This window comes from Triticum dicoccoides, chromosome 2B (assembly GCF_002162155.2).
Source record: "Triticum dicoccoides isolate Atlit2015 ecotype Zavitan chromosome 2B, WEW_v2.0, whole genome shotgun sequence".
NCBI lineage: Eukaryota > Viridiplantae > Streptophyta > Magnoliopsida > Poales > Poaceae > Triticum > Triticum dicoccoides.
In genome coordinates this window covers 492,277,710-492,345,513 of record NC_041383.1, presented here as the reverse complement: position 1 = coordinate 492,345,513, position 67,804 = coordinate 492,277,710, and the positions used below count along the sequence as shown (strand labels likewise).

The following is a 67,804-nucleotide window of genomic DNA, read 5'->3' as shown; positions in this document are numbered from 1 at the left end:
GGAATTCTAATCCCGGACTAAGGAAATAATTGATTCTCCTAGCCCAATCATGCATGGCCCTCTCCGCCTTCCGTCACCATTGCGCCAACATCGTCTTCTCTAGACCACGATCTCGCGCCACTCCACCATGCAGCCGCCTCCCTGCACCATCGACATAGCGGGCGCCCAGGAGGCTGCCTTGACGTAGCGGGCACCCAGGAGGCTGCCCTGCCCCCTCGCAGTGTGCCAGAAGTCCGCCAGATCGCCAGTGCCCACGAACCCGCCCAGCACCCGTGCGGCCGCCCCCGCCCTGCACGGACCCTGGATCAGGTGTAATTCTTCCCTGCACTCAAGATTACAGTTTTCAGAACAGAACATCAAACATTAGGCATACAGAAAAGGTAAGATCGTAAAAGTAAGACATGCAGATGCCGTGCAATTGCAAACATGGGCTACCATACCTAGGGCACAAGAATGATACATCACGTCAGTCTACAACACAATGATTAATTTTACATCTCTAATTACTCATTTCTATGCTTATCTTCTTACACACAGAAACAAAACTGCTTATCTCCTTACCCAGACGACACAAAACTGCTATCTCCTTACACTATTTTTTTCAATTTGAATGTTCACAGCGACGGTATGTCGTCTCCCAATCGTGCGGGGCCGCGCACCCCATTTCAAGATATAAGCAATGACCAACCATTGGGTAACTATCAGCAACCACTTCCTACTTTCTTCTACTGTTTCTGCTGTTGCTTGTGTGCTGACTCACGCTATGTGTTTATATAGGCCCAAGCACCCCATTTGAGGATATAAGCAACAACCAATCATTGGGTGACTATCATCAAACATATCCTACTTTCTGCTACCGTTTTTGCCGTTGCTGGTCTGCTTACTTGCAATACTTATTTAAACAGACCCTAAAGAATTTAAGAGGCAGAGGAACAAAGAGTATTATGCACGCAATAGAGATGATATTCTTAAAAGACGCCGTGAAGCCCGTGAAAAGAAACAGGCTTCAACGGCACTGCTTAGTGATGAACAAAATGTAGCACATACACCCGTGGCCATGACCCAAGGTTAAAACGCCCTTGTACTGCATGCTTATGTATTGTCCAAATACTACATTATATGCTAAAGTATAACTATAATGTTTCATATTTTAGACCCTAAGGAGCTCCTACAGTGAGATAAAAATGGCCGTTGTTTCTGCCGATATCAATGGCCAGGAAAATGAAACACGTACACCGGTGTCCATGTCCATTGGTACAGCTGAGTTGCTTAAACAAGCGTCCTTGATAATTTGGGATGAAGTCGCTATGACAACACGTCATGCAGTTGAGACGCTTGATAGATCACTACAAGATATAATGGGAAGTTGTTTGCCGTTTGGGGGAAAGGTTGTTGTCTTTGGTGGTGATTTCAGGCAAGTCCTTCCTGTTGTGACACGTGGGACAAGAGCACAGATCACGGATGCTACACTTCTGAGATCCTATCTGTGGGATAAGACACGCAAGATAAGTCTCACGCGCAACATGCGGGCACAATCTGATCCTTGGTTCTCCGAATACCTCCTAAGGATCGCCAATGGAACAAAAGAGACAATTGGAGACGACTATGTCCGTCTCCCTGACGACATTGTGATTGGCTATACCGAGGATGAAAAAGCTATTAACACGCTCATCGAAGATGTCTTCCCATCATTGCATGCCAATGCTAGATCAAGAGAGTACATGAGTGCACGTACAATTCTTTCGACCAAGAATGATCATGTGGATGACCTGAATGACAAGATGATCTCAAGGTTTCCAGGCGAAGAAAAGTTATACCATAACTTTGACTCAATTGAGGATGACTTGCAGAATAATTACACAATTGATTTTCTGAACTCGATCACACCAAATGGCTTGCCTCTGCACGTACTGAGATTAAAGGTCAACTGTCCGGTCATTCTGCTCCGAAACCTCGACCCTCATAATGGCCTATGCAATGGAACACGGCTTATGATTAGAGCCTTCCAGGATAATGCAATCGACATGGAGATTGTTGGTGGTTAGCATGCTAGAAAGAGGGTGTTCATACCTAGGATCCCTATGTCGCCCTCGGAGGACATCTCACTTCCTTTCAAACTTAAGAGAAAATAGTTCCCCATCTGCCTGAGTTTTGCAATGACAATTAACAAGGCGCAGGGCTAGACCATCCCAAACGTCGGTATTTACCTTCCCGAGCTGGTATTCTCACATGGACAGCTCTATGTTGCATTGTCAAGGGGAGTGTCAAGAGAGACAACACGGATTTTGGCCAAGCCAAATCAGGAGGTTGATAAATCCGGGAAAAGTACCAAGAACATTGTCTACAGAGATGTTTTAGATAGATGAGGCTATTGGGGAACGTTGCAGAAAATAAATTTTTTCTACTCTTCACCAAGATCAATCTATGAGTTCATCTAGCAACGAGAGAGAGGAGTGCATCTACATACCTTTGTAGATCGCGCGCAAAAGCGTTCAAGAGAACAGGGTTGAGGGAGTCATACTCGTCGTGATCCAAATCACCGATGATCCTAGTGCTGAACGGACAGCACCTCCGCGTTCAACACATGTAAGGTTGTGAAGACGTCTCCTCCTTCTTGATCCAGCAAGGGGGAAGGAGAGGTTGATGAAGATTCAGCAGCACGACGGCGTGGTGGTGGATGCAGCAGCGATATCGGCAGGGCTTCGCCAAGCTTCTGCGAGAGGGAGAGGTGTAGCAGGGGGAGAGGGAGGCGCCAAGAGCATGGGTGCTACTGCCCTCCCTCCCCCCTCTTTATATAGCCCCCCTAAGGGGGGGCACCGGCCCTAGGAGATGCAATCTCCTAGGGGGGCGGCGGCCAAGGGGGTGGCTTGCCCCCCAAGCCAAGTGGAGGCGCCCCCACCCCTAGGGTTTCCAACCCTAGGCACAGGGGGGCCCAAGGGGGGCGCACCAGCCCACCAGGGGCTGGTTCCCCTCCCACTTCAGCCCATGGGGCCCTCCGGGATAGGTGGCCCCACCCGGTGGACCCCCGGGACCCTTCCGGTGGTCCCGGTACAATACCGGTAACCCTCGAAACTTTCCCGATGGCCGAAACTTGACTTCCTATATATAATTCTTTACCTCCGGACCATTCCGGAACTCCTCGTGACGTCCGGGATCTCATACGGGACTCTGAACAACTTTCGGATTACTGCATACTCATATCTCTACAACCCTAGCGTCACCGAACCTTAAGTGTGTAGACCCTACGGGTTCGGGAGACATGCAGACATGATAGAGACTCCTCTCTGGTCAATAACCAATAGTGGGATCTGGATACCCATGTTGGCTCCCACATGCTCCTCGATGATCTCATCGGATGAACCACGATGTCGAGGATTCAATCAATCCCGTATACAATTCCCTTTGTCAATCGGTACGTTACTTGCCCGAGATTCGATCGTCGGTATCCCAATACCTCGTTTAATCTCGTTACCGGCAAGTCACTTTACTCGTACCATAATGCATGATCCCTTGACCAGACACTTGGTCACATTTAGCTCATTATGATGATGCATTACTGAGTGGGCTCAAAGATACCTCTCCGTCATACAGAGTGACAAATCCCAGTCTCGATTCGTGCCAATCCAACAGACACTTTCAGAGATACCCGTAGTGCACCTTTATAGTCACCCAGTTACGTTGTGATGTTTGGCACACCCAAAGCACTTCTACGGTATCCGGGAGTTGCACAATCTCATGGTCTAAGGAAATGATACTTAACATTTGGAAAAGCTCTAGCAAAACGAACTACACGATCTTTGTGCTACGCTTAGGACTGGGTTTTGTCCATCACATCATTCTCCTAATGATGTGATTCCGTTATCAATAACATCCAATGTCCATAGTCAGGAAACCATGACTATATGTTGATCAATGAGCTAGTCAACTAGAGGCTCACTAGGTACATGTTGTGGTCTATGTATTCACACGTGTATTACGATTTCCGGATAACACAATTATAGCATGAATAATAGACAATTATCATAAACAAAGAAATATAATAATAACCATTTTATTATTGCCTCTAGGGCATATTTCCAACAGTCTCCCACTTGCACTAGAGTCAATAGTCTAGTTACATTGTGATGAATCGAACACCCATAGAGTTCTGGTGTTGATCATGTTTTGCTCTAGGGAGAGGTTTAGTCAACGGATCTGCTACATTCAGGTCCGTGTGTACTTTACAAATATCTATGTCTCCATCTTGAACATTTTCACGAATGGAGTTGAAGCGACGCTTGATGTGCCTGGTCTTCTTGTGAAACCTGGGCTCCTTGGCAAGTCAGCCCCGACGCATTGGGTATGACTCCTAGGTCGGTGATGAACTCATTCACCCAGATTGCTTCATGTGCTGCCTTTGAGGCTGCCATGTACTCTGCTTCACATGTAGATCCCGCCACGACGCTTTGCTTGCAACTGCACCAGCTCATTGCCCCACCATTCAAAATATACACATATCCGGTTTGTGACTTCGAGTCATCCAGATCTGTGTTGAAGCTAGCGTCGACGTAACCCTTTACGACGAGCTCTTCGTCACCTCCAAAAACGAGAAACATATCCTTAGTCCTTTTCAGGTACTTCAGGATATTCTTGACCGCTGTCCACTGTTCCTTGCCGGGATTACTTTGGTACTTTCCTACCAAACTTACAGCAAGGCTTACATCAGGTCTGGTACACAGCATGGCATACATAATAGACCCTATGGCTGAGGCATAGGGGATGCCGCTCATCTCTTCTATATCTTCTGCCGTGGTCGGGCATTAAGCCGAGCTCAATTTCACACCTTGCAATACAGGCAAGAACCCTTTCTTGGACTGATCCACATTAAACTTCTTCAATATCTTATCAAGGTATGTGCTTTGTGAAAGACCTATGAGGCGTCTTGATCTATCCCTATAGATCTTGATGCCTAGTATGTAAGCAGCTTCTCCAAGGTCCTTCATTGAAAAACACTTATTCAAGTAGGCCTTAATGCTGTCCAAAAGTTCTATATCATTTCCCATCAAAAGTATGTCATCTACATATAATATGAGAAATGCTACAGAGCTCCCACTCACTTTCTTGTAAACGTAGGCTTCTCCATAAGTCTGCATAAACCCAAACACTTTGATCATCTTATCAAAGCGAATGTTCTAACTCTAAGATGCTTGCACCAGCCCATAAATGGATCGCTGGAGTTTGCATACCTTGTTAGCATTCTCAGGGTCGACAAAACCTTTTGGCTGCATCATATACAATTCTTCCTTAAGATGGCCGTTAAGGAATGCTGTTTTGACGTCCATTTGCCATATCTCATAATCATAGTATGCGGCAATTGCAAACATGATTCGAACGGACTTTAGCTTCGCTAAGGGAGAGAATGTCTCATCGTAGTCAACCCCTTGAACTTGTCGATAACCCTTAGCGACAAGTCGGGCTTTATAGATGGTAACATTACCATCCGCGTCCGTCTTCTTCTTAAAGATCCATTTGTTTTCTATCGCTCGCCGATCATCGAGCAAGTCTGTCAAAGTCCATACTTCGTTTTCATACATGGATCCTATCTCGGATTGCATGGCTTCAAGCCATTTGTTGGAATCTGGGCCCGCCATTGCCTCTTCATAGTTCGAAGGTTCACCGTTGTCTAACAACATGATTTCCAGGACAGGGTTGCCGTACCACTCTGGTGTGGAACATGTCCTTGTGGACCTATGAAGTTCAGTAGTAACTTGATCCGAAGTACCTTGATCATCATTATTAACTTCCTCTTCAGTTGGTGCAGGCACCACAGGAACATCTTCCTGAGCTGCGCTACTTACCGGTTCAAGAGGTAGTACTTCATCAAGTTCCACTTTCCTCCCACTTACTTCTCTCAAGAGAAACTCTTTCTCCAGAAAGGACCCATTCTTGGCAACAAATATCTTGCCTTCGGATCTGAGGTAGAAGGTATACCCAATGGTTTCCTTAGGGTATCCTATGAAGACGCATTTTTCCAACTAGGGTTCGAGCTTTTCAGGTTGAAGTTTCTTGACATAAGCATCGCATCCCCAAACTTTTAGAAACGACAGCTTAGGTTTCTTTCCAAACCATAATTCATACAGTGTCGTCTCAACGGATTTAGACGGTGCCCTATTTAAAGTGAATGTAGCTGTCTCTAGAGCGTATCCCCAAAAAGATAGCGGTAAATCGGTAAGAGACATCATAGATCGCATCATATCCAATAAAGTGCGATTACGACGTTCGGACACACCGTTACACTAAGGTGTTCCAGGCGGCGTGAGCTGTGAAACGATTCCACATTTCCTTAAGTGCGTACCAAATTCGTGACTTAAATATTCTCCTCCACGATCTGATCGTAAGAACTTTATTTTTCGGTCACGTTGATTCTCTACCTCATTCTGAAATTCTTTGAACTTTTCAAAGGTCTCAGACTTGTGTTTCATCAAGTAGACATACCCATATCTACTCAAGTCATCAGTGAGAGTGAGAACATAACGATATCCTCCACGAGCCTCAATGCTCATTGGACCGCACACATCAGTATGTATGATTTCCAATAAGTTGGTTGCTCGCTCCATTGTTCCGGAGAACGGAGTCTTGGTCATTTTGCCCATGAGGCATGGTTTGCATGTGTCAAACGATTCATAATCGAGAGACTCTAAAAGTCCATCAGCATGGAGCTTCTTCATGCGCTTGACACCAATGTGACCAAGGCGGTAGTGCCACAGGTATGTGGGACTATCGTTATCAACTTTACATCTTTTGGTATTTACACTATGAATATGTGTAACATCACGTTTTGAGATTCATTAAGAATAAACCATTGACCATGGGGGCATGACCATAAAACATATCTCTCATATAAATAGAACAACCATTATTCTAGGATTTAAATGAGTAGCCATCTCGTATTAAACGAGATCCAGATACAATGTTCATGCTCAAAGCTGGCACTAAATAACAATTATTGAGGTTTAAAACTAATCCTGTAGGTAAATGTAGAGGTAGCGTGCCGACGGCGATCACATCGACCTTGGAACCATTCCCGACGCGCATCGTCACCTCGTCCTTCGCCAGTCTCCGCTTATTCCGCAGCTCCTGCTTTGAGTTACAAATATGAGCAACGGCACCGGTATCAAATACCCAGGAGCTACTACGAGTACTGGTAAGGTACACATCAATTACATGTATATCAAATATACCTTTAGTGTTGCCAGCCTTCTTGTCCGTTAAGTATTTGGGGCAGTTCCGCTTCCAGTGACCCTTCCCTTTGCAATAAAAGCACTCAGTCTCAGGCTTGGATCCATTCTTTGACTTCTTCCCGGCAACTGGCTTACCGGGCGCGGCAACTTCCTTGCCGTCCTTCTTGAAGTTCTTCTTACCCTTGCCTTTCTTGAACTTAGTGGTTTTATTCACCATCAACACTTGATGTTCCTTTTTTATCTCTACCTCTGCTGATTTCAGCATTGAATATACTTCAGGAATGGTCTTTTCCATCCCCTGCATATTGAAGTTCATCACAAAGCTCTTGTAGCTCGGTGGAAGCGACTGAAGGATTCTGTCAATAACCGCGTCATCCGAAAGATTAACTCCCAGCTGAGTCAAGCGGTTGTGCAACCCAGACATTTTGAGTATGTGCTCACTGACAGAACTATTTTCCTCCATCTTACAACTGAAGAATTTGTCGGAGACTTCATATCTCTCGACCCGGGCATGAGCTTGGAAAACCATTTTCAGCTCTTCGAACATCTCATATGCTTCGTGTTGCTCAAAATGCTTTTGGAGCCCGGTTCTAAGCTGTAAAGCATGCCGCACTGAACGAGGGAGTAATCATCAGCACGAGACTGCCAAGCGTTCATAACGTCTTGGTTCTCTGGGATGGGTGCTTCACCTAGCGGTGCTTCTAAGACATAATCTTTCTTTGCAGCTATGAGGATGATCCTCAGGTTCCGGACCCAGTCTGTATAGTTGCTGCCATCATCTTTCAGCTTGGTTTTCTCTAGGAACGCGTTGAAGTTGAGGTGGACATGAGCGTTGGCCATTTGATCTACAAGACATATTTGCAAAGGTTTTTAGACTAAGTTCATGATAATTAAGTTCATCTAATCAAATTATTTAATGAACTCCCACTCAGATTAGACATCCCTCTAGTCATCTAAGTGATACATGATCCGAGTCGAGTAGGCCATGTCCGATCATCACGTGAGACGGACTAGTCATCATCGGTGAACATCTCCATGTTGATCATATCTTCCATACGACTCATGTTCGAACTTTCGGTCTCTTGTGTTCCTAGGCCATGTCTGTACATGCTAGGCTCGTCAAGTTAACCTAAGTGTTTATGCATGTGTAAATCTGTCTTACACCCGTTGTATGTGAACGTTAGAATCTATCACACCCGATCATCACGTGGTGCTTCGAAACAACGAACTTTCGCAATGGCGCACAGTTAGGGGGAACACTTTCTTGAAATTATTATGAGGGATCATCTTATTTGCTACCGTCGTTCTAAGTAAACAAGATGCAAAAACATGATAAACATCACATGCAATCAAATAGTAGCGACATGATATGGCCAATATCATATAGCTCCTTTGATCTCCATCTTCGGGACGCCATGATCATCTTTGTCACCGGCATGACACCATGATCTCCATCATCGTGTCTCCATGAAGTTGCACGCCAACTATTACTTATACTACTATGGCTAACGGTTTAGCAATAAAGTAAAGTAATTACATGGCGTTGAATCATTGACACGCAGGTCATACAATAATTAAGACAACTCCTATGGCTCCTGCCGGTTGTTATACTCATCGACATGCAAGTCGTGATTCCTATTACAAGAACATGATCTCATACATCACATATATATCATTCATCACAACTTTTGGCCATATTACATCACAAAGCATATGCTGCAAAAACAAGTTAGACGTCCTCTAATTGTTGTTGCATGTTTTACGTGGCTGCAATAGGGTTCTAGCAAGAACGTTTTCTTACCTACGTAAAAGCCACAACGTGATATGCCAACTTCTATTTACCCTTCATAAGGACCCTTTTCATCGAATCCGCTCCAACTAAAGTGGGAGAGACAGACACCCGCTAGCCACCTTATGCAACTAGTGCATGTCAGTCGGTGGAACCTGTCTCACGTAAGCGTATGTGTAAGGTCGGTCCGGGCCGCTTCATCCCACGATACCGCTGAAGCAAAATAAGACTAGTAGTGGCAAGAAAGTTGACAACATCTACGCCCACAACAAATTGTGTTCTACTCGTGCAAAGAGAACTACGCATAGACCTAGCTCATGATGCCACTCTTGGGGAACGTTGCAGAAAATAAAAAATTTCTACGCTTCACCAAGATCAATCTATGAGTTCATCTAGCAACGAGAGAGAGGAGTGCATCTACATACCCTTGTAGATCGCGCGCGGAAGCGTTCAAGAGAACGGGGTTGAGGGAGTCGTACTCGTCGTGATCCAAATCACCGATGATCCTAGTGCTGAACGAACAACACCTCCGCGTTCAACACACATACGGTTGAGAAGACGTCTCCTCCTTCTTGATCCAGCAAGGGGGAACGAGAGGTTGATGAAGATCCAGTAGCACGACGGCGTGGTGGTGGATGCAGCAGCGATCTCGGCAGGGCTTCACCAAGCTTCTGCGAGAGGGAGAGGTGTAGTAGGGGGAGAGGGAGGCGCCAAGAGCATGGGTGCGACTGCCCTCCCTCCCCCCTCTTTATATAGGCCCCCTAAGGGGGGCGCCAGCCCTAGGAGATGCAATCTTCTAGGGGGGCGGCAGCCAAGGGGGTGGCTTGCCCCGCAAGCCAAGTGGAGGCGCCCCCACCCCTAGGGTTTCCAACCCTAGGCGCAGGTGGGGGGGGGCGCACCAGCCCACCAGGGGCTGGTTCCCCTCCCACTTCAGCCCATGGGGCCCTCCGGGATAGGTGGCCCCACCCGGTGGACCCCCGGGACCCTTCCGGTGGTCCCGGTACAATACCGGTAACCCCCGAAACTTCCCTGATGGCCGAAACTTGACTTCCTATATATAATTCTTTACCTCCGGACCATTCCGGAACTCCTCGTGACGTCCGGGATCTCATCCGGGACTCCAAAAACTTTCGGGTTACTGCATACTCATATCTCTACAACCCTAGCGTCACCGAACCTTAAGTGTGTAGACCCTACGGGTTCGGGAGACATGCAGACATGAACGAGACTCCTCTCTGGTCAATAACCAACAGCGGGATCTGGATACCCATGTTGGCTCCCACATGCTCCTCGATGATCTCATCGGATGAACCATGATGTCGAGGATTCAATCAATCCCGTATACAATTCCCTTTGTTAATCGGTACGTTACTTGCCCAAGATTCGATCGTCGGTATCCCAATACCTTGTTTAATCTCGTTACCGGCAAGTCACTTTACTCGTACCGTAATGCATGATCCCGTGACCAGACACTTGGTCACATTGAGCTCATTATGATGATGCATTACGGAGTGGGCCCAGAGATACCTCTCCGTCATACGGAGTGACAAATCCCAGTCTCGATTCATGCCAATCCAACAGACACTTTCGGAGATACCCGTAGTACACCTTTATAGTCACCCAGTTACCTTGTGACGTTTGGCACACCCAAAGCACTCCTACGGTATCCGGGAGTTGCACAATCTCATGGTCTAAGGAAATGATACTTGACATGGAAAAGCTCTAGCAAAACGAACTACACGATCTTTGTGCTACGCTTAGGATTGGGTCTTGTCCATCACATCATTCTCCTAATGATGTGATCCCATTATCAATGACATCCAATGTCCATAGTCAGGAAACCATGACTATCTGTTGATCAACGAGCTAGTCAACTAGAGGCTCACTAGGGACATGTTGGGGTCTATGTATCCACACGTGTATTACGATTTCCGGATAACACAATTATAGCATGAATAACAGACAATTATCATAAACAAAGAAATATAATAATAACCATTTTATTATTGCCTCTAGGGCATATTTCCAACAGAGGCATGTGCGCTATTCTATTATTGTACCTATATAACTAATTCTGAGCCCAACAATTTTCTCTTATTTTATTTGCAGGTTTTAATCAGAACGCCACACATAATAAGCATGAAAGAAGAATTGTGTCGATGTGACCTCCAACACTGTATGCCGGAGTCGTTTATTTGTGTTATTTATTTCTAAAAGAGCATTGACATATCAATTTTCCCGAAATGAAGAAGTGCAAATTTATGATCGCTGGAATTTTCAATATTTCATCACTTTTGTCAATGATCCCAGCAGATTTCCCTGTTCTGATAATGATTCGAACGGGTTATGTTTTAGTATATCTGATTTAGGTATAAGCTGGTTATTTATAATAAGAAAATTGAAGAACACTTGGATTACATGGTTTCATGTTTTAGCAGGCTTGCTTCTTGTTAACGCCGAGTGTTATTACTACTATATTACACATACGCCCATGACAGAAGTTGGCTTTACCAGAAAAATTTAAGCTGGTTGGAATCATTGTCACAAAAAATGAAATATTGCAAATAAAGCAGCAGACATGATATTGCAAATTTGGCTGAAATTACTAGCATCTATCTTGTCATTGGAAAGTTCTCTGACGACACATGAGCAGCAATAATAATAAAACATAAGTGCCAAACTCACCTTGATGGTTTCTTCATAAAATGGAAACCTATGATGTCAGACTCACATTCTTCAAACAACCGGAAGCACTTCTCTGGCCCCTCCTGTCCAACACGGCCACAGAGGGTACATTACTTAACTAACTGGCAAGACAAAGGATACAAGAATTATATTTCTGTAGAGAAAGGTAAACTTTCGATATATAAATATGTATAAAATAAAAGAAAGCACACAAAAAATCAAAGAAACATTCTGAAGAAACAAGGGAAGACTGTATTAAGAGCAGACTGCAAAGAGATGGGTATACCTTCTAATACAACGGCTCAAAGCAATCAGCATTATGTGTTTTTTGTATTTCCCCATTACTTGCATCACAAAAAAATCTGCACAATTGAGAATAAAGTATACATATGTCAAACTATACAAGCTGACATATACAGACTGCAGAATGAAGTAAGGCTATGCACCGATTTGACGGGGACGAGCAAGCGTCGGGGTCGGAGAGACTAACCTGGACCAGGACGAGCGAGGAGAAGCATACGGGGGGAGGGTCCCAAGCAGCAGCACAGCACGCGGAGGTCATCGTGGTCATCCTAATCAAGATGGAGGTCAGGAGCAGCAACTGCTCCTGGTCCTGACCGAAACGAATAGGGAAATCAAGATGGGGTCAGAGAGCATAGCATCCGGATCGAGGGGAGGAAGAATTGGAACCGGACCTTCATGGCATCCTGAGCAGGGGGGAGGGAAGCGACGTCGTCGGCGACCATGTCGAGCATGAGCAGCCCGCCGTCACCAGGAGGAGGGGGCGAGTGCATCACCATGAGGGAAGGCCTCGGCGTCGCTGGCGAGCATGCCGAGCTCGAGCGCCCCGCCGTCGCCAGAGAAGGGAGGGCCCCGGCATCACCGGATAGGAAGAAGGAGCGGGCAGAGCAGGGGCTTGCGCGCCCGTCGGCGGTGCTGATGAAGGCGAGGGGCGGGGCAGAGCAGGGGCCTGCGCGTCCACCGGCGTCGCTGACGAAGGGGAGGGGTGGGGCAGACCTGGGACTTGCACGCCCGCCGGCGGTGCTGACGAAGGGGAGGGGCGGGGCAGACCAAGGGCCTGCTTGTCCGCCTGCGTCGCTAACGAAGGGGAGGGACGGCCACCAGAGAGCTCGGGCTGTGGATGGGGATCGCGAGATTAGGATGGAGTGAGGAAAGAATGGGGAAGAGAGAAGTGTGAGGGACGGTGGAAGGTTGGCGAAGAATTTTTTTAATCTCTATACTACTAAGTACTACTCCGCTTGTTGAGTACTAAGCAGTGATTCTCTGAGTGACTGTAAGAGCATCTCCAACAGCCACGCTATACTAGCGCCGCGCCGCAAATTAGACCGTTTTAGCTAGCGCGCAACGCGGCGGGTTGCTCCAGCGGACGCGCAAAAACGGCGCGCGCGCTATAACGAGTTGGGCGCGCGGTCGGAAGCACCATCCCGCGCGGTGTATTTCGGGTGCCTGCTACACTCGACCGCTCGCGCCGCACTCTCTCCTCTCCTCCTCCTATGCCCCGCGCGCGCCGACGCCGGCGCCCTGCCACCCATGGACGCGCACATCAGCACCCCGCTCACCCCGCTGTACAACCGCGACCCACCCGCCGCCGCCGCCGCAGCCGCAGCCGCCGCCGAAAACCCTAGCGCGGGGAGCGTTGGCGTCGCCACCGCCGGAGCTCCGCCGAGCGTCGGCCTCGCGCGCAGCCTCTTCTTGCCGCCGCGGATGACCACGGCGACGGGTGGCATCGCGCCGGCGCCATCCCGTGCCGCCGCCGCACCGTCGAAGCTCCCCAATGCGGCGCGGCCGAAGAAGGGCAAAACTTCGGCGAAGAAAAACAAGGCGGCGGACGGCTCTGGCAGCACGAAGGCGAGGGGAAAGAAGCTTGCAGGGCGTTCGACGGCCGTGGCGGCTACCGAAGCGCCGGCGAGCTCACTCGTTGAGCCGGCCGCCGACGCGCACCACGTGTTCGACGAAATGCCCCCAAGGTGAAAAAAATTCCAACTTTAATTTTCTTCTTGTTTTTTCAATGCATCATCACATATAGATAGCTTATTTGCATTGTTCAAAAAAATTTGTAGTCTCAGTGATGATGCATACATGTCAACTATGGGTGTTGTGTCCAACAATTCGCATTGGTCTCAAACCAATGACATCCATTTGGAAGACCATGAGTTTGAGGTGGACGAGGAGGGTGAGGGCATTGTCGACGCGCCGAAAGGAAGAGCGGGCAATTACAGCACCAACGATGACAAGTTACTATGCAATACTTATTTGCAAGTGTCGAGGAATCCATCCATTGGAGGTGATCAAAGTAGAGATGCGTATTGGGGGCGAATGAAAGAATACTTCGATGATCACAACATGAGTGGAATTGACCGCTCCGAGAGATCACTTCGGTCCCGATGGTCCACAATCAACTCGGATTGTCAAAAGTGGGCGGCCGCACAAAAGGCAGTTGACAAGATTAACCCAAGTGGCACAAATGAGGATGATAGAGTAAGTGGCATCTCGTATATGTTCATATCATACTTGTTTTTGGTGTCCGAAGTGCTAACTTGTTTTGTTTTTCTTGTAGTTCAACATTGCACAAAACTTGTTCAAAGAAGAGACGAGGACAACCAAGAAGGGGAAGATCAAGAAAGGAAGGGTCTTTACCTTGTCTCATTGCTATGAAGTGTTAAAGGATGATGAGAAATGGAAGAAGCGTGATGGTTTGGATGATTTGCATTTGAGCAACAAACGCAAGCGAACAATTGAGGTGGATGATGATGAGGAGGAGGATGATGCATCAAGTGATGACGGCAAGAGAAGCCCCACACCCAACTCTGTTTCATACTCGAAGCCAAAACGACCGGATGGGTGCAAGAAAGACAAAACCGAAAAGAAGAAGAGGAAAGGAGATGATGAGCTCAAAAATGCTATGGAAGCTATTGTGAAGGCAAGAAAAGAAGCCAACGAGGTGAGGAAAATGGCAAGGAACCAAGATGCCGCGGCCGAGGAGAGGAGGTTGGCGGCCGAGGAGAGGAGGGTGGCCGCCGAGGAGAGGAAAGTGGCATTGGAGGAGAGGAAGGTGGGCATGGAGGAGCGATCTAGGTTGTTGGAATGGGAGAAGCACTTGTTCTTCTTGGACACATCTTCGTTCAATGGTGCGCAAAAGGAATATGTCAACCTTGCCCGTGAAGAAGTCTTGATCCAAAAAAGAGCCATGAGCCGCACAATGGGTGGCGGGGGCCTTGGCGGCATGGGTGGCGGTGGCCTTGGCAGCATGGGTGGCGGTGGCCTTGGCCTTGGCGGCATGGGTGGCGGCGGCCTTGACGCCATGGGAGGCATGGGTGTCTTGGGCGCCATGGAAGGCATGGGTGCACCTCCGGCCGCCATGGGAGGCATGGGTGGCTTGGGCGCCATGGGAGGCATGGGTGCACCTCCGGCCGCCATGGGAGGCATGGTTGGCTTTGGAGCACCCTCTGACGCTATGGCCGCCATGGGAGGCATGAGTTTTGCTACTCTTATGGGAGGCATGGGTGCACCTCCGGCCATGGGTGGAATGTCTTTCGATGTGCCTCCTCACACACATTCCCATGAAGATGCCGTTGAAGATCTTGCCAACACCGTCGGAGCTTCACGTGATGCGATGCGTGATGAGGATAGGGAGGAAGATTCATCTTCGGAGGCGGAAGAATCGTCTTCGGAAGATGAGGACGAAGACGAGGAAGATGTTTGATGTGTCTTTCATTTATGTCTTGAACTTTAGTTTGCATTTTGAACTTGGTTGGATGAACTTGTGGGCATGAACTTGTGGGCATGAACTTGGTTGGAAGATGTTTGTGACAAATTTCACATGTTCATTGCATTTTGATAATTGTTTCAAACTCATTTTGTGGCTAAGTCGCGCGCGCTGTATTTTTGCGCGCTGCTGGAGCGGCGCGCGCGTGCTGCATTATAGCACGGCTGCTGGAGCCAGCGCTCGCGGCCGCGCTAAACCAGCCGAAGCGCGCGCAGTAAACAGGTTTTTTGCGCGCGGCGCATAGCGCGGCTGTTGGAGATGATCTAAGTGAGTGAGGCATTTTTTTGCGAGTGAGTGCGGCAATGCCCAAACAAAATAAAAATATCTTCTAAAATAAACATTATATTTCAAAGGGCATGTCCTGTTCACCTGCTGTGTGGGTGAGATTTTTGTTTTCATCACGGCTTGTTACAGTCATTTTCATTTGATGATTTTAAGTAATATGAATCCCTATAAAAATGATAAAAAATTATTAAGTATATTTAAGTTTTGTTATCATGCAGGTCATCTTGTGGGTTGTGGATGGTATATTTTTTGTCACAATTATAATACAATTATTATGTGACAGTGAATTTTATGCGGAGACATGTTCCTGGATCGTGTGTTACACCCACACTCATATCTTTGCGCATAAGACACATTTAAACGGGTCGGTAAAAGAACTCACCAAAACAAAAATTAGATACAGAATAGATGTTTTTACTATAGATTATGATTCATGTGTTGGATCACAAATATGTCACATTTTTTGAAAATACAATTTGAATGACATGACAACATTTTATAGAGATCTGAATTTTTTGTAAAATCATTTTAGTGTTATATCGTGTGAACTTGTTTTGTTGAGACGTGCGCACGCGCATGCTTATTAGTCATAATATAAGAACGTTTTGCGAGCTAAAACAATTTGCGAAATGATCTTATGCGGTGGGATGGAGGGAGTAGTGATTTATTCTGTAGCACAATCGGCGGGCGAAGCAGTCATCTGGCGGCAGACTAGCACACACCCTTTGTCTTCCCGGAAACAAGCGACACGCTCCTGTGGCCGGACACTGCCTCCCTCTTCACGACCTTGACGGACGCCTCCTCCTCGGCGCTCCTGGCCGGGCCGAGCTCGATGGTGAGCCTCATCTTGGGCACGGGGCCCTTGGCCGCCAGGTCCAGCTCGCTCAGCGCCATGCGCACGTGCGACAGGAACCTCTCGGCGAGCGGCCGGCCGAAGTCCTCCCGGACGACCACACGGAGCACCGTCATGTGCTCCAGGTTCGCCGGCATCGTGTACGCTGGAACGATCCACCCGAACCGGCGCAGGTTCGCCGACAGCTTGAACGCCAGCGAGCCGTCCCTGATGCCCCTGAAGGTGAACGCCACCAGCGGCACGCCGTCTTCCTTGGAGATGACGTCGAAACGCCCCGTGCGCAGGAGCCCCTCCCGGAGCGTCCTGGCGCTCTCCATGCAGTTCTCCATCACATTCTTGTAACCCTGCATCGATACGAAATACGAGTAGTATATTAGTGCTATACCGTGCTTTTAAATTATACTAGTTGAACTGATTGGCTTGTTCATGAATTTTGTACCTCGAAACCTAGCCGAAGAAATTGGTAATATTGCGCGATGATTTGGCTGGACCCTGCACAAGATCGAACAAGTGAAACGATTCAAGAACGTGAAATCTAATTACACAATCAAATCAGGGATTCTGTTCATCGTTTAATTCTGGGACAAATAATTTTTTTTTTTTTTGAAACGGAAGGGACAAAGAAATTGTTCGTGCCTTTTGAGAAGTTGAGCGTGAAGGTTGGCTGGTCGGCGCCGAGGTAGTTGATGTGGAAGATGAGCTCGTCGGGAAGGTCCTCCTTGTTGCGCCATATCACCCACCCGACGCCGGGGTAGACGAGGCCGTACTTGTGCCCGCTGACGTTGATGCTCTTCACCAGCGGCAGCCGGAAGTCCCACTCCAGCTCCGGGTACAGGAACGGCGCGATGAACCCGCCGCTCGCCGCGTCCACGTGGATCGGGGTGTCCCACCTGCCAGCCGGAAGATGCCAGCCGCGTCATAATCATAACACGGGGATGGATGATATTTCCGATGTAAGGATTTGAAGAACTAGCTGGAGGATCTGATCAAGCACACCTTGTTCGCTTGTTCTTGGCGGCCAGGAGGTCGTTGAGGCGCTTGACGTCCTCGAACTCGCCGGTGAGGGTGGAGCCGAGGATGGCGGCGACGCAGATGGTGTTCTCGTCCACCATCTCCACGGCCTTGTCGGGGTCCATCACGTAGCACCCTTCGCTCAGCTTCACCTCCTTGAGCTCCACCTCGAAATAGCGCGCGAACTTCTCCCAGCACACCTGCATTGCAGATTTGCAGAGCAGAACAGATTAGTACTTCTGATCATCGAACTCTTGTGTGATGAATCAGGAAATGTAGGCGCGTTGTCTATCGTGTTACCTGAACATTGGCTCCCGTGACAATGTTGGGCTTGTCGAGTGGCTTCCCCTCCGCCTTCCGCCTGTTCTGCCAGCGACGCTTAAATGCCAGACCGGCCAGCATTATCGCCTCCGAGGACCCGACCGTGCCGACCCCGACGGCCGTCTCGCCGGCGCCCACCGGCGCGTTGAACAGCCGCGCTATGATGTTCACGCACCGGTTCTGCACACACATAGCGTCGTTGATCAATCCGACCCGGACACGAAGGGTCAGACGGAAAGAAAAAATACATATCAGAATGCTGCTATAGCTTGCCTGGAGCTCGGTGGTGACGGGGTACTCGTCCATGTCGGCGTAGTTCTTGTTCATGCCCTCGAGGATGAGCCGGTCGCACTCGGGCTCCATCCAGGTGGTGACGAAGGACGCCAGGTTCAGCCGCGGACTGCCGTCCAGCAGCAGCTCGTCGTGGATGATCTGGTACGCCGCGTCCTTGGAGATCGACTTCTCCCCGAGCTCGTAGCTCGGGACGGGGTCCTGCACGTACCTCGACGCGAACACGGCGGCCGACGCGGCCGCCTCGTCGCTCTGAACATGCGTCAGAACCATGCCTGAAGCTCCGTACGTGTCAGGCGAATCCTTTCTTATTTCCCTCTGAACACATTTCTGTTCATTAGGCAACACGAACCATATATATGCAGGAGGGTTAACCTGGAATGTTGATTTCTTGTGCTTTGCTTGCCACATGTTAGTTTTTGCTGCCCGGCGACTCTGCTTCGCCCCCAAGTTGAGTCCTTGCTTCCTTGTTGCTGCAATGCGGCTGCTTTACTTGATCTTAGTTGCTTCGATACTTTTTGTGGGATCTCTGTTGCTTCCCACTGCTGCTCAAGTATTCCTTAATTGCTCCTGCCTAGCAGGTTTGTAACTATTCGATTGTTATTCAAATATGACCGAGAATATATGGACTGCTACTCGTTAGATCCTCCAGTGATGTCGCGCTTTGTCACGATTCACCACCATGTTCGGGTTGGCCCTGGAGAATGGGACGTGGAGTCTCTGCTCGCGACCTCAAATGCACTGCGTGAATACTAAAACAAAAACCGCTCCAAAACAAAACAAACAAACAAAAGAGAGTAATTTTTTTAAAAACATCCATTTTTTTTGACAACAAACATTGTTGTATGTTCTACATACATGCAAATTTTCATGGGAAAAAAACATTTCTAATGCTCTGACTGAAACAAATGATGACTCAAAAACTTATTTTTGAAAGCATTTTGCAGTGTTTTTTTTCCAGACCTCCACGAATGTGATTTCATCGGAAAACTAAGCAATACTTGTTGTAAAAAAACTTAGGATTTTTTTAATTGCTTTTCTATATTTTATTTTATTGTTCATAAAGGGGCATTTGAGCTTAGAATTAGAAAGGCATTTTGGCGGAGAACCGGCTTATTGGTCTATTATCGTACCCGGGTTGATCTGGGCGACCCCCTAAGATTGGCCTAAGCAGACAGTGCATGAAACAATACTTTATTGAAAATTAATCCCTTCGTTTTTGCATCTTCAGTTTATCTTCTATAATTACATAGCTACCCGCCACTAATTATTTAAAAGCACATACAACTATGTCACCTATCACCCCAATAAGATTTAGAAATTACTTGTGTGCATGCATATGTTCTTCATAATCAGTTTTCTTCTCCCACATTTTCTATCCCTATGCCTGCCCCATACATAACCTAGCGCTGTCGCCTCTAGCCTCTCTGATCGCATCCATAGATGGGCAATTCCTAGCACAACTCCTCCCCGGTCTCCCCTCTCATCTGCCCTCCTTGCCGCCTCCGGAAGCCACTGGCGGCTAAGTCGTGCCACTGCCAAGGATGGGGGTGGCAGGGCGTTTCTGTGTGAGGACGACGACCCTAGGAAGCTGCAACAGGGCTCAGATCCGATGTATGCTTGTTGTTCCAGGTCGCGTGGGCGACAAAGGTGTCGGCGGCGCCCGGAGGTGGTAATTTCTCCCAAATCATTTCATGTCGCGCCCTCAGGTGGAGGTGGATGTCGGTGATGTCTGCACCCCGTTGGTTCACGTCCATCCTCATAATGCAGAGGAGGAGGCACGCGCCAAGGAGTCACACAACAATTTGTGGTGGTGGCCTTGGCTTTGGCAACGCCATCGCTCATAACTGATGTAGTGGTAGCGACGCCAATGTGGCGTCTTGAAGTGGATTGCACGGCCTAATGCAAAGCACGCGGCGAGGCTTGTCAAATCATGCAAATTTCACGCGATGCATCGAGCATCAGCTCGGTCTTATGGGGAGGTTGTGTGTGGCGCTCTTCTCTTTCATTGGTGCTGGCGAAAGCCACTGAGGCCTGTTCAGGCTCGATAGCGGGCCGGAGCAGGCCCTTGCTCACTTCACCATCAAAGCGGCACATCTTGCGACAACGATTGCTAGACACTCACGACAACCATCGATGAATGGCAGTGCGACAGTTTTCGAAAGCGGTGCGATGGTGGCATACCTTCCGACGATTTTCCTTTGGTCGGCTATTTCTGTGTGAGCAGGCCCATAGGGTGGTGGACAGCAACAATGGCGGCAGACACCATGGATGTATTCTCTCCAGGTGTAAAACTCATGATCTAGCTCTTTTGTGGAAGGCAACGTCAATGCTTGTGCGTCGTTTCCTTGTTGAAGGTGTTGGTTCGAACATTTTCTTCAGGGGTGATAGTCACTGGTATGACATGTTGGACCAGCCAACATCGGTACAGAGGCGATGGTTCCTTCTTGAAGGCGATGTCTTGGAGCGTTGCACCTCGTGTCTACTAATATATCGTTTTATATTCTGTGGTAGGTGTTGAACATACTTCTGCGAGGCTTGTCCAATGTGGATGACCTCACTTTCTTCTTGTTTTGGTTAGATGATTTGTTCGACATCAATGTTTGGCACTATTTTTAATATATGACTATGTGCATCAACCGTTGCAGAGGTGAGGCCAGGGTTTAACCTTCTTTTAAAAAAACACTTATCGAACTTGTTTGGAACTCCCAATTGAGTGCATGTGTCATGTGATCAAACATATGCAATATATTATTAGTTCAAATTCATGTTTATGCAATCAAATCTCATGGAAATATCATCTAATTTGAAAAAAATGTATACTCCCGGCCTCTCTGTATAAGATGGTACGCATAATCATCTCATTGCACAACTATCGATGTCATATGAAGTGTAGATTTTTTAAAAAAAATAGAAGGTAGGTAGTTCTCAAAAATGCTACTGAAATGGAAGCAAAAGAAACATTGCTTTTATAACTAGGATGAAACCAATCATCTATCTTTTTTTCTTGATCATTTGCCAGCCACTTGTGGTATAGGATTCAAGTACGTGGCTTTCATTCTGCCACCACCTACTAGTGTAATGAATTTATTCGGAAACTGCTAGCCGGGGTTCATCCAAAATTTAAGGCACACATCCCAAGGAAGTGTGCATCATATTATGGGCAATTTGAACTTCGAGTGCAATCGTTGAGAGACGGTAACATGTGATACATTAACTGGTTTTGCTGTTGAGTCACCAATAGGTTACGTGTAAGAGTCACGTAATTCTATTGCCGTTCGGTTGTGATTGAACCTTTTTTCCTATTTCACCAAGTTTTCAAATGATTTTTACGTGGAAAATGAAGCTGTAACTCGCCAAGTCGAAATATAACGGGTTTGACGGGAAAAGACACCCCGACACTTGAAGATTCGACTAGAATAGATCCGGTCGCTGCGTCAGATTAGTGGGTACAAGACGTTAGAGGTGCTGCAGCGAAAGCTGTCCATCCACCCCGAATTAGAGCTCGCCGGAAAGTGACGTTCGACGGGCGTCGATGGACAATGAAACAACGATTCACAGTCATGTTTACTGACCATCCAGAGGAAAACGATGCGCGCCGTATGGAACCTCGGTTGCAGCACAACATACTATGTCTAGTACACTAATATAAGCCGTTTTTGCAGTTCAAATTAGGGAATACTTCCGAGCGATTGCAACGGTGATCACGGTCTTCACTGACAACTTGAATCCGAAAAGAGGAATAACGGGATATAGCACCGATTACTTATTTATTCATCCCCACTCTTTAAGTAAGCTACTGCAGTTTACGCCACACAGCGAAGCAGGCATTCTCGGTGCCTATTTTAATCCTCGACAATTTCCATGTCTGCGAGGTCAGCCGACGTGAACTCGCCCTCTGCCGAGAACAGCACGGTTTCAGCTTTAACGATCTTCTTCTGCGGAATCTGGCCGATCTTGCGCAGGTCGTCGTCGGTGAGCCCCCAGTCGAAGATCCCAAGGTTCTCCTTGAGCCTCTCCTTGCTGAAGCTCTTGACGATCGGGGTCACCCCTTGCTCGTAGATCCATCTCAGCGCTACCTGAATGAGAAAAAAGAGGAATCGGTTAGTGCCATACGGACTGCATGCTCCATTGTTCCTAGCAGTTGATACGAGAAACGAGGCGTGTACACTACCTGTGCGACGCTCTTTCCTCTTGCCTTGGCGATCTCCGCGAGCACCTCGGAGTCCAGCACGGCGTTGCCGTCGCCCGACCAGTTCTGCCCTCCCAACGGCGAGTAGGCCGCGACGTGGATGCCCTTCTCCGCGCAGTACTCCCTCAGCTTCCTCTGCTGCCAGACCGGGTTCATCTCCACCTGCACATCACACGCAGCTAGCGTTGAGTTCCGGTGACGTATATATGGTCGATCGAGTTGCCAAAATATTCAGACCAGTGCTACTCAGTGATCTCGTGGTATTAAGTTCAGCAACCTGGTTGACTGCAGGAGGGACGGTGGCGCCCGGCAGGAGCTTGTCGAGGTGCCTGGTGGTGAAGTTGCTGACGCCGATGGCCTTGGCGAGCCCGAGGCGGTGGCACTCCTCCATCGCCCGCCACACGCCCTCCAAGTCGAACGGGACGGCGTCCTCCCGCTTCACCGGGAACACCACGGGCCCGGGCTTCAGGCTGATCGGCCAGTGGATCAGATACAGGTCCACGTACTCCATCTGCAGGTTCCTGAAGAACGAAACACAAACACCGAGACGATCAAGATCTTCTGTATAGAAATTAACAACGATTGATTACAGGCGTCTATGGGTCGACCGAGCTTACTGGAGGCTCTCCTGGAGGGACGGGAGCACGAGGTGCGGGTGGCACTGCGTGCACCAGAGCTTGGACGTGACGAACACCTCCTCCCGGGACGCCAGGAGCCCGCGGCGCACCGCCTCCGCGAGGGCCTCGCCCAGGGGCCGCTCCGTCGCGTACATGGAGGCCGTGTCGAAGTGGCGGTAGCCCACCTCCACGGCCTCCAGCACGGCCTTCACGGTGGTCTCCGGCACCACCGGGGACTGGGCGGTGCCCATGCCGATGGCCGGCATGGGCCTCGCGTCGCCGGACCGCAGGGCCACCTCCGGCACCGCCGCTGTTCTCGAGGCCATGGGTCGTCTCTGCAGAGCGCACAACAGCTGCTTCGCACTGACAACGCGCGGCGCGTGAATCGTGATCGAGCTTGTCTTGTGGTTCAAGCACAGGACGCGCGTGTGACGAGCCACCGGCTTTTATACTGGCCGGAGTGACATAAGTACTTACGTAGCCGCTCTTCCGTTTTTCAAAGACAGAGAGGTGGGTTTTGGCTCTTCCGGCGGGCATCAATAGTTTCTGGAATGAAACAGGATCCTTGTGCGGCGGAGGCAGTTGTGAACTAACCACCACAATGCATGCACAATGTTGAGCTAGACAATTTCTGTACCATACGTTTCGTTCTCCGCCGTACTTTCGAAGTAAATTCTGAGGCCCGGTCTTCTCTCACGCACAAAAAAAAACTCAGAGGCCCACATGTCTGCCATACATCCGTCTCGTAGCCAAGACCCGCCTCAGTTGTTGACTTGTCGCGCCCGCCAGAAGAAGTTTGGCTTGCCTGTCAAACAAACAAGAGCCTTCTAGTATCCATCCGAGCTTGAGAAAAATTCGTCGATTTTCTAGGAGCAACTGGTGCTAGTCTTTCATTTTTCCTCGAGAGAAGAGAAGAAGATGCTGGCGCGAGACAAGGAAAGATCAGCCAACCAAAGTGGCTGTGGCCTGTGGCCAAGTCCATGTGTGACACTGTGAGTGACGACTGACGGCTACCCACCAGCACTGTAGGGAACCCGTCAGGATCATCACAATTGATGATGCCAAGCAGAACCTCATCCAGGTAGGTCACAGGTAGTAGCACCAGAAGCATCTCACCAAATCCTTGTAATTTGGAGTGCATAAATGGCGCATGCATCTTCACCAAATTACAGGTTTAAATGGCGCATGCATCTTCACAATATGACACCTACGTTTCAACAACATCAACCTCCGAAAGATCAACGCCAGGGACACCTTCAGGGCAGAGGATCGCCAGCACTGTGACCTTCTTGTACTGCGGTATCCGAGTAATCTTGAACCGGTCTTCGTCGGTCAGTTCCCAGTCAAAGATTTCGAGGTTCTCCTGAAGCCTCTCCTTTTTCATGCTCTTGGCTACCATGCTCGCTCCTTGCTCGAAGATCCATCTCAGTGAGATCTGCAGGAAAATGGGAGTCAATTGCACTGCTCATATTGAGGTGCAACTTTTGTTACTGTAATACCATAGGGGAGACCTGCACGCTGGTACATTGAGATCCAATTGACTAGATATTGCACGCATTTAGGTTGTTTGCAAAATTCGACAAATATTTGTTCACACTCTGCATTTATTAGTTCATTTTCTAAACAAACATCATTTCCAATCATGGACGATGCTAGAACCTTGCACGAATTGGTGACAAGGCAGATTTTGGTACATACGAAACAGTTCCTAAGATTGAAGCGATGATTAATACCTGAGCTACTGATTTTCCTCTAGCTTCGGCAATCTCTTTCAGAATTTCAGACTGTAGCACTGCATTGACTTTGGATGTCCTGCTTTGGCCTCCCAGGGGAGAATAAGCAGTCACATGAATTCCCTTCTCTTTGCAGAATTCAATCAGTTTTTTCTGCTGCCAAGCTGGATTCAACTCAACCTGAAAGGTTATCCCATGCATCAAAGAACAATGATATCGATTTAGGGTAGTCTGGGCCAAGTTTTTACAGAAGGATTTTAAACTAAATCAGCTTCTACTTCTTCTTTGGTTCGTGAAAATCATAGAATAGACAAGAGAAGGTTGCATCACCATTACTTGTATGATTGATCAACACAAACCTGATTCACTGCTGGGGGGATTTCTGCAATTGCAAGTAGCTCCTGCAATTTCTTCGTTGTGAAATTGCTAACGCCAATCATCTTAGCAAGGCCAAGGCGATGACATTCCTCCATTGCCTGCCATACGCCTTTCAAGTCCATCTGGACGATGTCTTCCCTTTTCATTGGGAAGTGTGGTTTGCTGGGCTTTACGCTCATAGGCCAGTGGACCAAGTACAAATCAACATATTCCATTTGAAGGTTTCTAGACATGGCAAGACAAGCTTAGCACAGAAGTGGCAGAGTACAGCTATAAGGGAAACAAGCTTCTGTACCAGAACAGGAACAGTCTTCGATTCTTGAAGCGAATGTCAAGTATTGGTTTATAATTCTAGTCCATAGCTTCCAGTTAATAAAAAATTGGCCCCACATAAAAATATCGAGATTTGGTCCTATATTTTTTTAGAAAATAGAGATTTAAAATTAATTTTGCACTTTTAGAAATAGTTTTATCCAGGAGTTAATATTGCCTAGGTGCTTTGCTGTGGAAATTTTAGTAACATGTGTTGTCAACAAATAAAAGATAAAGATATGAGTAAAGACTATACTACATAAGTTTTGATTGCGAACAAACTATATGACTAAATACTATACTTCATGTGTTGTCTGTTAGTTACCCAAGTTTATTTTTAAAATTGTCATTGGTACTCTTTTGTTGGTACGTTTATATACACTCAGTTAAAATCACACGGTGAGAAGAAAATGTGATGAAGGGTCAAATCTCGTAAATGATTGTTCATTTTTATATATAGTCATAGAGTAAGGTATGAAGTTGCAATTGGAATATATAACTAGATTCTGCATATTTGCATAGTTTCAAAGAAAACAATTAATTAACATTTGAAATGGTTATAAATCTCGCATAGGACATGTGATCTCCGACAGCATACATCTATCGAGCTGATTTCATTTCATATTGTCAACTGCTACTAGTTTTAAAATATAAAGTTAGTTTGCTTTTTGAAATTTCAATTTTCAAATGGAAAGAGTTGTATGGTAAGCTTAATGATAATACTGGACAGATATGCGGTCTGAGAGTTCATTCTAGGTTGCTAGAAATTGCTATTGAATCGCAATCACGCCTCAAAGCAGCTGGACCAATAGACAATTATCCTCATTTTGACCCCACTCTGGAGTCTGGACATAACTTACAAACTAGAAGTTACCGTCAAGTTTTACCAAATTGAACAATGTCTATAACTGAAACTCGTGTAGCCGTAAGTAACTGAGGTCTACAAACAAATTCAGGCGAGCAATAAGAATTAATAAAACTGAAAAATAAAGTTCAAGGAATGAACCCAAGACGGCTTAACTGCAAGCTTTCCTTGAGGGAAGGGAGCACGAGATCCGGGTGGCATTGCGTGCACCACACCTTGGTCGTCACGAACACCTCCTCGCGGGACGCTATGACCCCGCGCCGCCCCGCCTCCGCCACTGCCTCGCCGACGAGGTGCTCGGAGGGGTAAACCGAGGCTGTGTCGAGGTGGCGGTAGCCGAGCTCCAACGCGGCGAGCACGGCGTTCTTGACGTCCTCTGCCACGAACGGGAACGACGCCGTGCCGATCCCCAGGGCCGGCACCGGCCGGCCGCCGGAACCCGCCAGGAACTCCGGGATTTTGGAGGAGCGGCTGCTGCCGGTAGGCGACGCCATGGCACTACGAGTGACTCCCCGGGGTCTGGGCAGGATTCGGGCAGGGACGATAGTTGAATCCGAGCCCACGAATTTGGAACTTCTAGAGAAAGGGCTCAAGGGTTGGATAGCGGCCATGGAAGCGGGGGCTGTTTTTTTTCTCTCTGTTTTTCCTTCTTCTTCATTTTTTTTTGCAAAGAAGTTGGGGCTGCATAAGGGCACGTACAATGGAGGCAGCACTCCACATAGATAAATTGCAATGAAGCTACTTGTGTCTGTCATAATCATCCAATGAAAGCTACTCTATGTGATGTCATCATTTTACTTTTTCTCTCTCACATACTTTCCAACACATGAAACCTCCACTACATTTAAACAATACCAGCAACCATTTGGATCAATGATATCAACAAGCATGCATATTGAAAGTTATCGCAAAATTTGATTTCCATACAAAATCAGCAACCTTCATATCCAAACAGTAGCAAGTATGTCTTGTCCATGACACTAAAAAATTCTGCAGTAACAAAATAATCTTAAGGTTTCCGAATACTCATAAAGGGAAGATTTGTAAACACTCATATCAAATTTATTCGAAGTTCAAACTGAATTTGTTGGTGTATCTTCTAAACCTTCTGATTCCAAGAAAAAGACTGTCTCACATCTTCAATGCTTCCTTGCACATGAGCCCCTCTTTTGCTGCACATATCTGTTGAACATCTACATAGGAAGCAAGACACATTGATCAAGTTCACGAAAGGTTTTATCAGACCAGTTAATTGTGGTGGTGCTGCATCAAGTACTTCACGTGGCAGTCTTGCAAGGGATTCATGAACTGGCTCATGGATAGACTTCATAGCTTCATCAAGAGCTGGTTTTAAGTGAGCTAGTGGATCTTCCCTTGCAGTGGATCTCAAAGGTTCTGATACGGGCTTTAAAGCTTCATCAATAACAGATTTTATCTGAGCTAACGGATCCTGAGTGGTGGGTCTGTAACAAGTGAGGGTATTCCTGATGGTTGGTTAATATGGAAAAGTCTCCAGTATATATATATATGTGCAGATGCTTGTTTTAGACAGTGGAAGTTCTAGTAACTACTACTATCCTAGGAAAAGGTAGAACAGAATTATTTGTTACTACATGGAATGCACGGTACAGCTGTATGTTTAGAGTATAAAAACAAGCAGGCGGGGTCATTCCTGTTCTTCTAGGGGCCCCTCGACGAACTCAGAAAATGGAATACCAACAATAGAATGATCAGAGGGAAAATCATGCTCAAAGGCAATAGCCATTGATTAGTGTGGTTCTTTCGAAACTGGAATCTACTAATAAAGAATATGACATGAATCAAGCTGGAGAATAGAGGAAAATCATGCTCAAAGGCAACATAATAAGAATAACATGTCTTATTTTCTTGTTAAATCTACTAAACTACAGGAAAGCAAATATTCATATGTGTATAGTGAAGGGAGACAAACAAAGGGAGCCAAAGAAATTGGACTACATACCTTCTATTCCTCCCTGAAGAGTTGATCTCCCAATCTCGTGACAGACTTCATATGCATCTCCTTTGCCCATGGCTCCATCCTTGTAGTGTCAGCATTCAACATCTCCGTGAACTTGTCAAACAATTTGGTTCTTTCCTCTGCCAGCTTAGCCACTGTCCTCTCTTTTGCAGCCTCATATGCAAGTCGATTAGCTTCTACCTTCTGAGCAGATAGTCGACTTTGCAATGCCATCATCTCTTCATTCTGCACATTAGCATCAGCTTGTGCTTGTAGAAAAGCACCAATCTGTTCTTTCATGATATTGACCTCTGTAGGGGCTTCCTTATCTTTTCCCTTGCCTTTCTTGGCACCCTTGCAACCTGGAGGACGTTGAGCATTCTCGGCGTTGTCCTCTTTGTTCCATCCCCTTCTGTGTACACATGAATCTTCCACTTTTGGTTGTCCCTCACAGCTTCCCACCAATGCACATACATGAATTGGTGTCCATGGCGGCTGTGGTACAGTTCCAGAGCTTGCTCCATGAGTTGTTTATCACACCGGCCACTTGCATAGGTGTCCCTGATCTGGTTGTAGCAGCCATTGAAAGAGGTTACCTTCTTTGTTGTTTTGTACCAATGGTTCTTGAGGTGCTTCACACCCCTCTGTCGATCACTCTTAGTTGTGTTGTTGAATGTAGCAGCAACCTCCTTCCAGTAGTATTCTGCTTTCTTTGCATTACCATCGATAGGATTCACAGAGTTGCGCAACCAAGCACTCACCTGCACAAAGGAAGCAAGCATAAGGTTACATTTTACTAAACAAAAGACAAGGTGCATGTGATGGAGTATAAAAATAGGAGAATCCAACCTAAATAAATTCTTAGATAGAATGCCATGAGATGTCTTCAATTTTCACATGACAAGAATGAGAGGATTTGGGGGGGGGGCTTACCAATCTGATGTCCTCGTCTTTTGTATAATATAGCCTCGGTCTATCTTCATCATCTGGTTCCACATCAATTGTGACCTATTTTCGCTTGTTGGATGGAGTTGTGGTCCTCGGAACAGATGTCGATGAGAGAGGGTGGTGATTGGCTGGTGGCGGCGGTGGCAGTGGCGGTGGATGCGTACAGAACATTGGATATTGAAAACCAAGCTGTTGATGGGCTGGCAAGGTGAAGCTTGGATGACTTTGGTCTTGAAGGTAGCTCACGAAACCGTTAGGAGGACGGTAATCCATTGCAGCTGAAAAGAAGAAGAATTTTCTTAACATGCCTAGTTAAAACAGTTATTGAAGTATGCTATATAAAACTTGAGCAAGCTAGTAAAGAACACAAGCATGTATGCATAATTTAGAGTAAATTCAAAGATAGTCTTAAAACTCTTGACAACACATACAATTTCATATGCAGAGAATTAATCTCTCTCTCTCTCTCTCTCTCTCACACACACACACACAGAAATAAAGTTGTTCACTGAAGCAACATAAGTAATGTAAATTACAACTAATTGTTTGTATCTTCATTGAATTTCCTCCAAATATGCTCAACCAAATCATGTTTGAGCCGATTGTGCATGGATCGGTCACGTATGTCAACATCTCTTCTAATCACGTCGGCAATCAAAGGTGTAGCCCCATTGATTGTTGTTGGCGGTAGGGCAGTAGATGTACCCAAAGCTTCATTCAAATCAAAAGGCAACTCCACACGCTTCTCATCTTCGAGTATCATGTTGTGCATGATCACACACGCTTTCATTATGTTGCAGATATCTATTTGATCCTAAAGTCGTGATGGTTCTGCCACAATTTTGAAGCGTTGTTGGAGAACTCCAAATGCACGTTCAACGTCCTTTCTCGCACCTTCTTGTCTCTGGGCAAAGAGTTTGTCTTTTCAGTTTGGGGCAGCGGGATGGTTTTCACAAAAACAGCCCACTCTGGATATATTCCATCTGCAAGATAATATCCTTTCTTGTATTGTTGCTCATTGACATAGCAGTCTACCCTAGGAGCTTTCCCTTGCAACACTTTAGTGAACAATGGTGACTGATTGAGCACATTGATGTCATTGTTGGATCCTGGAACACCAAAGAAGGCATGCCATATCCATAGATCATGGGATGCAACAGCCTCAAGGATGATGGTCGGGACACCATAGTCACCACGTGTAAACTGCCCCTTCCATCCAACAGGACAATTTTTTCACTCCCCAATGCATACAATCTATGCTTCCTAGCATACCAGGAAAACCACGTGCTTCGCCAACTTCTAGTAGACGTTGAACATCTTCAACAGTTGGCCTTCGCAAATATTCTCCACCAAACTTGGCAATGACGCCCTTAGCAAAATTTTCAAGACACTTGAGTGCCATAGATGTACCTAGTCGAATGTGGTCATCTGTTTTGTCAGCAGGTACACCATACGCCAACATATGCATGGCTGATGTGCACTTCTGTAAAGGTGATAGAGCTGGACGGCCGAGGGCATCTTACCTTTGAGTGAAGTAGGGAGACCACTCACCAAGCGCTTGAACAATGCGTAGAAAGAGGGGTTTTCCCATGCGGAACCTTCTACGGAAGTAGTAATGAGGATAGGTAGGATTATCAGAGACGTAATCTTGTATGAGAAGTTCGTTGTAAAATTCCCGCTTCCTGTCAATATATATCCTAGGGCCTGACCGACGCCTAGTACTTGGAGCTCCTAGTGCATCATGAATATTGGTGGCTATTTGTGTAGCAAAGTTGTTGAGAATATTCTTTTGTGCCAAGTAATCTTCTAGTGAGAACAATTCTGTTGGGTCAACTGTGTCATCTTCAAACTCATCGGAACTCAATTGTGACATATTGCAAGTTGAGCTACAATTTCAATTTCAAGTAATAAGAATTATGCACACAACTACACATGTCAAAGCCTGAAGAAATAAACTCAATTATGCACACAATTTCAATTTCAAAGCCTGAAGAAATAAACTTGCATGTGGCTACATCCTAAATATGTCAAAGCATTTAGCAATTATGTCCAAAGTATTATATTTCCTTGACATATTCTACCCATTATACAGGATCAATGTAACCCTCAGCTGTTATCAACGAATTCACGTATGAATTTAAGGTGTCACTGAATCATGTTATACAAATTGATTAAATCACACTGGAATTATTTTCGGAGATGGTAACCTCGCTGGATCAGGTCCATGTTGTAAGTTCTTAATCCTAACAGTAAGAGGCATTCCTCAAATAAAGAAACAAAGATCCAGGGGAATGGCAAACAAATCAAGATATATCTGATATATGTTCTTCATAAAGAGATGTCAGCATGTGCTAGTTATCTCGCAACAGATGGACTAATAGAGCAGACCCTGTAGCCTGTACGCACACATGATTTACTTGAAGCAACAGATGGACTAATAGAGCAGACCCTGTAGCATGTACGCACAAATAATAAAAGACACCAAATTGCTGAACATGCATCGAGAGACATTGCTTAAGAGAAAAGACAAGGGGACTCCCACAAGCATTACAGCCTGATCCAAATAGATTGAGCCTAAATCAAGGGGAAATCAGTACCGTTCTTGGAACAAAACTACTGACCGAATTGCGACAAATCTCCAAAATCAGCAAACCCTAGCCTAGTTTATTGAATCATCTGGCCATGAGAACAGGAAGAGAGGGGGAAGAAGTAATCTCATACCTTACAGGGATAACAAACCCAGATCAGATCGAGCACGACGACGCGGACGGCGGGCTGAGGACGAGGGTGCTTGATAACCCACAAGTGTAGGGGATCGCAACAGCTTTCGAGGGTAAAGTATTCAGCCCAAATTTATTGATTCGACACAAGGGGAGCCAAAGAATATTATTGAGTACTAGCAGTTGAGTTGTCAATTCAACCATACCTGGATAACTTAGTATCTGCAACAAAGTATTTAGTAGCAAAGTAGTATGATAATAAAGGTAATGATAGCAAAAGTAATATTTTTGGGTTTTGCAGTGATTGTAACAATAGCAACAGGAAAGTAAATAAGCGAAACACAATAAGTGAAAAGCTCGTAGGCAATGGATCAGTGATGGATAATTATGTCGGATGCGATTCCTCATGTAATAGCTATAACATAGGGTGACACAGAACTAGCTCCAGTTCATCAATGTAATGTAGGCATGTATTCCGTAAATAGTCATACGTGCTTACGGAAAAGAACTTGCATGACATCTTTTGTCCTACCCGCCCGTGGCAACGGGGTCCTAGCGGAAACTAAGGGATATTAAGGCCTCCTTTTAATAGAGAACCGGAACAAAGCATTAACACATAGTGAATACATGAACTCCTCAAACTACGGTCATCACCGAGAAGTGTCCCAATTATTGTCACTTCGGGGTTGTCGGATCATACACATAATAGGTGACTATAGACTTGCAAGATAGGATCAAGAACACGCATATATTCATGAAAACATAATAGGTTCAGATCTGAAATCATGGCACTCGGGCCCTATTGACAAGCATTAAGCATAGCAAAGTCATAGCAACATCAATCTCAGAACATAGTGGATACTAGGGATCTAACCCTAACAAAACTAACTTGATTACATGGTAAATCTCATCCAACCCATCACCGTCCAGCAAGCCTACGATGGAATTACTCACACTCAGCGGTCAGCATCATGAAATTGGTGATGGAGGATGGTTGATGATGACGACGGCGACGAATCCCCCTCTCCGGAGCCCCGAACGGACTCTAGATCAGCCCTCCCGAGAGAGATTAGGGCTTGGCTGCGGCTCTGTATCGTAAAACGCGATGAAACTTTCTCTCTGATTTTTTTCTCAATGAGACGGAATATATGGAGCTGGAGTTGAGGTCGGCGGAGCCTCAGGGGGCCCACGAGACAATGGGGCATGCCCCCCACCCTCGTGGACAGGGTGTGGCCCCCTTGGTCTTGATTCTTTCGCCGGTATTTTTTATATTTTCCAAAAAGTGCCTCCGTGGATTTCCAGGACATTCCGAGAACTTTTGTTTTCTACACATAAAACAACATCATGGCAGTTCTGCAAAAAACATCGTCAGTCTGGGTTAGTTTCATTCAAATCATGCAAGTTAGAGTCCAAAACAAGGGCAAAAGTTTTTGGAAAAGTAGATACGTTGGAGACGTATCAGTGCTCCGGCTTCTCCTCTGGTTCGCGCCTCAGATCAGGCAAGACTGAAGGAAATATGCCATAGAGGCAATAATAAAGTTATTATATATTTCCTTATCTCATGATAAATGTTTATTATTCATGCTAGAATTGTATTAACCAGAAACATTATACATGTGTGAATACATAGACAAACATAATGTCACTAGTATGCCTCTACTTGACTAGCTCGTTAATCAAAGATGGTTAAGTTTCCTAACCATAGACATGAGTTGTCATTTGATTAACGGGATCACATCATTAGGAGAATGATGTGATTGACTTGACCCATTCCGTTAGCTTAGCACTTGATCGTTTAGTATGGTGCTATTGCTTTCTTCATGACTTATACATGTTCCTATGACTATGAGATTATGCAACTCCCGTTTACCGGAGGAACACTTTGTGTGCTACCAAACGTCACAATGTAACTGGGTGATTATAAAGGTGCTCTACAGGTGTCTCCGAAGGTACTTGTTGAGTTGGCGTATTTCAAGATTAGGATTTGTCACTCCGATTGTCTCAGAGGTATCTCTGGGCCCTCTCGGTAATGCACATCACTATAAGCCTTGCAAGCAATGTAGCTAATGAGTTAGTTACGGGACGATGCATTACGTAACGAGTAAAGAGACTTGCCGATAATGAGATTGAACTAGGTATTGAGATACCGACGATCGAATCTCGGGCAAGTAACATACCGATGACAAAAGGAACAACGTATGTTGTTATGCGATTTGACCGATAAAGATCTTCGTAGAATATGTAGGAGCGAATATGAGCATCCAGGTTCCGCTATTGGTTATTGACCGGAGACATGTCCCGGTCATGTCTACATAGTTCTTGAACCCGTAGGGTCCGCACGCTTAAAGTTAGATGCCAGTTATATTATGAGTTTATGTGTTTTGATGTACCGAAGGTTGTTCGGAGTCCCGGATGTGATCTCAGACATGACGAGGAGTCTCGAAATGGTTGAGACATGAAGATCGATATATTGGACGACTATATTTGGACACCGGAAAGGTTCCGGGTGAGATTGGGACAATACCGGAGCTCTGGGAGGTTATCGAAACCCCCCGGGAGGTATATGGGCCTTAATGGGCCTTAGTGGAAAGGAGGGGAAAGGAGCAAGGGAGGGGGCGCCCCCTCCCCAAGCCCAATCTGAATTGGGAGGGCCCCCCTTTCCTTCCTCCCTCCTTCCTCTTCCTTCCCTCTCCCTCTCCAAATAGGAAAGGGAGGAGTCCTACTCCCTGGGAGTAGGACTCCCCCCCTTGGGCGCTCATCCTCCCCTTGGCCGCCCCCTCCTCCACTCCTTTATATACGGGGGAGGGGGCACCCCATAGACACAACAATTGATCATTGATCTCTTAGCTGTGTGCGGTGCCCCCCCTCCACCATAGTCCTCCTCGACAATATCGTACCAGTGTTAGGCGAAGCCCTGCGTCGATAGAACATCATCATCGTCACCACGCCGTCGTGCTGACGGAACTCTCCCTCAACACTCGGCTAGATCAGAGTTCGAGGGACGTCATCGAGCTGAACGTGTGCAAGAACTCGAAGGTGTCGTGCTTTCGGTGCTTGATCGGTCGGACCATGAAGACGTATGACTACATCAACCGTGTTGTGCTAACGCTTCCGCTTTCGGTCTACGAGGGTACGCGGACACATTCTCCCCTCTCGTTGCTATGCATCACTATGATCTTGCGTGTGCGTAGGAATTTTTTTGAATTTACTACGTTCCCCAAAAGTGGTATCCGAGCCAGATTTTATGCATTGATGTTATATGCACGAGTAGAACACAAGTGAGTTGTGGGCGATACAAGTCATACTGCTTACCAGCATTGTCATACTTTGGTTCGTCGGTATTGTGGGATGAAGCGGCTCGGACCGACATTACGTGTACGCTTACGCGAGACTGGTTCTACCGACGTGCTTTGCACACAGGTGGCTGGCGGGTGTCAGTTTCTCCAACTTTAGTTGAACCGAGTGTGGCTACACCCAGTCCTTGAGAAGGTTAAAACAACACTAACTTGACGAACTATCATTGTGGTTTTGATGCGTAGGTAAGAACGTTCTTGCTCAGCCCGTAGCAGCCACGTAAAACTTGCAACAACAAAGTAGATGACGTCTAACTTGTTTTTGCAGGGCATGTTGTGATGTGATATGGTCAAGACGTGATGCTATATTTTATTGTATGAGATGATCATGTTTTGTAACCGAGTTATCGGCAACTGGCAGGAGCCATATGGTTGTCGCTTTATTGTATGCAATGCAATCGCCCTGTAATTGCTTTACTTTATCACTAAGCGGTAGCAATAGTCGTAGAAGCAATAGTTGGCGAGACGACAACGATGCTATGATGGAGATCAAGGTGTCGCACCGGTGACGATGGTGATCATGACGGTGCTTCGGAGATGGAGATCACAAGCACAAGATGATGATGGCCATATCATATCACTTATATTGATTGCATGTGATGTTTATCTTTTATGCATCTTATCTTTCTTTGATTGACGGTAGCATTATAAGATGATCTCTCACTAAGTTTCAAGATAAAAGTGTTCTCCCTGAGTATGCACCATTGCCAAAGTTCGTCGTGCCCAGACACCACGTGATGATCGGGTGTGATAAGCTCTACGTCCGTCTACAATGGGTGCAAGCCAGTTTCGCACACATAGAATACTCAGGTTAAACTTGACGAGCCTAGCATATGAAGATATGGCCTCGGAACACCGAGACCGAAAGGTCGAGCATGAATCATATAGTAGATATGATCAACATAGTGATGTTCACCATTGAAACCTACTCCATTTCACGTGATGATCGGTTATGATTTAGTTGATTTGGATCACGTGATCACTTAGATGATTAGAGAGATGTCTATCTAAGTGGGAGTTCTTAAGTAATATGATTAATCGAACTTAAATTTATCATGAACTTAGTCCTGGTAGTATTTTGCAAATTATGTTGTAGATCAATAGCTCGTGCTGTTGCTTTCATATGTTTATTTTGATATGTTCCTAGAGAAAACTGTGTTGAAAGATGATAGTAGCAATGATGCAGACTGGGTCCGTGATCTGAGGTTTATCTTCATTGTTGCACAGAAGAATTATGTCCTTTGTGCACCGCTAGGTAACAAACCTATTGCAGGAGCAGATGCAGACATTATGAACGTTTGGCTAGCTCAAAATGATGACTACTTGATAGTTTAGTGCACCATGCTTAAATGACTTAGAATCGGGACTTCAAAGACGTTTTGAATGTCATGGACCATATGAGATGTTCCAGGAGTTGAAGTTAATATTTCAAGCAAATACTTGACTTGAGAGATATAAAGTCTCTGATAACCCACAAGTATAGGGGATCGCGACAGTTTTCGAGGGTAGAGTATTCAACCCAAATTTATTGATTCGACACTAGGGGAGCCAAAGAATATTCTCAAGTATTAGCAGCTGAGTTGTCAATTCAACCACACCTGGAAACTTAGTATCTGCAGCAAAGTGTTTAGTAGCAAAGTAATATGATAGTGGTGGTAACGGTAACAAAAGTAAAGACAGCAAAAGTAATGTTTTTGGTATTTTGTAGTGATTGTAAGAGTAGCAACGGAAAAGTAAATAAGCGAGAACCAGTATATGGAAAACTCGTAGGCACCGGATTAGCGATGGATAATTATGCCGGATGCGGTTCGTCATGTAACAGTCATAACATAGGGTGACACAGAACTAGCTCCAGCTCATCAATGTAATGTAGGCATGTATTCCGAATATAGTCATACGTGCTTATGGAAAAGAACTTGCATGACATCTTTTGTCCTACCCTCCCGTGGCAGCGGGGTCCTATTGGAAACTAAGGGATATTAAGGCCTCCTTTTAATAGAGAACCGGAACAAAGCATTAACACATAGTGAATACATGAACTCCTCAAACTATGGTCATCACCGGGAGTGGTCCCGATTATTGTCACTTCAGGGTTGCCGGATCATAACACATAGTAGGTGACTATAGACTTGCAAGATAGGATCAAGAACACACATATATTCATGAAAACATAATAGGCTCAGATCTGAAATCATGGCACTCGGGCCCTAGTGACAAGCATTAAGCATAGCAAAGTCATAGCAACATCAATCTCAGAACATAATGGATACTAGGGATCAAACCCTAACAAAACTAACTCGATTACATGATAAATCTCATCCAACCCATCACCGTCCAGCAAGCCTATGATGCAATTACTCACGCACGGCAGTGAGCATCATGAAATTGGTGATGGAGGATGGTTGATGATAACGACGGTGATGAATCCCCCTCTCCGGAGCCCCGAACGGACTCCAGATCAGCCCTCCCGAGAGAGATTAGGGCTTGGCGGTGGCTCCGTATCGTAAAACGTGATGAAACTTTCTCCCTGATTTTTTTCTCCCCGAAAGCCAATATATGGAGTTGGAGTTGGCGTCGGAGGGCCACCAGGGGGCCCACGAGGTAGGGGGCGCGCCCAGGGGGGAGGGGCGCGCCCCCCACCCTCGTGGACAGGGTGTGGGCCCCCCTGGTCTTCATCTTTGGCGAGGATTTTTTATTATTTATTCTAAGATATTCCATGGAGTTTCAGGTCATTCCGAGAACTTTTGTTTTCTGCACATAAAACAACACCATGGCAATTCTGCTGAAAACAACGTCAGTCCGGGTTAGTTCCATTCAAATCATATAAGTTAGAGTCCAAAACAAGGGCAAAAGTGTTTGGAAAAGTAGATACGACGGAGATGTATCAACTCCCCCTCGCTTAAACCCTTGCTTGTCCTCAAGCAATTCAGTTGACAAACTGAAAGAGAAAAAGAAAAACTTTTACAAACTCTGTTTGCTCTTGTTGTTGTAAACATGAAAAGCTAGCATTCAAGTTTCAGCAATTATTAGGAACTAACCATACTCACAATAACACGTAGGTCTCACAATTACTCATATCAATAATATAATCAGCTAGCGAGCCATAATAATAAAACTCGGATGACAACACTTTCTCAAAACAATCATAACATGATATAACGAAACGGTATCTCGCTAGCCCTTTCTGAGACCGCAAAACATAAATGTAGAGCACCTTTAAAGACTAAGGACTGACTAAACATTGTAATTCATGGTAAAAGAGATCCAGTCAAGTCATACCCAATATAAACCAATCATAATGAATGCAAACAACAGTGTGCTCTCCAGCGGGTGCTTTTAATAAGAAGGGTGATGACTCAACATAAAAGTAAATAGATATGCCCTTCGCAGAGGGAAGCAGGGATTTGTAGAGGTGCCAGAGCTCGATTTTGAAATAGAGATAAATTATATTTTGAGCGGCATACTTTCACTGTCAACGCAACAACTATGAGATGGCTGTATCTTCCATACTACATGCATTATAGGCAGTTCCCAAACAGAATGGTAAAGGTTTATACTCCCCCTCCTCCACAAGCATCAATCCATGGCTTGCTCGAAACAACGAGTGCCTCCAACATTCAACGGGTCCCAAGGGGAGTTTTGTTTAATTATTTTGATTTGCTTTCATCTTTTTGGATCATGGGACTGGGCATCCCGGTTACCGGCCCTTTTTCGTGAATGAGGAGCGGAGTCCACTCCTCTTGAGAATAACCTACCTAGCATGGAAGATATAGGCAGCCCTAGTTGCACATGAGCTGCTCGAGCATACAAAACAGAATTTTATTTGAAGGTTTGGAGTTTGGCACATATAAATTTACTTAGAACGGCAGGTAGATACCACATATAGGAAGGTATAGTGGACTCAGATGGTATAACTTTGGGGTTTAAGGAGTTTGGATGCACAAGCAGTATTCCCGCTTAGTACAGGTGAAGGCTAGCAAAAGACTGGGAAGCGACCAACTGAGAGAGCGACAACAGTCGTAAGCATGCATTAAAATTAATTTACACCGAATATAAGCATGAGTAGGATATAATCCACCATGAACATAAATATCATGAAGGCTATGTTGATTTGATTCAACTACATGCGTGAACATGTGCCAAGTCGAGTCACTCAATTCATTCAAAGGAGGATACCCATCCTATCATACCACATCATAATCATTCTAATAGCATGTTGGCACGCAAGGTAAACCATTATAACTCATAGCTAATCAAGCATGGCACAAGCAACTATAATCTCTAAATGTCATTGCAAATATGTTTACTTCATAATAGCTGAATCAGGAACGATGAATCATCATATTTACAAAAACAAGAGAGGTCGAGTTCATACCAGCTTTTCTCATCCCAATAAGTACATTATATATCATCATTATGGCCTTTCACTTGCACGACCGAATGGTGTGAATAATAATAAGAGTGCACGTGCATTGGACTAAGCTGGAATCTGCAAACATTCAACTCAAAAGAGAAGACAGGTAATATGGGCTCTAAGTTAAATAAACGATCATGCATATGAGAGCCACTAAGCATTTGCAATATAGTCTTCTCGACCCCCAAAGAAAGGAAAAGAAATAAAAACTATTTACACGGGAAAGCTCCCAACAAGCAAAAGAAGAACGGGAAATATTTTTGGGTTTTCTTTTTAGTTATTACTACTACAAGCATAGAGAGTAGACTAACTAATTTTTTTGTTTTTCTTAAGGTTTATCAAACACACAAGAAGAAAGCAGGAAAAAGAAAATAAACTAGCATGGATATTACAGTGAAAGAGTATGAGCACCGACATCTAGCAATGAGTGTGTGTGAACATGAATGTAATGTCGGTGGGAAATACATACTCCCCCAAGCTTAGGCTTTTGGCCTAAGTTGGTCTATTGCCAGGGATAGCCTGGCTGATACCCGTAGGTGAAGCTGGGGTCGTACCACGATGCAGCGGCTACCGCCTGCTGAGCAGCAGCGTGGCGTCGAGCTGCCTCCACTCCCCTCTCGTACTCATCTGCCTCCTCTCTGGTAATAATATATTTTCCTCTCGCCTGAAAATCAAAGAAGGTAGGGGCAGGAAGAGAAACACGGACCACATGCCGTTTGTCAAATATTAATCGATATTGGTAAGGTGGTCCAGTCCTCTTAATGAACTGATGGGAAAACATAGAATAAAGATCTAAATAAGAAGTGGGCAACTCCACATCACCCTCACGAATGTCTATATCAAGAAAATTAGCTAAGCGGGTTGCATAAATTCCTCCAAAGAAATCTCCATTACGTCTATTAAGATGCAACCTACGAGCTACAATGGCTCCCATATGATAAGCTTGGTCTCCTAACACAGCACTTCTGAGAATGTTGAGATTAGGGGCACACATGTGACATGCTTCATCCTTAGCAGTTATGATTCTACCAATGAAGAGAGCAAAATAATGTATAGCAGGAAAGTGAATGCTCCCTATAGTAGCCTGCGCTATATCTCTAGATTCCCCCACAGTTATTCTAGCAAGAAAGTCTCTATATTCAGATTTAGGGGGATCCCTGATACTACCCCATGATGGAAGTTTGCATGCAAGAGTGAAATCCTCTAAGTCCATGGTATAAGATTTGTCATAAAGGTCAAACATGACTGAAGGAGAATTACGTGAAGATGAAAAATCAAACCTCCCCACAAATGAACTTGTGAGATCATGATACTGGGGGCATTTATCAGCTTCAAAGTCCTCAAGACCGGCATTACGCAAATATGCGTAGAATTCTTCTTTAATTCCCACTTGATTCATAAAATTTTCCGAAGTCCATTCACAGGGCCTCACTAGAGCGTCTCTTGGTGGTTCCTCGTCACCATCACGCATTGCTAGCCTGGGACCTTGCTTCCTTGAAGAACCACCTTGGAACATCTTCCTAAGCATATTGTTTTCTCTGAAAATAATTCTGAAATTTTTAGTAACTTCAAACAAAAGTGAACCAACTTCAATAAAACTGATAGCAACTACTCATACAAGTGCCTAGAGCATATATCAAGCATTAGAACTACTTGGAACCATATAAATCTGTCATGCAAGCTCAAGAACATGGTCACCTATGAAGCACAAATTTGCAATGAATAAAGCACTAGAACAAAAACTAATTGGACCAAAGGAGGAGTCACATACCAAGGAACAATCTCCCCAAGCAGTTTTGCGAGAGGTGCTTTGAGCAAGGAGATCGAAAATCACAGCAACGGGGGCTGGAACTCGTGCTTGAGTTGGTTTTTCATGTTTGTGTGAGACAGAGGAAGAAGATGGGTGCAGGGATAAGTGGAGGAGGGCCACCGTGGGCCCACGAGGCAGGGGGGCGCGCCCAGGGGGGTAGGGCACGCCCTCCACCCTCGTGGCTAGGTGGCAGCTCCCCCCGCGGTAATTTTTGCACTAAAAATCCTCAAATATTCCCGAAAAAATCATATTAAATTGGCATGGCATTCTGAGGACTTTTATTTTCGGGATATTTTTATATTGCACGAATAAATCAGGAAACAGACAGAAAAAATACTATTTTTACTTTATTTCTACTAAAGAACAGAAAATATAAAGAGGGTACAGAAGGTTGTGCTTCTAGTTTCATCCATCTCATGCTCATCAAAATGAATCCACTAACAAGGTTGATCAAGTCTTGTTAACAAACTCATTCTGATTAACATGGAACCGGAGAAATTTCGAATAACACTATGTTACCTCAACGAGGATATGGACATCCCCAATAATAAGTATATCATATTTCTTCTTGACAGTAGGGAGAGGAAATTCAAAACCTCCAAATATAATCGATGGAATTTTTCCAATAGAGTTGATACTATAAACTTGAGGTTGTTTCCTCGGAAAGTGTACCGTATGCTCATTACCATTAACATGAAAAGTGACATTGCTTTTGTTGCAATCAATAACAGCCCCTGCAGTATTAAGGAAAGGTCTTCCAAGAATAATAGACATACTATCATCCTCGGGAATATCAAGAATAACAAAGTCCGTTAAAATAGTAACGTTCGCAACTACAACAGGCACATCCTCACAAATACCGACAGGTATAACAGTTGATTTATGAGCCATTTGCAAAGATATTTCAGTAGGTGTCAACTTATTCAAGTCAAGTCTACGATATAAAGAGAGAGGCATAACACTAACACCGGCTCCAAGATCACATAAAGCAGTTTTAACATAATTTCTTTTAATGGAGCATGGTATAGTAGGTACTCCTGGATCTCCAAGTTTCTTTGGTATTCCACCCTTAAAAGTATAATTAGCAAGCATGGTGGAAATTTCAGCTTCAGGTATCTTTCTTTTATTAGTAATGATATCCTTCATATACTTAGCATAAGGATTTGTTTTGAGCACATCAGTTAATCGCATACGCAAAAAGATAGGTCTAATCATTTCAGCAAAGCGCTCAAAATCCTCATCATCCTTTTTCTTGGATGGTTTCGGAGGAAAAGGCATGGGTTTCTGAACCCATGGTTCTCTTTCTTTACCATGTTTCCTAGCAACGAAGTCTCTTTTATCATAACGTTGATTCTTTGATTGTGGGTTATCAAGATCAACAACAGGTTCAACTTCTACTTCATTATAATTACTAGGTTGAGCATCATCATGAACATCATCATTAACATTTTCACTAGGTTCATGTTCATTACCAGATTGTGTTTCAGCATCAGACATAGAGATATCATTTGGATTATCAGGTGGTTCAACAATAGGTTCACTAGAAGTTTGCACAGTCCTATCATTTTTCTTTTTCTTCCTTTTAGAAGAACTAGGCATATCAACATTATTTCTCTGAGAATCTTGATCGATTCTCTTAAGGTGGCCTTCAGGATACAAAGGTTCCTGAGTCATTCTACCAGTTCTAGTAGCCACTCTAACAGCATAATCATTTTTCTTACTATTCATTTCATCTAGCATTTCTTTCTGAGCTTTAAGTACTTGTTCTACTTGAGTGGTAACCATAGTAGCATGTTTGCTAACAAGTTTAAGTTCACCTCTAATATCAGCCATATAATCACTCAAGTGTTTAATCATAAAGGTATTCTGTTTTAATTGTCTACCAAAATAAGCATTAAAGTCATCTTGCTTAAACATAAAGTCATCAAACTCATCCAAGCACTGACTAGCAATTTTAGTAGGAGGGACTTCAGCTTTATCATATCTATAGAGAGAATTTACCTTTACTACCTGTGTCGGGATATCGGGAGGTTCTTCAGTAAATAAGTAATTGAGATCATATACTTCTTCAACAGGCGGTAAATTAAGACCATGTATTTCTTCAATAGGAGGTAAATTCTTAACATCTTCAGGTTTAATACCTTTTTCTTTCATAGATTTCTTTGCCTCTTGCATATCTTCGGGACTGAGAAATAGAACACCTCTCTTCTTCGGAGTTGGTTTAGGAATAGGCTCAGTAATTGGCTCAGGAGTAGGCTCAGGAATAGGCTCAGGAGGTGGCTCAGGAGGTGCCCAATTATTTTCATTTGCCAGCATATTATTCAATAGAATTTCAGCGTCATCCGGTGTTATTTCCCTAAAAAGAGAACCAGCACAACTATCCAGGTAATCTCTGGAAGCATCAGTTAGTCCATTATAAAAGATATCAAATATTTCAGGTTTCTTAAGAGGATGATCAGGCAAAGCATTAAGTAACTTGAGAAGCCTCCCCCAAGCTTGTGGGAGACTCTCTTCTTCAGTTTTCACAAAATTGTATATTTCCCTCAAAGCAGCTTGTTTCTTATGAGCAGGGAAATATTTAGCAGAGAAGTGATAAATCATATCCTGGGGACTTTGCACACAACCAGGATCAAGAGAATTAAACCATTTCTTAGCATTACCCTTTAATGAGAACGGAAATATTTTGACTAAATAAAAGTGGCGCGATCTCAGATTATTAGTAAACAGGGCAGCTATATCATCTAGCTTACGAAAATGTGCCACAACAGTTTCAGATTCATAGTCATAAAAAGGATCAGATTCAACCAAAGTAATTATATCTGGATCAACAGAAATATCATAATAATCCTGATCAGGAACACAGATAGGTGAAGTAGCAAAAGCAGGGTCGGGTCTCATTCTACCTCTAAAAGATTCCTTACTCCACTTAATTAGTAACCTCTTACATTCAAGTTTATCATGGCAAGCAAGAACAGCTTCAAAAGATTCAGCATTAAATAGATAACCCTCAGGAATAGAAGGCATAAGTTCATCATCACTAACATCATCGTGTTCAGTTTCAATAATTTCTCTTTCTCTAGACCTAGAAATTTGTTTATCTAGAAATTCACCAAGGGGCACAGTAGTATCAAGCATAGAAGTAGTTTCATCATAAGTATCATGCATAGCAGAAGTGGCATCATCAATAACATGCGACATATCAGAATTCATAGCAGAAGCAGGTTTAGGTGTCGCTAGCTTACTCATAACAGAAGGTGAATCAAGTGTAGAGCTAGATGGCAGTTCCTTACCTCCCCTCGTAGTTGAGGGATAAATTTTTGTCTTAGCGTCTTTCAAGTTCTTCATAGTGTCCAGCAGATATAAATCCCAAGTGACTCAAAGAATAGAGCTATGCTCCCCGGCAACGGCGCCAGAAAAAGATCTTGATAACCCACAAGTATAGGGGATCGCAACAGTTTTAGAGGGTAGAGTATTCAACCCAAATTTATTGATTCGACACTAGGGGAGCCAAAGAATATTCTCAAGTATTAGCAGCTGAGTTGTCAATTCAACCACACATGGAAACTTAGTATCTGCAGCAAAGTGTTTAGTAGCAAAGTAATATGATAGTGGTGGTAACAGTAACAAAAGTAAAGACAACAAAAGTAATGTTTTTGGTATTTTGTAGTGATTGTAACAGTAGCAACGGAAAAGTAAATAAGCGAGAACCAGTATATGGAAAACTTGTAGGCACCGGATTAGAGATGGATAATTATGCCGGATGCGGTTCGTCATGTAACAGTCATAACATAGGGTGACACAAAACTAGCTCCAGTTCATCAATGTAATGTAGGCATGTATTCCGAATATAGTCATACGTGCTTATGGAAAAGAACTTGCATGACATCTTTTGTCCTACCCTCCCGTGGTAGCGGGGTCCTATTGGAAACTAAGGGATATTAAGGCCTCCTTTTAATAGAGAACCGGAACAAAGCATTAGCACATAGTGAATACATGAACTCCTCAAACTATGGTCATCACCGAGAGTGGTCCCGATTATTGTCACTTCGGGGTTGCCGGATCATAACACATAGTAGGTGACTATAGACTTGCAAGATAGGATCAAGAACACACATATATTCATGAAAACATAATAGGTTCAGATCTGAAATCATGGCACTCGGGCCCTAGTGACAAGCATTAAGCATAGCAAAGTCATAGCAACATCAATCTCAGAACATAATGGATACTAGGGATCAAACCCTAACAAAACTAACTCGATTACATGATAAATCTCATCCAACCCATCACCGTCCAGCAAGCCTATGATGCAATTACTCATGCACGGCAGTGAGCATCATGAAATTGGTGATGGAGGATGGTTGATGATGACGACGGTGATGAATCCCCCTCTCCGGAGCCCCGAACGGACTCCAGATCAGCCCTTCTGAGAGAGATTAGGGCTTGGCGGCGGCTCCGTATCGTAAAACATGATGAAACTTTCTCCCTGATGTTTTTCTCCCCGAAAGCCAATATATGGAGTTGGAGTTGGCGTCGGAGGGCCACCGGGGGGGCCACGAGGTAGGGGGCGCGTCCAGGGGGAGGGGCGCGCCCCCCACCCTCGTGGACAGGGTGTGGGCCCCCTGGTCTTCATCTTTGGTGAGGATTTTTTATTATTTATTCTAAGATATTCCGTGGAGTTTCAGGTCATTCCGAGAACTTTTGTTTTCTGCACATAAAACAACACCATGGCAATTCTGTGGAAAACAGCGTCAGTCCGGGTTAGTTCCATTCAAATCATATAAGTTAGAGTCCAAAACAAGGGCAAAAGTGTTTGGAAAAGTAGATACGATGGAGACGTATCAGTCTCCAACAAGTTCTATAGCTAAAAGATGGAGGAGAATCTCTCAACTAGTGAGCATGTGCTCAGATTGTCTGGGTACTACAATCGCTTGAATCAAGTGGGAGTTAATCTTCCAGATAAGATAGTGATTGGCAGAGTTCTCTAGCCACCATCACCAAGTTACTAGAACTTCGTGATGAACTATGGTATGCAAGGGATGACGAAAATGATTCTCAAGCTCTTCGTGATGTTGAAATCGACGAAGGTAGAAATCAAGAAAGAGCATCAAGTGTTGATGATTAACAAGACCACTAGTTTCAAGAAAAGGGCAAAGGGTAAGAAAGGGAACTTCAAGTAGGGACAAGCAAGTTGTCACTCCCGCGAAGAATCCCAAAGCTGGACCAAAGCCTGAAACTGAGTGCTTACACTGCAAACGAAATGGTCACTGGAAGCGGAAATGCCCTGAATATTTGGTGGATAAGAAGGATGGCAAAGTGAACAAGGGTATATTTGATATACAGGTTATTGATGTGTGGCTTACTAGTGTTTATAGTAGCCCCTAAGTATTTGATACTTGTTCGGTTGCTAAGATTAGTAACTCGAAACAGGAGTTACAGAATAAACAGACTAGTTGAGGGGGAAGTGACGATGAGTGTTGGAAGTAGTTCCAAGATTGATATGATGATCATCACACACTCCCTATACTTTCGGGATTAGTGTTAAACCTAAATAAATGTTATTTGGCGTTTGCGTCGAGCATGAATATGATTTGATCATGTTTATTGCAATACGGTTATTCATTTAAAGTCAGAGAATAATTGTTGTTCTGTTTACATGAATAAAACCTTCAATGGTCATACACCCAATGAAAATAGTTTGTTGGATCTCGATTGTAGTGATACACATATTCATAATATTGATGCCAAAAGATGCAAAGTTAATAATGATAGTGCAACTTATTTGTGGCACTGCCGTTTGGGTCATATCGGTGTAAAGCGCATGAAGAAACTCCATAAAGATGGATTTCCGAAATCACTTGGTTATGAATCATTTGATGCTTGCGAACCGTGCCTTTTGGGCAAGATGACTAAAACTCCGTTCTCCGGAACAATGGAACGAGCTACTGACTTGTTGGAAATAATACATATTGATGTATGCAGACCAATGAGTATTAAGGCTCGTGGCGGGTATCGTTATTTTCTGACCTTCACAGATGATTTGAGCAGATATGGGTATATCTTCTTGATGAAACATAAGTCTGAAATAGTTGAAAGGTTCAAAGAATTTCAGAGTGAACTGGAAAATCATCGTAACAAGAAAATAAAGTTTCTACGATTTGATCGTGGAGATGAATATTTGAGTTATGAGTTTGGCCTTCAGTTAAAATAATGGGGAATAGTTTCACAAACTCATGCCACCTGGAACATCACAGCGTAACGGTGTGTCCGAACGTCATAACCGCACTTTATTTGATATAGTGCGATCAATGATGTCTCTTGCCGATTTACCAATATCGTTTTGGGGTTATGCATTAGAGAGAGCCGCATTCACATTAAAATAGGGCACCATCTAAATCCGTTGAGACGACACCGTATGAACTATGGCTTAGCAATAAACATAAGCTGTCGTTTCTTAAAGTTTGGAGTTGCGATGCTTATGTGAAAAAGTTTCAACCTGATAAGCTCGAACCCAAATCAGAGAAATGCGTCTTCATAGGATACCCAAAGGAGACTATTGGGTACACCTTCTAATCACAGATCCGAAGGCAAAAATATTCGTTGCTAAGAATGGATCCTTTCTAGAGAAGGAGTTTCTCTCGAAAGAAGTGAGTGGGAGGAAAGTAGAGCTTGATAAGGTAATTGTACTTTCTCCCTTATTGGAAAGTAGTTCATCACAGAAATCAGTTCAGTGATTCCTACACCAATTAATGAGGAAGCTAATGATGATCATCATGAAACTTTAGATTAAGTTACTACAGAACCTCGTAGGTCTTCCAAAGTACAGTCCGCACCAGAGTGGTATGGTAATCCTATTATGGAAGTCATGTTACTAGACCATGATGAACCTACGGACTATGAGGAAGTGATGATGAGCCTAGATTCCGCAAAATGGCTTGAAGGCCATGAAATCTGAGATAGGATCCATGTATGAGAACAAAGTGTGAACTTTGGTGGACTTGCCCGTGATCGGCAAGCCATAGAAAATAAATGGATCTTCAAGAGGAAGACATACGCTGATAGTAGTGTTACTATCTACAAAGCTAGACTTGTCGAAAAAGGTTTTTGATAAAATTCAAGGTGTTGACTACGATGAGATTTTCTCACTCGTATCGATGCTTAAGTCTGTCTGAATCATGTTAGCAATTGCCACATTTTATGAAATCTGGCAAATGGATGTCCAAACTGCATTCCTTAATGGATTTATTAAAGAAGAGTTGTATATGATGCAACCAGAAGGTTTTGTCAATCCTAAAGGTGCTAACAAAATGTGCAAGCTCCAGCGATCCATCTATGGACTGGTGCAAGCATCTCGGAGTTGGAGTATACGCTTTGATGAGTTGATCAAAGCATATGGTTTTATACAGACTTTTGGAGAAGCGTGTATTTACAAGAAAGTGAGTGGGAGCTCTGTAGCATTTCTAAAACTATATGTAGATGACATATTGTTGATTGGAAATGATATAGAAATTCTGGATAGCATAAAAGGATACTTGAATAAGAGTTTTTCATAGAAAGACCTCGGTGAAGGTGCTTACATATTGAGCATCAAGATCTATTGAGATAGATCAAGACACTTGGTAAGATTTTCAATGAGTACATACCTTGACAAGATATTGAAGTAGTTCAAAATGGAATAGTGAAAGAAAGAGTTCTTGCCTGTGTTGCAAAGGTGTGAAATTGAGTAAGACTCAAATCCCGACCACGACAAAAAATAGAAAGAGAATGAAAGTCATTCCCTATGCCTCAGTCATAGTTTCTATAAAGTATGCCATGCTATGGACCAGACCTATTGTATACCCTGCCCTGAGTTAGGCAAGGGAGTAAAATTTTGATCTAGGAGTAGATCACTGGACAACGGTCAGGAATATCCTTAGTGGAATAAGGATATGTTTCTCGGTTGTGGAGGTGACAAAAGGTTTGTCGTAAAGGGTTACATCGATGCAAGTTTTGACACTGATCCAGATGACTCTAAGTCTCAATCTGGATACATATTGAAAGTGGGAGCAATTAGATAGAGTAGCTCCGTGCAGAGCATTGTAGACATAGAATATTTGCAAAATACATACGGCTCTGAATGTGACAGACCCATTGACTAAACTTCTCTCACGAGCAAAACATGATCATAACTTAGTACTCTTTGGGTGTTAATCACATAGCGATGTGAACTAGATTATTGACTCTAGTAAACCCTTTGGGTGTTGATCACATGACGATGTGAACTGTGGGTATTAATCACATACAGATGTGTATATTTGTGCTAAATCACATGGTGATGTGAACTAGATTATTGACTCTGGTGCAAGTTGGAGACTAAAGGAAATATGCCCTAGAGGCAATAATAAAGTTATTATTTATTTCCTTATATCATGATAAATGTTTATTATTCATGCTAGACTTGTATTAACCGGAAACATTATACATGTGTGAATACATATACAAACATAGTGTCACTAGTATGCCTCTACTTGACTAGCTCGTTAATCAAAGATTGTTAAGTTTCCTAACCATAGACATGAGTTGTCATTTGATTAACGGGATCATATCATTAGGAGAATGATGTGATTGACTTGACCCATTCCGTTAGCTTAGCACTTGATCGTTTAGTATGTTGCTATTGCTTTCTTCATGACTTATACATGTTCCTATGACTATGAGATTATGCAACTCCTGTTTACCGGAGGAACACTTTGTGTGCTACCAAATGTCACAACGTAACTGGGTGATTATAAAGGTGCTCTACAGGTGTCTCCGAAGGTACTTGTTGAGTTGGCGTATTTCGAGATTAGGATTTGTCACTCCGATTGTCGGAGAGGTATCTCTGGGCCCTCTCGGTAATGCACATCACTATAAGCCTTGCAAGCAATGTAGCTAATGAGTTAGTTACGGGATGATGCATTACGTAACAAGTAAAGAGACTTGCCGGTAACGAGATTGAACTAGGTATTGAGATACTGACGATCGAATCTCGGGCAAGTAACATATCGATGACAAAAGGAACAACGTATGTTGTTATGCGGTTTGACCGATAAAGATCTTTATAGAATATGTAGGAGCCAATATGAGCATCCAGGTTCCGCTATTGGTTATTGACTGGAGACGTGTCTCGGTCATGTCTACATAGTTCTCGAACCTGTAGGGTCCGCACGCTTAAAGTTAGATGACAGTTATATTATGAGTTTATGTGTTTTGATGTACCGAAGGTTGTTCGGAGTCCCGGATGTGATCTCGGACATGACGAGGAGTCTCGAAATGGTCGAGACATGAAGATCGATATATTGGACAACTATATTTGGACACCGGAAAGGTTTCGGGTGAGATTGGGACAATACCGGAGCTCCGGGAGGTTATTGGAACCCCGCGGGAGGTATATGGGCCTTAATGGGCCTTAGTGGAAAGGAGGGGAAAGGAGCAAGGGAGGGGGCGCCCCCCCCAAGCCCAATCCGAATTGGAAGGGGGGCCGGCCCCTCTTTCCTTCCTCCCTCCTTCCTCTTCCTTCACTCTCCCTCTCCAAATAGGAAAGGGAGGATTCCTACTCCCAGTTGGGACCGTAGGACTCCCCCCCTTGGGCGTGCATCCTCCCCTTGGCCGGCCCCCTCCTCCACTCCTTTATATACGGGGGAGGGGGGCACCCCATAGACACAACAATTGATCATTGATCTCTTAGCCGTGTGCGGTGCCCCCCTCCACCATAGTCCTCCTCGATAATATCGTAGCGGTGCTTAAGCGAAGCCCTGCGTCAGTAGAACATCATCATCGTCACCATGCCGTCATGCTGACGGAACTCTCCCTCGACACTCGGCTGGATCGGAGTTCGAGGGACGTCATCGAGCTGAACGTGTGCAAGAACTCGGAGGTGCCGTGCTTTCAGTGCTTGATCGGTTGGACTGTGAAGACGTAAGACTACATCAACCGCGTTGTGCTAATGCTTCCGCTTTCGGTCTATGAAGGTACATGGACACACTCTCCCCTCTTGTTGCTATGCATCACCACGATCTTGCGTGTGTGTAGCAATTTTTTTGAAATTACTACGTTCCCCAACAAAGACGGCATCGACGGCGAGCTGAGGACGAGGGAGCGCGGCCTTCTCCTTTGCTTCGCCCCTTCCCCTGGTTCCCGCCCGTCTCCTATCCCCTTCCCGCGCCTGGTTCCCGCCCTTCTCCTCTCCCCTTCCCGCGCCTGGTTCCCGCCCTTCTCCTCTCGCTCTTGGTGGCTTTAGCTGGGCAAGTGTGGTGACATACCGAGCGAGGCGACGGATCCCACACCGCGTCGCCCGAGCAGTTGCCTCGTTGTTTCGTCAGGGAAGAGGCGGGCTCTTTGGTGGGATCCCGTTTTGCTCTGCAGGTGACAGGTTTGGAGGAGGTGGCATCGGGCATGACAATGTGGCGGCTGGGGCATCGGTCCACGTTGGAGCGTTGTACATGCCCTAAAGCTAGGGTGATGCCCCTAGGTATGTAGGATTGTATGTGAAGAGAAATATGTTTGGATGGTGCAGCAAAAAAGTGTGTTATGGTGCATAAAGTTGCAAAAATTGTGTTATGGGGCATAAAGTTGCAAAAATTGAAGCAGAGAGTAGAGATGCATGGCATGCATGTGTTGGGGAGAAAAAAAAATCAATGTTTATGCCTCATATTACATTTTCTCATGGGGCATGTGTATCCATATGCCACCGTAGTTCATATCCTAAGAGCCAATAGAAAGACCGAGTTGTAGCACCTCCTTGTGCGTTCCATGAAAAGCAATTAGGTTTCTGAATTTGCTAACAAAGGGCTTTCTTTTCTATATTTTTTTGATTTTTGTTAGGGTTTGTGTCCTAATCAGAGAGGTGAGGCGGCGTCAGCTCTATGAATATATGGAATGTCCACGCCTAGCCCTCGTCCTGATGGTGCTTCCAGCGTCGTCAGAGGGCGTGCCGAGGTTTATCTCCGGCGAATCTCGCAGGATTCAACCGTTGTTTGTCTTCAGTGGATCTGTAGGTCTTCGTTCATTTGCGTTCATGTGTCTATAGGTTGGATCCTTTCAATCTATGCTTTTTTTCATCGATGACGGTTGTTGCTCTCGTGCGCTGGTCATGTAGGGCCTTAGCACGACGATTTTACGACTAACTACTATAATAAGGTTTGCCCGGATCGGTAAGGGAGGGGTGATGACGGCGGTGCTTCTTCGGCTAGCTCCAGTGCTTGTACTCGTCATTATATGCTATATGGATCTGGATGTAATTTTTACTTCTGGTGTTCTTTGTACTACCTGACACTTGATAAATAGATCAGAAGTTTTTTCCATAAAAAAAGAAGGAATGCAGCCTGTTGGATTCCATGTATTATGTGAAAGCTGAAGGCGAGGGATTGCAGGGGATTGATCTTGTTGACAACAATGCTAAGGTGACCGACATGATTAGAAAATATGAAAGTACTAAGAAATTGGTACTAACTATGGTGAGGAATAAGGGGCGGTATGCAATTGTTGTGTCTTCATTGATGAGCAAAAATTTAGAGAAATGCAAGGCTAATTCTGTTATATTTGAAGAATGCTTCCCCCATGGATTATTTTTGTTGTAAATGAAGTAGGAGATGTACATAAAACATATGACGAGTTTGCTCCCAACAGAGTGTCCACTATGAGTCACTTTGGATGTACCACACAAGCCGTAAAGAGTCTAATTTTGAGTTTGTCGCTAGAAATGATAGTGAGGTCATGCCTGAAAAAGAGTAGGATGAGCGGGACATTGCTTACTAGTTTCGTAGGAAAGTGTGCACTATTAGAACTAACACACACAAAGCTGATGAAAAATCTTTGTCGGAAGAACAAGAGTAGGAAGAGGATGAAGAGTCATCTGATGATAGATTGAGTGATAGTTTCTACTATGTACGAAGGTTTGACCTAATACATGCAGAGAATATGAGACTGGAAGAGGATGAAGAGTGGAAGATAATATTTGCAGATATCAGGAGGAAGAGGAATGACCCAACACATTCAGGGGAGATGAGATAGGAAGATGATGATGAATTGACCAACACAATTGTAGAGATGAAGAGGAATGACTCATTTCTGCACATGGAGGGCGAAACAGATGTGGACGACATCTATGACACTCAGTCATATGGTCAAGAAATTTATGTTGAAGAGCTTGTCAAGAAGAAAGCAAAGAGGCAGAGCCCAACAATGAGATCACATTCTCAGTTAGAAATGAAGTTTGTCAAACTAGTCTCCTTCCGATTATGAGGAGGAGTTCCGATTATGAGGAGGAGCTAGGTTCTATTAAATATGAAGATGATGACGGAAATGAGCCATTATCATTTGTATTGCCTAAAAGAAGAAAGGGCAGAGCAACGGAAAAGAAAGAGAGGGTTTGTTATGATGAGGTAAAGGAAAATGCAGAGCAACAATTCATGTTGAAGCTCTGTTTCAGAGATGGCTATCAGTTTAGAGAGGCACTATCTAGAACGCACATTGTGCAGAGTAGAAATTCCCATTATCATAGGAATTGCAGACACATCATAATAGTAGACTATAATGAGAATGATAAATTTGGTTGTCCTTGTTATATATAGCCTCTAAGTTAAAGCAAGAGAGCGCAGTTGCATTAAGAAAATGCATTTGGAGCACACATGTCTCACTGAGCTTGAGGGCGGTAGGGTCAACGCAAAGTGGCTTAGCAAATTTTATATGGACAAAGTTAGGTCAGACCCCAATACAGACATCACTTCTTTAATTGACAAAGCGACTTTAGGGTGGATGTGGCCAAGATGGCAACATGCACGACAAAGAACAAAACCGGGGAGATGGTGCTAGGTGATCACAAGAAGCAAGACCACATGATTAGAGATTATCTTTAGACTATGACTGATAAAAATCTTGGATATAGGGATTTTCTAAATGGATGTCAGCCATTCCTAGGCATGGACGATTGCTTCATAAAAACCGAAAACATGAGCTCAAATATTTGTAGCAACTGGAAGATATGGCAACAACATCATTTATCTAATTGCATTTAACATTGTTGCTAAAGAGGATACCTCGAATTGGCTATGGTTTCTGGAACAGCCCATATATGCTCTTGGTGGAGAACACGGCAAGTTTGTATGCCAAACAAGTAGAAAGTATGGTCTTGTAGTCAATAGGGTAAGTTTGTACTTTTGTTATTACTATAGTGATTTAGCCATTGTGCCACATTCATAGATAATTAGTGATGGGTGGTATTTTTGCATTCATTCCACCATTGCTTAAAACCGAATAATCCCGAATTACGGAGCAGATCACTTCGATATTGTCACTACTAACTAATGAATGCAAGAAATTATGAAATCACTTTTTAAATGTGTTTCTGTGAAAAATGAACCATATGAGAGAAGGAAATCATATTATACATGTAAATGCAAAAGTGTGGGAACTAAGCCAAGTCAACTGAGGAGCACAAGAGGCAACATAACATTTGGCGGTGTCGAGTACAACCACAACCGCTCGTACCGGACGCAAGGAACACCGTACATCTATCTAATCATCACTGGTACACGTTGGTACTATACAAAAGGTTTTAAACCCCTTTTCGCGACGACATTTGGAACCGTTACCTAGTGAGTGTGGGCGATTAGGGGGTCCTTCCCACACGACCCAAAAATCATCGGGGATATGCCCTCCTGGGACACCAAATGAGTCCGTGTGCGATCAGGTGACCCACAAAAATCGAATCATTTCCGTAGGTATGTACATCCCACACGGTGAATCCCAGAAAACATTTCCGTAGGTATGTACATCCCACACGGTGAATCCCAGAAAACATTTCCGTAGGTATGTACATCCCACACGGTGAATCCCAGAAAAACATTTCCATAGGTATGTATATCACACAAAGTCAATCCAAGGAATACATTTCCGTTTTTATGTACATCGCACACAGTCAATCCAGGAAAAACGTTTTCGTTCATATGTACATCCCACACAGGTTTATGTATAGGCTTGTGTGTGATACGTGTAACTATCACACACGCTCTGCCTTGGTTAACCGTTTGCTTTTATCAACTACATCACACACGATTTAATGAAGAAAACTGTGTGGCATTGAGCTATCCATTACAAGCGTTTTTACTGCTAGAACCTTTTGCAAAGTTCCATGACCCATTTAGCAGGTTTATTAGTTTATAGTTAATAATTCTAGTATTACGCAAATTCACATTTCATATCGAACAGCTATTTGCGAATTTCATATCAGGCACATAAATATATTTTAACATCACAGTACAATAGCTACCTGAAATAAGCACAATACAACATATAGCTAGTTCAGCTTCATAAGAACAATATTAAAAAAATATTCATTTCCCTAATTGAGATCATCCAGGCTCATCTTATCAACCTCTGCTTTGAGTTCATTAAGAACTTGTTTTGCACTAGACAACTCGAAAGTGTCTCCTCCTTCACCAACACCATCTTAGCAAAGTCTGATTTAAAAAATCTGAGCTCATTCTCCACCTTCCTCTTTTTATCCCACATCTTCAAATATTCTTCAGCGTTGACAACACTTTCTCTAAGCCTACCTTTGTTCTCTTCCTCATACATGCTCCAGAGCTTTGCAAGGCACATCTTCAAAGACTGTGGCCACTCTTGATCAACCCACTCCAAGCAAGAACACTTCCGTTCATCCTATAATATTTAAAAATAGATCAGTAGCAATTGTAGGGGAAATGGGTTTATAGCGACATAGAAAATAACCAAATACTTATTTTGAAAAACTGAAGAAACAGGTTAATTATGACATATCTTCTCAAAAAGATCAATGTGCAAATGAATTAATTGCTACTGAGACAACAACCAGATACTGAAACATCAGAAGCTATAATTAACTACAACAATGCTACAAGTTCTTACTCGTGTACTATAAATAACAAATTGAACATTTTATGAGGAAGGTAAATATAACTGCAACAGCATAGCAACAGTGTTTGAATGACAACAAATTGATACTAACAGGTGTGTACATGCACAAATTTAGGAACATAGACTAATAGCACTAAGGCGTCCACTATGTATGCCAAAACCGGTGTAAAGACAACTATTCTACATCTCGCACCTGTGCCCGGCACTGGTGAGCCGATGCAGCAGAAAAAAATCAGGGACCCAAACTCCAGAGCACCTAGTTGCTCCGACGCCCAGTTCCTTCGTGGCATGAAGATTTAGTATTTTACTGCTTGGCTGCTCGGATGTGTGGATAAGTTGGCTCCACAAACTACTGAAGCGGTGTCAAATAATTTTCTAATGGCACCACTGATGAGATGGCAACATTTTTAGATACTAGGTACAAACTGTGACACTGTCTTAGGATGCGTTTGGTTGAAGGTGTGGTATGAATAGGTTGGGACCGTGACAGTGTCTGAATCACATCTAACAAATAATTTGTAACAATGAAAGAGGATCTAACCTTCTCTGCACATGCCAGAAACTTTCTCCCACTGTCCACAGATTCAAACGCAACTAGCTTCAGGCATGGAGATTGATGGTGACAACGAGCAGACAGATCTTCAGCCACCCTGCTCCATTCGTTGCAACTAAAGGTCCTAGGGAACTACAAGAGGAAGAAATGACTCAAATCAACCGTCGGGTAAAAATCCTTCAATCAAAGTCATAGCCCGAGAGAGAGAAGAGAGGCATACCCAGGTGGTGGAGTCATCGTCGGAGTAGGAACCGCTGGAGAGGTCTTTGAAGATGACCATGGCGAACCCGGCGGTAGGAAGCGAGACAGCGAGAGCGAGGAAGCAAGCGAGGAAGCGGCTATAGCTTAGGAAGGAAGGAAGGGGGAAATAGGGGAAATGTGACTTGTGGTCAGGGAGAAAAGGGGATGGGGAGGGGGAGGGTAGATATTTCGGCGGTAGGCCAAAAATTTCGAAATGTGGAGGGAAACTTTGCGCGCGGTGCCACCGGACACCATTCACTTTGAACGATAGTGTGCATCGCAAACGATTCTTCTGCTTAACGCGCATGGGATGAGTTTAAAAATTGAAATTTTGGTGGAAATTTCCCCGCATACGTAATTGCATAATTTAACATCGCTTGCTAATTTGGGCAAACAAAAGAGCGTACAGCACACAGACCAGACTTACTGAATCGAGCAATTTTATTAATTAAACAGAGATAGTTCACCTAAACATTGCTCTAACAAAAGACCATCATTAAAAATAAAGCCTAAGTACGAATAATTTTAACAAATCCGTCGCCGTGCCAGCCTATGCATCACCGGTGTGAGATGAGATGTCGATGACTTGTCCTGGCGACATGCCGCCGTTGGTGGACTCTGCGCCCCCCTGCTAAAGTCGACTATGTCCTCGTCCTCGTCCTAGCCCTCAAGGTTGTACTACTCGTAGTAGTGGTTCCACCACCGATTCCTCGACGGACAGACTCTTCTCTACCTTGACTTGGGCCACGCGCAACTCCTCCTCCTGGCGCTCCTCGATCTCCGCCACCTCCTGCATCTCCAGCTCCCGCTCGACGTCCTCATGAGGAAGCAGGTGCTCCATTGCCATCGTCGCCTTTTCGGACGTGGGTTGCATGCTGGATTCCGAGGTGGCCTCGAATATCTTGGCGTGGATGGCCTCGACCCGGGCCAGGGCGACATCGGTGGCACGAACGGTAGCTCGAGCACTCTCGGCGTTTGCAGCTGCCCTGTCGGCTGCCGCAGACGCCCTCTCGGCAGAAGCGGCCGCGCTCAATCCGAATGCTGCGGCACTCTCGGTGTAGGCGTCCGCGCTCTCGGCGTAGGCAGCGGCGCTCAGGGAGGACGCGGCCATCGCACGGGGATTTTTTTTGAAATTACTGTATTCCCCAACACCTGGCCCCTGATGTCGACGCGACGGGGGCCGAGGAGGAGACCGTTGTGGCCGAGGTCGACACCTCGGTCCAACAAAACCTGGGAAAGAAACTTCCCTAGGTCAACAAGGAGGGGTTGGGCCAGTCGCTGGCTCAGCCAATATCTGCTTCAGCTCCGCCACCGCAGGTGGAGCCTGCTCGGCCCGGCACGTCGGTGCCTAGGTATGAGGTCATCCCACCACCCCCGCCAAGTGCCCAAGGACGGGCCGACACGGAGTGGACCGAGGAGATGGAGGAGACCTTGAAGGGTTCCTTCATTAAGGAAGAGGACCGTGCCTTAATAGGCGCGGCGCTGCAGGATTTCCGGTCCGCAAGGGCCGGTCTGCATGAGGCTTTTAAGAGCCTTGTGATGAGCTTTGAGGTACACTTCTATCCCTTATTTTAATATTATTAAAGATTTATGCGCTTGTGCGAAGACATGTTTTATAACCTTATAAACAGCTTAGTGAGTGAGTAGCCCCCGATCCCAAAGGTGGTTTCGAGAAACCCGCGTTGGGCTCGTATGAATTAACAGGAGTTTTTCATGTAGCCCCCAGGTCGTTGCTTTAGGCAGTCGTCCTGGATAAGTGTTTGGACTGTGGGCGTTGTAATAAGGGGTTCTGTTGACGGGTTTTGACCACGGTTCCTGGCTCCGTCTCCAAGGAGATAGCGGAGATGAATCAGAAGCTCGAGAGGTCTCAGAAGGACCTTGACCTGGTCAACCAAAGATTGGAACGGTCTCAAGGTAAGAGCATCTCCAACAGACGCGCTATATAAGCGTCACGCTGAAAAATTAGTGGTTTTTGCGCGCGCTATCGCTCTGGGCGCTCTAACGGGGGCGCAAAAACCATGCGCGCGGGATAACTAGTTCAGCGCGCGGGCCGAAACGCCATCGCGCGCCGTTTATTTGCTGCGCCCGCTCTCGCGCGTTGGACACTCGAGCGTCCGCTCGCAACTTCCACCTACCCTCATCCAGCCGCCCGCGCCATCCATTTGTTCCGGCGACCGTTCCGGCGCTTCCCCAGCGTATCCCGCGCCGCCTCTGCTTCCTCCATCTCCCTCTAGTCGCCGCCGCCCCTCGCGCGCGACATTCCTCCGACGAACAGTGCCCGGCCGCGCACTGCCGCTCGGTGCCCGCAAGGTGTTCGACAAAATGCTTGCAAGGTATGTATTGCTTCAACTTCACATTTTTTACATGAATTTGGTGCATGTTGTTTGTAGTTTTTATAGCCTAGTTTAAATTGAACATTGTAGATGAGTTCGTCATATGATTCTTCTGAAGAAGAATTTGATATTGAAGAGGAGGAGGATCTTGCAATGATTCTAGCTATGCACATCAATAAAAAACCGAAGCATGGCGGTTCGGTTATGGGTCGACAGAAAATTTGGAGGGATAGGATTGATGCCCACAATAGATTGATCAGGCACTATTTTGCGGATCCTCGCGTGTACCCCGAGTCGTACATTCGGAGCCGGTTTAGGATGAGCGCCGAGTTGTTCAGACGCATTGCAGAAAAACTAGCGAGCCATGACCGGTTTTTTCAGCAAAGGAGGAATGTCGCCGGAGAGCTCGGGCATAGCACCTTTCAGAAGGTGACAGACGCTTTGCGTATGTTGGCATACGGTATCCCCGCTGATCTAGTTGATGATCACTTGGCCATGGATGAGAGTCAAGCCATCATGTGTGTCAAGCACTTCGCAGTCGGAATTATGCAAGTGTTTGGTCAGGAGTATTTGAGATCTCCCAATGCCGAAGACTCCACAAGGCTATTGGAGATGAACAAAGCTTACGGCTTCCCAGGTATGCTTGGCTCAATAGATTGCATGCATTGGAGTTGGAAGAATTATCCTAAGGCATGGCATGGCCAATTCCATGGCCAAAAAAAGTGTTTCACTATAATCCTTGAAGCGGTGGCCGATCAAGAGACTTGGATTTGGCATGCTTTTTTTGGAATGCCCGGATCTTTGAATGACATCAACGTTGTTAATCGGTCACCACTGATGAATAAGATTGCAAATGGTGAACTGCCACCGGTGTAGTTTGTAGCAAATGGCCGTACATACAACTATGACTACTATCTTGCGGATGACATTTATCCAAAGTGGCAAACATTTGTGAAGCCGTTGAAAAAACCGGAAGGTAAGAAAAATCTTGATTTCCACAATGCTCAGGCAGCGGCTAGAAAAGATGTGGAGAGAGTTTTTGGAATTTTGCAAGCACAATTTGCTATTATGAGAGGACCGGCTAGATTTTGGGATCAAAAGATGCTTTGGTACATCATGCACGCTTGTGTGATCATGCACAACATGATCATCGAGAATGAGTGTGGCCAAGATGTAGATTACTCTCACTATGAGCTCGTGGGACATCCCGTGTGAGTGCGGCTGAGGGCAGCCACGGTGGCCCGTTTGATTGCCTCCCATCATGCCATTCCACGTGTCGAAACGCATGATGACCTTCGGAAGGATCTCATCGAGGAGTGGTGGGCATGGAATGACCGACAAAGAGCATCATGATTTGTACGTTTGATATTGTATTGTTGAAGTATTTGTTGTATTGAAAGATAAACTATTTGGCTGAGTTGTAATAACGAAATTTAACTATTTATTGTTATTTATTTTGTTTGTGTTTGATCTTCTTGGTTGTGTTTGGAGTGCATATGTTGTTTGTGCGAGAGCGCGCGTAGTATTTTTGTAGCGCCTGCTGGAGCTACCACGCGCGCTAAAGTTTACAGCGGCCGCTGGAGCTAGTGCTTCGCGCCGCACAAAAACAGACGATCGGCACGCTGCAAACGTTTTTTTAACGCGCCGCGCGTTGGGCAGTTGTTGGAGATGCTCTAAGCAAGTCAAATTTGTGTGATGTTTGTACAAGGATCTACAGTTTTTACTATCAGGCTGTATTTGGAATTTTTTGAAATTTTATGTATCGATATCGATTTAGAGAATATACATGAGTAAGCTACCAGCTATTGCAATTGGAAGGTGGTCAATTTGGTCTGTTGGTGTAACATGGCATGATTTCACACTTCTGTGGACAATTTTTTGCTTGCATGTCTAGAGTTTCGCCTATGTCTTACGGGAGGCCGTTTGGTCATTGCCTAATGCCTAAGCGTGACTAAGCGCCTCCGGCATTGCATTTTCCATCGAGATGATATATATAGCCGTAATTCAGAACGCAAAAGACAAAACCAAAACAGTATTCGAAACACAGAAGCAACAGGCACACAGCTACGAGCACAGCAGATCGGGCGAGAGAAGCAAGAAAAGGAATGCACCCGAGTCCAGCGGCGGAAGCCGTGCAGGAGGCCGGACGTGCGAGCGGATGGCGTGGAAGCCCCATCCCCCAAGAACCGTGGCGCCTCCACCACGTCGCGCCCATGCGCACCGTCCTCTCTTATAGAACAAGAGCCACCATTAATTAGTTCCAACTCGATCTGCTGCGTCGACCTGCCTGTGACACCCACTGCTCACCCTCTCTTCTCGTACGACACAACGGCGAACTGGTCCAGCTAGCCACCGGCCGCCGCGTCAAATGGCGTTGTCCAGGGCACAGACGAGCTCCGGCGAGTCGCTCATCTCCTCCACCTTCGCGTCGCGCTACGTGCGCACCGCGCTCCCGAGGTTCAGGATGCCGGAGCAGTCCATCCCCAAGGACGCGGCGTACCAGATCATCAACGACGAGCTGATGCTGGACGGGAACCCGCGCCTGAACCTCGCCTCCTTCGTCACCACCTGGATGGAGCCCGAGTGCGACAAGCTCATCCAGGATTCCGTCAACAAGAACTACGTCGACATGGACGAGTACCCCGTCACCACCGAGTTCCAGGTATCTATCATTTCGTTTTTGATGCAATTTTTACGCGACTACGGCCGGCGACGTATGTTACTGTTTGTGGATTTGAAACAGAACCGGTGCGTCAACATGATCGCGCATCTCTTCAACGCGCCCATCGGCGAGGACGAGACGGCCGTCGGGGTGGGCACCGTCGGCTCCTCGGAGGCCATCATGCTGGCCGGGCTGGCCTTCAAGAGGAAGTGGCAGAACAAGATGAAGGCCGAGGGCAAGCCCCACGACAAGCCCAACATCGTCACCGGCGCAAATGTCCAGGTAATTGCGAATCGAGCACACAGTCACATTACTGAGACATTTGCAGTGCATGCCGGCTGGATCACCGGCAGGATAATTCAACCACCGGATCCAATCACTGGATGTCTTGCTTTTGTAGGTGTGTTGGGAGAAATTCGCGCGGTACTTCGAGGTAGAGCTCAAGGAGGTGAAGCTCAGGGAAGGGTACTACGTCATGGACCCCGAGAAGGCCGTAGAGTTGGTCGACGAGAACACCATCTGCGTCGCCGCCATCCTCGGCTCCACACTCAACGGCGAGTTCGAGGACGTCAAGAGGCTCAACGACCTCCTCGTCGCCAAGAATGCAGAGACAGGGTACGCGTTAATCTTATGCCAAAAACTGCAGATATGGTAGAGATATGATTGATCGATCTGTTGGTTCCGTCGATTGATCAGGTGGGACACGCCGATTCACGTGGACGCGGCCAGCGGCGGGTTCATCGCGCCCTTCATCTACCCGGAGCTGGAGTGGGACTTCCGGCTGCCGCTGGTGAAGAGCATCAACGTCAGCGGGCACAAGTACGGCCTCGTATATGCCGGCGTCGGGTGGGTGATTTGGAGGAACAAGGAGGACCTGCCCGACGAGCTCATCTTCCACATCAACTACCTCGGCGCCGACCAGCCAACCTTCACGCTCAACTTCTCCAAAGGTACAACACCGTGCGCGTCGATCATTGCGCAGTATTATCAACTCATCCGTCTCGGATTCGGGCGTCGATCATTGGTTAGTTTTTCCAGTAAGTTGATGTGCTCTTCATGTGCTGCTCTGTTGGACAGGTTCGAGCCAGATCATTGCGCAGTATTATCAACTCATCCGTCTCGGATTCGAGGTAATTAACCACGATTTTTCTACAGTTGTTCGTTTTTGTTGGGGTTTTATTTCCCAAAGTGTTGCACTACTGTTGCAAATCACTGATGAATATCTGCACATGTGTAATGTGTTGTTGCAAATCTCTGACGGGCATCCTTTGCCTTGTGCTTTATGCTGGTTTTGTTTCTGCAAGCAACGCAACAAACATGTGTTGTAGCTTTGTCTCTGCAAGCGAAGAAACACCAGTGGTCCATGCACTTCATGCATTTCAGGTGGACGTCTAGTTTGTTAGGATCCTGCTTGTATTTTGCCCATGCCATCGGCATGTTCTTTCACATTGCTAACCTCTCTATTTTTTCTAAAAAAAACTTTAGGTAGCAGTCAATAAAGCAATTTATGTTTGAAAAACTATTTATGTGATGCAAAAATGCAATCAGGGCTACAAGGACATCATGCAAAATTGCCGGGACAACGCAACGGTGCTCCGGGAGGGAGTCGAGAAGATGGGCTACTTTCACCTGGTGTCCAAGGACTCGGGCGTGCCGCTCGTGGCCTTCTCCCTCAAGGACTCGTCCAAATACACGGTGTTCGAGGTGGTCGAGAGCCTGCGCCGCTTCGGCTGGATTGTTCCGGCATACACAATGCCCGCCGACGCCGAGCACATCGCCGTCATGCGTGTGGTCATCCGTGAGGACTTCAGCCGCGGCCTGGCCGAGCGCCTCATCACCGACCTCAAGAAGGTCATGGTGGAGATGGACGCGCATGCCAAGAAGCATGGGCATCACGAGCATGTGAAGAAGACAGCACACCAAATTGAGAAGGAGGTGACCACCTACTGGCGGACCTTCGTTGCGAGGAAGAAGCACAGCCTGGTTTGCTGATTGCAGTTTTCGGGCTTAACGTGGAGGAATAATTCTTGGCCACCGAGTTCTTCTTCGGCACATGTTGGCTCATTTCTTGTTTTTAGTAGTTTCTTCGAGTAAGTGTTTGTTTTAAGTTTAGCATTCGTTTTGTGTGCTTAGTTATGTATGTTCTTTATGTTTTATGGGTTATAAACAAGACTTCTAAGTGCTCTGCGCTCCGGGTTGGGGTTTGAGGGCTAAGAACAACACCGCTGCTGAAGATTCTTCTGTCACCTCGCCTCATATTGTCATCTTGACGCTGAGAGGTTCAGCACATCACCGATGCAACAAATTTAAAAATAACACACCAATAAATCTATCAAGAAGAGAGCATTTGGTGTACTTCCCTGACTTGTGGTGCACCCAACTTATCTACTCCCTCTGTCTCATAATATAAGAGCGTTTTAAACGCTCTTATATTATGAGACAGAGGGAGTAAAATATAAGCACAAGAAACAAAGAGAAAGACAATTCTAGTATCGATAGTGATAATACTAGAAGTGTTTGGCACGCGCGCTTTGTTGCATCATTTTCTTCCTAGAGCTATGCATGAACAAATAGTTGCTTACGAAATTGTTTGGTGATCACTTAGTGGGTCGAACTTTATTATTCTAGGTGCACCCCGTAATTCATAATTCAAATAGTCAAAATATTAAATAGTTGACCCAATAGTGAAACTTGAAGCAACGGCAACACACATGCCCGGAGTAATAGTACATAGAGCAGAAAATATGTTCCATTCACTCACTTTCTCTCTTCTTGTGTCTCTTATCCTCTTCTCACCGCACAAAGTAGTAGCAATCATAACTTACGCTCGATCTATGCACAACCGTAGCCATGGGAGCACCTCACGATTTTTTTTTAAAAATCTGATGTCTGACTTTTAGCATGACAAATCAAACGTTTTCATAGCAACTTTAGTTGGCTTGGGGATGTCAAATTTAGCTTACGAGCATGACAATTTTCGGGCAAAAAAACTAAGGTGGATTTGACATGCTTGCCAACTAAACTTGTCATCCTCAGTAAACACAAATTGCCATAAAAAATAGTTCAATCTGTCATGGTAAAAAATCCGACACCAGATTTGTAACGAAGTGAAAAAAGGGTAGCTATGAGAGCCCTCCGTACAAAAGCAGTAGCAAACATGAAAATCATATCTCGTTTTTCTCACTCAAGCACGTAGTCCAACCTGGTTTTATTTTGACTGTTTATCTGACGACGTTCGCTAGGGAGAAATTGCCATCAAAAGCCCCTAATGCTGCCTTGGCCGCCAGGCTAGCAACTAGCCATCACCACCACATCAATGCCCCGGCGTGATGCCCTCGCACGAACAGACCGGCGTTGTCGCCCCGCCAAACAATGGCATGTATGACACATCTATCTGCCACTTGACGCAGCGGTCTGTATGACGCCACGTGGTATAGTATTTTGTTTTTGATGGATAATCTGGTTTGGACCATGTAGTAGCCTGATTATAGCGACCACGATCCCAACGGACCGAAGTCTCTGTATTTAAGTGTCATCCCTGGATTGGTAATGCTGACACACACACAGTACTCGATGAATTATAACAGAGTTCAATCACACACTTATTACATCGAGTCCTCATAAAGAGTATGATTACACAAAAATAACATTGTTTAAGGCCATCTAAACTAAATAATTGCGGAAGCTTCGAAGGCAAATGAGTCCATCAACTCCAACGGCATAGCTGAGTGCAAGACGACGACAACACCTTATTCGTCGTCTGAGTAGTCTGCTACATGAGACATTGCAGCCGTGTAGGTCAGCATATTGAATATGCTGGCAGAGTTACACTGTAAAGCAATGAATGCAAGAACTATATCTACATCCAATATTTGGCTGGTGGAGGCTCTAAGTTTAAAGATTTTGCATAAAGCTAGTTTTTCCCTACAACAAAGGAATAAATTTATTTAACTACTCCCAAGTTGTTCCAATATTTGAGAAGGTTCCCCCAACTCAAAATCTCAATTAAATAAGTATCATCATTAAACCCAATCAATTAATTAAAGAGTGATGAGATCAACAATAATATCCAATTCCAGATACTCAAGATGTCCATAACCGAGGACACAACTAATCATGATTAGTTTATACACTCTGTAGAGGTTGCACACTTTTCCCCACAAGACTCGACCGCATCCATGATCGGAAGATCGAGACATAGTCTTTCTGAAGCATTAACTCCCTACTCCGGGAAGACCGGTACACCTACTTTTCCTCTACATCTGCTACTCCACCTCTTCAAGAGCTCATACAACTTACTCAAGTATGTCAGAACCCATAATGACTTGTGGCTGCAGACAGAAGTTTCTAGTCATGAAATATCATATGATCCCTTTGAGCCTGGGTGGCGAACCAAAGAAAAATCACACGGATACCCCGGGATTTCCCTTAATGGACAACACTGAATTCCCCAGGTGCCCCAACCAATCCACCCATAGGTGTATTAAAGTTGCCAATGTTATCCAAAATTAGTAATTCTCATAACTTCCATGTGAATCACGATCCAATCCCCATCTACGAACATGGCTAAGCATTAATGAAGCATAACGTATATTTCCGGGGTGATCAAAAGTTATTAGGTTCCTACCTCAAGTACTACAACCAAACCACATGTTCCCAATCCTACTCATGCAAATATTTGAGGAGCAATACTAATGCATAGTAAAAATTGGGTATAAAAGAGTATGATCAAAGTGTAACTTGCCTTGCTGACGATCTGCAAACTCTAGAGATTCGTAGTAACAAGCTTCACACTCCGGGTAATCTAGCGTAGACAAACAGTAGCATACGTAAGCAACCACTCAAATGAAACTACGAGAAATCAAGAAAAGATCCAAATCAAACACGAAACAAGCAAACGGCTAACTAAACACAAAACAAATCCTAACAGCATTATTATCATGTGGATTAGATCTTAACTGTAGGCACAAGTGATTAGCTACAATTTGAGAAAAGAAACAACTCAAACGGAGAAACGAAACTCAAGATACGAACGAAATAAGATCATTTACTAATCTGAACTAAACTCAAATGGTAAATTGTCAAAATCACGTTCAACTTGGTTAACTGAAAAGAAGAGATCGTTTTGAAGATTTAGGCGCTGGTTTCATCTAATTTGGACAAACGCGTAAAAAGTTACGCTAGTTTTAAGATCAGGGGCTAAATCGCGATAAAACTATTCGTGGATAGGTCCCTGATCGAAAATAAAAATAAAAAGAAAAATCTACCGCGTGAACGTTCGCTAACAGAATGAAACTAACGAAAACCGTTCGTTAAACCGAACAAACGAGTGAACGTTTACAAATTAAACTAAAACAAAAAACTAAACCGATCTAGCCCTAAAAACCAAAAAACCGGAATAAACCGAACGGTTTTATACCGTTTAGCCGGGTTTGACCGACAGCGAACGGCGGCGAGATCCGACGGCTCCAGCGACGGCACGGGGCGGCGGCGAGGCAAGGCGAGGCGACGCAGGCGGCGACGCGGTGGCGTGCGGCGGCG

General features: G+C 45.1%; 2 protein-coding genes, 1 long non-coding RNA gene and 2 pseudogenes across 4 annotated transcripts; 1 reads left to right on the top strand and 4 right to left on the bottom strand.

The window, feature by feature from the left end:
• Positions 1-6: 6 nt before the first annotated feature.
• LOC119364417 lies at positions 7-12,885 on the bottom strand. Of its 2 annotated transcripts, none has more exons than XR_005174926.1 (5): positions 12,390-12,885; positions 12,185-12,307; positions 11,981-12,056; positions 11,695-11,816; positions 7-322 (listed from the first exon to the last, which is right to left on the bottom strand). It is a non-coding gene; the product is annotated as an uncharacterized LOC119364417 (long non-coding RNA). The 2 variants fall into 2 exon arrangements; XR_005174927.1 differs by having other exon boundaries at positions 11,695-11,777.
• A 3,350-nt stretch (positions 12,886-16,235) lies between these two features.
• Positions 16,236-18,550, bottom strand: LOC119364416 (glutamate decarboxylase 2-like). The gene is made up of 6 exons (XM_037629891.1): positions 18,225-18,550; positions 17,931-18,131; positions 17,616-17,830; positions 17,256-17,509; positions 17,059-17,111; positions 16,236-16,963 (listed from the first exon to the last, which is right to left on the bottom strand). The coding sequence occupies exons 1-6, from the start codon at positions 18,513-18,515 to the stop codon at positions 16,478-16,480; spliced, it is 1,500 nt and encodes a 499-aa protein (XP_037485788.1). The 5' UTR covers positions 18,516-18,550; the 3' UTR covers positions 16,236-16,477.
• Positions 18,551-21,881: 3,331 nt separating this feature from the next.
• Positions 21,882-26,996, bottom strand: LOC119364415 (annotated as a pseudogene).
• A 2,807-nt stretch (positions 26,997-29,803) lies between these two features.
• LOC119360955 lies at positions 29,804-30,856 on the bottom strand (annotated as a pseudogene).
• Positions 30,857-61,738: 30,882 nt separating this feature from the next.
• On the top strand, positions 61,739-64,483 carry LOC119364414 (glutamate decarboxylase-like). The gene is made up of 6 exons (XM_037629890.1): positions 61,739-62,263; positions 62,345-62,545; positions 62,664-62,878; positions 62,960-63,213; positions 63,341-63,393; positions 63,812-64,483. Exons 1-6 carry the CDS (start codon positions 61,970-61,972, stop codon positions 64,253-64,255), a joined length of 1,461 nt encoding a protein of 486 aa, XP_037485787.1. The 5' UTR covers positions 61,739-61,969; the 3' UTR covers positions 64,256-64,483.
• Positions 64,484-67,804: the final 3,321 nt, after the last annotated feature.

What these genes read in the sequence shown, in the direction of transcription:
- LOC119364414 (XM_037629890.1), top strand. Translation starts at nt 61,970, where the DNA reads ATGGCGTTGTCCAGGGCACAGACGAGCTCCGGCGAGTCGCTCATCTCC. An exon ending in CCGTCACCACCGAGTTCCAG is followed by an intron (nt 62,264 to 62,344) that starts GTATCTATCATT and finishes GATTTGAAACAG; the next exon opens with AACCGGTGCGTCAACATGAT. An exon ending in GCCAAGAATGCAGAGACAGG is followed by an intron (nt 62,879 to 62,959) that starts GTACGCGTTAAT and finishes TCGATTGATCAG; the next exon opens with GTGGGACACGCCGATTCACG.
- LOC119364416 (XM_037629891.1), bottom strand. Translation starts at nt 18,515, where the DNA reads ATGGTTCTGACGCATGTTCAGAGCGACGAGGCGGCCGCGTCGGCCGCC. An exon ending in TCACGGGAGCCAATGTTCAG is followed by an intron (nt 17,831 to 17,930) that starts GTAACACGATAG and finishes TCTGCAATGCAG; the next exon opens with GTGTGCTGGGAGAAGTTCGC. An exon ending in GCCAAGAACAAGCGAACAAG is followed by an intron (nt 17,510 to 17,615) that starts GTGTGCTTGATC and finishes TCCGGCTGGCAG; the next exon opens with GTGGGACACCCCGATCCACG.